The 72,089-nt window shown below is 40.0% G+C and overlaps 1 pseudogene; it reads right to left on the bottom strand.

Annotated features, from left to right (window-relative positions):
• Positions 1–27,473: 27,473 nt before the first annotated feature.
• On the bottom strand, positions 27,474–31,064 carry LOC107799023 (uncharacterized; annotated as a pseudogene).
• Positions 31,065–72,089: the final 41,025 nt, after the last annotated feature.

Genomic DNA, 72,089 nt, shown 5'->3' with positions numbered 1-72,089 from the left:
TGCAATGAAGTATGCAATGAAAACATACAAACTTTTTTGAAACTCCCAAATGAGTAAATGCATTTGGATCATACGTTACAATGTCAAATCTATTTATTAACCATTTTATCTTACATAAAATTGATTAAGCATTATCAATCAGAACAAAACTGTTGCGCTGACATAGCTTAAGACTGTCAAAATTACGTAAGCAAACTTAATTCCATCAACTTCTTGAAAGTGTTCGTTGTTGCTATATTTATTTATTGAGCTCTTTGCATTTCGTAAATCAAATCTATTCAGCTTTTTTTCTATAATCTTAACATAATTCATATTATGAGGGATAAAATGAAATTAAGAATTAAAAAAATTTAAAAGAGGAATTGGAATGGAAAGGAATCAATCAAACTTCTTCCTTAGTTTTATCGATGCAAAATGCAAAGAACTCCTACTAATCAGTTCCTTTTTTATTTCATCTATATGGCCACAAATGTATTTATTCAGTTTTATAATATAAATCCCGGTAAATTACAAACTTTTATAACACTCTATTATAGATTTTCTGAGTATAAATAAGTATGAGGTATAATATGTATCAATAATGTTAACAATCGAAAATTATTGTTCTCAATAAGCTGGGTTTGTAATTAGAAGCCATACTTACATTTCTTTACATTATATTATTACGATTACCTATTGTTTGAGCTGGGGGAATTTGGGCAAGTGGATTTTAAATTCACAAGTGGAATTACCAAAAAATATTTTGGATGAACAAGAATAGTTCTATCTTTTTGTTTTGGGTAACACTTCAAAAAGGATGTTTTGCTAATTAATTTATATTATAAAAAAGATGGTCACCAAGAATTTTTATTGGTATTAACAAAAGTATTATCTTGCAGGAAATATATATCAAGAAAAAATGTGTTGTAAGCAAATTATAGCGGTGCTGCAAATTTGCATATTTGTTTTAGTTTTATTTCTTGAGACATTGGTAAACTGTAGAACTGTTGAAGAAACAAAGCTCCTTTGCTATTTGCAATGCGTGGAAGACTATACAACTTATGGTTGGGACATATATATTTAAGGATCTTACTGTAGAACAGGTTCACGAAAAATGCAAAAGGGGTGAAAGCTATAGGCCATGTGAAATTGAGGGAGAAGTGATTGTAGTTCATTAAAATGTTATTTTCTTATATGATTCTTTTCACAAGAGATAGTGAAAAATAATACAAGATCTTTATAGAGTTATCTTCTTATATTCAAATTTTCAGTGGGTGTAGGAGATCATTGTCTCTGGATTGATCAATACTGACATTATCCAAAATTACAAAAAAGACCGTTACTCCAATCTCTCTTATTAGATTAATAACTTATGTATGTATTGTTTGTATCCAAACGTGTGTAATGTCTCTCGTTTAGAAGTATAGTGATGAAAATCTTAATATTATGAGGGACGAAATGGAATAAACAAAGTGAAGTAAAATAACAAGATGAATTAGAAGGAAAAAGTATAAGGATGAGAAAGAAATCCATCAAATATCTTCCTTATCTTTATCCTGCGGTCTTGAAATCACTTAGAAATTATATCAATCATCTGTTTCAGTACTCACCTTTACACTTGCCCTTATTCCTTTTCTTTTTGTTCAAAGGAAAATCTTGTGCGGGTTCTTTGGATTATTACTACAAAGATCAATGATCATTTATTAGCTAAACTTTAATTTATCAATGACTATAATTAGGTTAAGTCAAAGTAGCACAATATCTTTTTTTTAGTCTGTGCCAAAAAGAATGACTATTTTCCATATTTGGAAACAATTTACCTTTATCCAATGATTTATAGCCACACAAAATATATGTGCCTCATTTTACACCACAAGTTTAAAAGTCTTTTTTCTTTTCTTAAACTCCATGCTCAATCAAATGGGTTCACATAAATTGAAACGGAGGGATTAATTCACAGCATCATGTCATTTTATGTACTATTTCAGCATCAGTAAGTAAGAGCATCAATAAGGAAGGAGAAAGATTGGGCGAAATGGGTCTCCTATTTGGTCTATAATACAGGTATCAGAGTCAGATCAAAGCATGGGACCGCGACTTGGGGTGGTGACCTTGTCACGATCCAACCCACCCTCGGAACCGTGATGGCGCCTAATATTTTACTTGCTAGGCAAGCCAACTTTAGCTATATTTACTAACTAGTTTTAACAATTCAAATTAAATGATAACAATAACAACCGAATAGTCTGAAATAAGGTGATAAACTACTGAACGATGTAATCCAAATACAATCCTAGAAACTAGAGTCACGAATACATGAGTGTCTAGAGTACTACAGATAATAGTCTGAATAAACTCAACTGTCTGAATCAAAATAAACAACAAAGATGACATAGAAGGGGACTTCAGGGCTGCGGACGTCGTGCAGCTATACCTCAAGTCTCCACAGGTAGTTGGATCTAGGCAATCTCACTAAGCGTTGTTGGGACCAACTCATATCTGCACAAGAAGTGCAGAGTATAGTATGAGTACAACCGATCTCATGTACTCTGTAAGTGTCGAGCCTAACCTCGACGAAATAGTGACGAGGCTAATACGGGCCACTTACAATAATATGTACGTATGAAAGCAGGAAATGGAAGTAAAACAGTTAACTCATGAAAACGAACTCGAAATTCAACTACCAGAGAGCCCAGAATAACAAGTCTCATAGTCTCATATCACAATGCCAAGCAAATCCAACAATCACAAATAAGTACCACATAAACAAATCGTTGCGGTATGCAACCTGATCCTACCATATCATCATTTGTCAATATCATAATCTGTTCTTATCCTACCCTTTCAATTCATTACCGTTCAATTTCCGTTGCAGCGTGCTACCCGCTCCCTAAACAATTTCAATATAAATAATTCAACAACTAAATTTTACAAGAATTTCTACATCAAGAGGGTAAATGTACAAGGAAATAAAGAACCACATAATAATCAAAGAATCTCTAACAACTTGAAGTCTCAACTTTACTAATTTATCCGTATCTAACAACTAAACAACTCACGCAAATGAAACCACATTATAGAATGCAATAAATATTACAAAAATCATAGGACAAATAAAGCATAAGAAAAGTAATGTATGCAAGTAAAGAAAACAAGGGCAAGTAGCAAATAAGCATGGAGTCATGGGAGGGACGGACAAATTAAGACAATGAATAATTAAATGACAAATAATAATTATGGCATAGAAGTCAAATAAGTCATGCAATAATTAAGCCATGAAGCAAGATATATCATGAAGTAAACGAAAACATGGAAACAAATATCATGAAGGTGTATATACACTCGTCATCTCGCATATACGCCATTTTCTCACATAATCCATATAATACATAGTTCAAGAATTTCTAATTTTCTTAAGTCAAAGTTAGACCTAATACTTACCTCACTCTGTGAATCAAAGCAATCAACTAATCATGACCTTGCCTTTCAAACAAGCCTCCAAACCAACCAAATCTAACATATATAGTTCAAATAATTCAAAATAGGCTTTAGAAACTACCCATGAGTGAAAAAGATTCAATCATTAATGATTTTGGAAAAAGTTAACAAATGTCAACCCCGGACCCCTTAGTTAAAACCTGATATTTGGATCAAAATTCGATTACCCATTCAACCCCAAGCCCAGTTATGTGATTAGTTTCGAAATTTGGCCTCAATTTGAGGTTTAAATCTCATTTTCTAAAAATCTCTAATTTCTACCTAAATCACTCAATTCTACCATGAAAAGGCATAGATTAAAGGTTAAAATTAATGGGTATTTATGGAAATATAAGAAAATAAGTTAAATTCTACTAACATATGAAGTTGGGATGAAACCCTCTTCAAAATCGCCTTTAGGCCGAGCTCAAACTTGAAAATGGTGAAAAATGAGATGAATCCCGATTTTGGACTATTTTAAATCACTGGCATCAGGTTTTCTCCGCGTTCGCGAAGGACCTGACGCGATCGCGAAGCACAGCGGCCCGAATGGCCTTCGTTTTCACGAGATACACTTCGCATTCACCGTGGCCTCACCCACCTGGCTTCACTTTCTCTAGCCTAGGCTCGCGTTCGCGTAGAGTATCGAACATATCCCCTTCCAGACCCCATAATACTACGCATTCGTGAGTGGACGGTAGCGTTCGCGAAGGGTAATCCCCCCAATACTTTGCGTTCATGACTGTTTCCCCGTTCGCGAAGAACGATTTCCACCCCAGCCTAGATTCCCCTTGACGATCTCGTGAAGCACATTGCACCAGACATCAGCAACAGCCAAAACCAACAACTTTTAGAGTTCAAAATGGTCTGTAGCCTATCCGAAACTCACCCGAGCCCCTCGGGCTGCAAATCAAACATGCACATAAGTGTGATAACATCAAACGAACTTGCTCGCATGATCAAAATACCAGAGATCAAAAATGTATAAAATTTTCAAGAAACTCAAGAACTTCCAAATTCACAATAGAGCATCTGAATCCTATACTAAGTTCCAGAACCAAAATTTGAACTTAGTAGCAATAAAGTCAACACGGTCAAACCTAGAAATTCTTTAAAACTTCAAGTTACTAGTTTTCAACAAATCATTTCAAATCAAGTTATGGACTTCCGAATTCAATTCCGAGCACACGCCCAAGTCCAAAATTACGATCGGACCCACCGGGATCGTCAAAATACCGATGCGGGATCGTTTACATAAAATATTGTACGTAATCAACTCAAGTCATTTTTAAAGCTAAAAATCATATTTTCCTCAAATTTTCACATAAATTCTTTCCAAAAACAGACACAGACTATGCACGCAAATTGAGAAATACTAAATTGAACTAATCGAGGTCTCGGAACACGAAATAAGGGCTAGAACTCAAAACGACCTATCGGGTCATCACATTCTCCACCTATAAAAGAAATGTTCGTCCTCAAATGGACATATAAAAGTACATGGAATGGTGAAAAGGTGGGGGTATCTACTCCGCATATCGAATTCAGATTCCCACGTAGCTACCTCGATCGGTTGACCTCTCTATTGCAATCTAACGAAAGGATAACTCTTTGACCTCAACTTCCGGACCTATCGTTCTAGAATAGCCACCGACTCCTCCTCATAAGTCAAATCATTGAACAATTGGACTGAGCTGAAATCTAATACATGGGACGGAACATCGTGATACTTCTGGAGCATGAAAATATGGAACACCGAGTGAACTGCTGATAAGCTAGGTGGCAATGCAAGCTTGTAAGCCACCTCACCAACTCCCTCAAGGATATCAAAGAGCCCGATATACCTAGGGCTCAACTTGTCCTTCTACCCGAACCTCATCACACCCTTCATATAGTGAACCCCGGAGTAAAACCCTCTCTCCAACCATGAATACAACATTACAAACTCTTCGATCGGCATAATTCTTTTGCCTAGACTGTGCTGTACATAGCCGATTCTAAATCATCTTGACATTTTCCAAGGCATCCCGAAGCAAATTAGTACCCAATAACCGAGCCTCTCTCGGCTCAAACCAACCAACTAGAGAACAAAACTGCCTCTAATATTATTGTGGTATTCTTTTATTTGTGTAGTACAAACTGGAGAATCAAGCGAGTAGCTTTTCACATATATATTATCCCGCTACAGTTGTAGTAATATAAAGATATTAAATTTTTTTCATTATTTATAGTCTCAACATAACCAACCGCTTCCACGAATACTTTAGAAACTCAATAAGGATTTTTGAGACTTACTACAACACAATGCCTTTGTAACGACCCGACCAGTCGTTTTGCTTTCTAGAATTTTTTTTCCCTTAAATAAGACTCCTTGTATATGCTTTTACTATTTTATGACTTGCAGGGATGGTTGTTGGAAGGGTTCGAGTTGAAATCGGAATACTTAGTTCCTTAATATTGCTTAAAAAAGGTTAAGTTTGACTTGGATCAATATTTTTAGTAAACAACCTCGGAACTGGTAATTCACAGTTCCAATAGGTTTGTATGATAATTTTGGACTTGGGCGTATGTTCGGATTAGGTTTTGGATGACCCGGAAGCGTTTCGGCGCCTAAAGTTGAAAGTTAGCACATTGAAGGTTTTAAAGTTCTTTAAATTTGGTTTGAAGTAGGTTTTGGTGTTATCGAGGTCCGTTTGGGATTTTGAGCCTGGGAATACCTCGTATGGTGATTTAAGACTTGCACGTAAAATTTGGTGTCGTTCCGAATAGTTTAAGTATAGTTTGGCGCGTTCGGAGTGAGTTGGAAGAACTTGAAGTTCATAAGTTGATTTGATTTGATTTGATTTGGAGTGTAATCCGTAGTTTTGATGTTATTTCACGTGTTCTGAGGGTTCGAGTGAGTCCGTTTTGTAATTTTGAACTTGTTGGTATGTTTGGACGAGGCCTCGGGGGCCTTAGATGCCATTCGGGTGATGCGTAGAACTCGTTTGGACTTGGGAGAAAGGCTGAAGCAGCAGGGTTCTGGTACAATCGCACCTGCAAAAAATCTGCCCAAGTGCGAGCTCGCAGAAGTAGGCTAATTCCTGCAAAAGCGACCAGGCGTGGGCTAGCCAGTGATTGTAGAAGCGAAGTAGGAGCCGCACCTGCGAACGCGCATATGCGAAGGAATTGATCGCAAAAGCAGGGAAGGTCGTAGGTGCGACGCAGAAGCAGGCTCACAGAAGCGAGCCCTTGTCCGCAGAAGCGAAGGAGGCAGACCTGAGCTTGGTCCGCGCTGTTGAGTTTTTGTCCACATAAGTGGAGCCGCAGGTGCGGCAGTGGCAGCGCAGGTGCGAAAATCGCTGGGGGCAGTGAGATCATTTAAGACGGGACTTAGGCCATTTTGGTTCATTTATTTCACTTCTTGGGCAACATTTAGAGCTTCTTAGGGAGGGGTTTCCACCTAGATATTAAAGTTAAGTAATTCCTACCCAACGTAAGTTAAATACATAGATTATGGGTAAATTTTAACATGTAAAATAGTGGAAATTACGGGTTTAGTTGAAAAACCTAGGTTTTGATAAAAATGAGATTTAACCACTACAAATGATTATTCAATTGGGTAAAAATTATATATTTGAGTCCGTGAGGTATGGATAACAATTATCTTCGAAAATTTCCGGAATCCGGGCATGTGGGCCCGGGGGTAAATTTAAGGAATTTTCCAATTTGGGTTGGGTAATTACTCTAATAGCTAAATTATTAACTTTTGGGCGTATATTGATTATTTTGTATAACATGTGGCTAGCTTCGGATTGATCGACACCAAGTGGGGTTCTTAGAGTGAATTTGTGGCCTGAAAGTGAGCTTTGAGACGAGGTAAATCTCTTGCCTAACCTTGTAAGAGAGAATTTACCCCATAGGTAATTTAAATTGCTATTTGATTCAAATTGTGGGGGCTACATATACAAAAGGTGATGAGAGTCCGTGCGTAGCTACTAATTATGCTTAAGTCCGAGTAGTTTAGAACCTAAATTATGAAATACATGAAATGTTTGCACCCTACTTGTTAATTAAAGTGCCTAAATTATAATAGATCTTGGTAAAGGATTTGTAGAGACCAAATTTCACTTACTTGAGTTTTGGCGGGTTACTTGACCGTTAATAGAAATTATGCTTCTTTGTGTATTAGCCTTATAATAGCTCTTAAATCGGATGTTCATATTGTATCCTATCTTTTTGTGGAGCGGGATGAACGCCTCGGTAGTATAATAGATGCATCTATGGTTCATGTCGCTTGACCCTCGGTAGTGTACACATTATTCTGGATCAGGTCATATGACCTCGGCATAAATCGTGTGTGTTAATGCTTGAAGCCTGAACACACTTGATATCATTTTTCATGAATTGAGAGATTATAATTTATTTGGAATTTGTATGTTCTAATAGAAGACTCTTGGAATTTACTATTCGTTAAAGAATTATATAATCACTATGGTCATTGTGTTATTATTATTACTCACATACTCTATGTCTGTTTGGCATTTATGTATGTCATTGTTAGCACATAGTAAGTGTCGATGTCAGCCCCTCGTCACTACTTCTTCGAGGTTAGACTGGATACTTACTGGGTACATGTTGTTTATGTACTCACGCTACACTTCTACACTAATCGTGCAGGATCTGAGGCAGGTGCATCTGGCAGTCATACCGGCACGCACCCCTGATACCCCGAGGCCTAGTGGTGAGCTACTCTTCTGAGTTCATTCGACAGCACCCGGAGTCTTTTGTATTTATTTTCTGTCTACTCCATTTGAGACAGTAGTGTAGAGTTTTGTATATTTTACTAGCTGCTCAAACACTTGTGACACCAGGTCTTAGAACACCTACTAGTAGACTTTATGGTTTTGGAGTGTTTATTTCACTGCATTTGCTCACTCATTTGCTTTCGCTTTACTTTATTAAATTTTCTACCCTTTAATTTCTTAATAAATGAAATTTAACTATTTGAAAATTTATTAAAAGAACAATTACATAATTAGTTCACCGTTGGCTTGATTAACGGCTACGTTGGGCGCCATCACGGCCTATAGGAGAAATTGGGTCGTGACAACATGGTATCATAGCACTAGGTTCACGTAGGTATCACAAATTTTGAGCAGTCCTAATAGAGTCTTGCGGATCGGTGAGGAGACGTCCAAACTTATCTTCGAGAGGCTATAGGGTGTTAGGAAACTACTCTTTGTTCATCTCCTATCGTGCAGTTGATGTTGTGCTAAGTATCTTTCCCTTATTCTTTCACAGATGGTGAGAATGCGCACGGCAGACGTACCCGATCATGGAGGAGTTGCTCCCCATGTTGTTGGAGGCCGAGGCAGAGCCCGAGGGAGGGCTCCAGCTCGTGGTAGAGGACAAAGACGTCCCAGAGTTTCCCCAGTTGTGCCACCAGTGGATCCAGTAGAGGATCCTATTATTGAGGAGCAGGGCGAGGTGCCTGCAGCAAAGCCAGCCCAAGTGGATTTCATGTACACACCAAGATTCAGGAGGTCATGGACCGTATGTTACAGTTCATGGATTCTATTACTCAGGCTGGTTTACTTCCAGCAGACCCCGCCACATCTTAAGCTGGAGGGGGAGTACAGACCCCTACCGCTCAGGCTCTAGAGCATGCAGTTGCCGTATATTAGACCACGGGCGCACTACCCATGGGCGGAGCTCAGCCAGTTGCAGTAGCTATACTTAAGCCCAGACTAGTTGCGGCCGGTGAGCCGCAGAAGCTATTGGACAGATGGACTAGGCTACATCCTCCTGTCTTTGGAGGTGAGAGATATGAGGACCCCCATGACTTTATTGATCATTGTAGGGACAGACTGCACAACATGAGCATATTAGAGTCCCACGGGGTGGACTTTACCACTTTCCAGTTTGAGGGCAGGGCCCGTAGGTGGTGGCAGTCATATCTTCTCGGCAGACCAATAGGTTCTCCTCCCTTGACATAGGACCAGTTCACATGCATCTTTCTGGATATATATATTCCACAATCTCTGAGGAAAAAGTTGCGGTTTCAGTTCGAGCAGCTCTAGCAGGGTCAGATGTAGTGACCGACTATGAGGCGAGATTCTCTGAGTTATCTCGTCATGCACTTATGATACTTCACACCGATGTAGAGAGAGTGCGGAGGTTTGTTGCAGGTTTGCACTCTGGAATTCAGGCCATTATGGCCCCAGAGGTTAAGATGGGGACTTCGTATGAGCTAGTTTTAGAGATAGCTCAGAGGATCGAGGGTGTTCGTCAGCGGAGCCGAGAGCAGGTGATGAGGGATAAGCGATTTCGATATTCTAGAAGGTTCAGTGGTTCCCCAACTAAGGACAGAGATCAGTTTGTGAGGGGTCAGTCTAGCAGGCCCACATATCCAGCACCACTGCCTCCTTGGGGTGCTCCAGTGCGGCCTTATTTTGGTGCCATTCTAGAGAGTTCCTACCATCACCCAGCTATTCAGGGTTCCTCCAGTAGTCCTTCGGTCCATCAGGGTCAGACTTCAGGTCAGCAGTCCACCGTACCAAGGGGTTGTTTCAGGTGTGGGGATCTTGGTCATGTGAGGAGGTTCTACCCCAAGCTTCGAGGCAAGGCAGTGCTGTAGGGTCAGCAACCTATGATTACAGCACCAGCTGCCACACCAGCCGTCCGGCCACCCAGAGTCGGAGGGCAGGTAGGTAGGGGCTGTCCTAGAGGTGGAGGCCAGTCAGGTGGCTCTCCAGCCAGGTTCTATGCCTTTTCAGCCATACCAGATGCAGTAGCCTCAGATGCCGTGATCACATGTACTATTTCTATCTACAGTAGAGATGCTTTGGTAATGTTTGGTCTAGGGTCTACATATTTATATGTTTCATCTCTGTTTGCTCATTTCCTAGGTGTTCCTCGCGAGTCCTTGGGTACTCTCATTTATGTGTCCACTCTGGTGGGCGATTCTGTTGTTGTGGATCGGGTCTATCGGTCCTGTATCATGACTTTATGTGGTTATGAGACTACAGAGGATTTTCTGTTGTTTGATATGACCGACTTTGAGGTCATCCTGGGTATGGATTGGTTGTCTTCATATCACGCCATCCTTGATTGCCATGCCAAGACTGTTACCTTGGCGATGCCAAAGCTTCCTAGATTAGAGTTGAAGGGTTCGTTTGTCAGTATATCTAGTCGGGTTATATCTTTTTTGAAGGCTTGAAACATGGTCGAGAAAGGTTGTTTGGCTTATCTAGCTTATGTTCGGGAAACTACTGCAGAGACTCCAGCGATTGATTCAGTGCCCGTGGTCTGAGAGTTCTTCGATGTATTTATTTGTGATCTTCTAGGCATGCCGCCAGATCATGATATCGATTTCTATATTGATTTGGCTCCAGGTACCCAACCTATCTCTATTCCACCATACCGTATGGCTCTGAAAGAGTTAAAAGAGTTGAAAGAACAGCTTGAGGAGTTTCTAGCAAATCGTCAGACCGAGTGTGTTTCCTTGGGGTGCACTGTTGTTATTTCGTGAAGAAGAATGATGGGACTATGCGGATGTGCATTGATTACTGCCAGTTGAACAAAGTTACCATTAAGAACAAGTACCCGTTGCCGCGTATTGATGATTTGTTTGACCATTTGCAGGGTTCCAGTGTGTTCTCTAAGATAGACTTGAGATCAGGGTACTATCAGTTGAAGATTCATGATTCAGATGTTCCGAAGACGGCTTTCTAGACTAGATATGGCCACTATAAATTTGTAGTGATATTCTTCGGCTTGAATAATGCCCCGACAACATTTATAGATTTGATGAACTAGGTGTTCAAGCCGTATATTGACTCATTTTTCATTGTCTTCATTGATGACATTTTTATCTACTCGTGTAGCATGGAGGAGCATGAGCAGCATTTGAGAGTGGTGCTTCAGACCTTGCGGGAACATAAGTTATATGTTAAGTTATCCAAGTGTGAGTTCTGGCTAGATTCTGTGGCATTCTTGGGGCACGTTGTATCAAGCGAGGGTATTAAGGTAGATCCTAAGAAGATCGAGGCAGTTTAGAGTTGGCCCTGTCCTACTACTGTGACCCATATCAGGAGCTTCTTGGGGTTAGCAGGTTATTATCTTCGGTTTGTGGAGGGCTTCCCATCTATTACAGCACCTGTGACTAGATTGACCTAGAAGGGTGCTATGTTTCGATGGTCCGACGATTGCGAGGCGAGCTTTCAGAAGCTCAAGACCGCCTTGACTTCAACATCGGTGTTAGTGTTGCCTTCTAGTTCAGGGATGTATACTGTGTATTGCGATGCTTCACGTGTTGGCCTGGGTTATGTATTGATGCAAGAGGGGAGAGTTATTGCATATGCTTCATGCCAGCTGAAGCCCCACAAGAAGAATTACCCCGTATATGATTTGGAGTTGGCTGCGATAGTTCATGCTCTTAAGATCTGGAGGCATTATCTTTATGGGGTGTCCTGTGAGGTTTACACTGATCATCATAGCTTGCAGCATTTGTTCAAGCAGAGGGATCTCAATTTGAGGCAGCGCAGGTGGTTTGAGTTACTGAAAGATTATGATATTACCATCCTTTATCATCCGGGCAAGGCGAATGTAGTTGTTGATGCCTTGAGCAGAAAGGCGGAGAGTATGGGTAGTTTGGCATTCATTTCAGCAGAGGAAAGGCCATGAACTTTGGACATTCAGCCCTTGGCTAACAGACTTGTGAGGTTGGATATTTCAGAGCCCATCCGAGCTCTTACATGCGTCGTCACCCAGGCTTCACTATTCGAGCAGATCAAGGCTCGCCAATACGATGATCCGCACTTATTTGTTCTCAGAGAGACGGTACTACAAAGTGGTGCCAATGAGGTTATTATTGGTGAAGATGGTGTTCTGCGACTCTAGGGTCGTCTAAGTGTCCATAATGTCAATGGACTGAGGGAGAAGATTTTAGAGGAGGCACACAGTTCTCGATATTCTATTCATCCAGGTGCTACGAAGATGTATCGCGACCTAAGGCATCATTATTGGTGGCGGCGGATGAAGAAGGACATAGTCAAATATGTTGCGAGGTACCTAAATTGCCATCAGGTTAAGTATGAGCATCAGAGGCCAGGTGGCCTACTCCAGCATATGGTTATACCTGAGTGGAAATGGGAGCGCATCACTATGGACTTCGTAGTTGGGTTGCTGTGGACCTCGAGGAAGTTTGATGCAGTTTGGGTCATTGTTGACAGGTTGACTAAGTCAGCACACTTCATTCCGATCGTGACCACGTATTCTTCAGAGAGATTGGCCTAGATTTACATTTAGGAGATTGTTCGGTTGCATGGTGTGCCTATTTACATCATACATATAGAGGCCCTCAGTTTACTTTGCATTTCTGGAGGGCAGTACAGAGTGAGTTGGGGACCCGGTAGAGCTCAGCACAGCCTTTCATCCGTAGACCGATGGGCAATCGGAGCGGACGGTTCCGATCTTTGAGGATATGCTCAGAGCATGTGTGATTGTCTTCGGAGGGCAGTGGATCGATTCTTTCCTTGGGCCTAGCTTGCTTACAACAACAGTTATCAGTCCAGCATCGAGATGGCTCCATTTGAGGCTTTATATAGTCGGCGATGTCGTTCACCCATCGGATGGTTTGAGCCCGGCGAGGCTAAGTTATATGGTACTGATTTGGTGAAGGATGCCTTGGAAAAGGTAAAGTTGATTTAGGAGCGACTTCGCACAGCACAGTCCAGACAGAAGAGTTACGCGGATCGGAAGGCGCGTGATTTATCATTTATGGTAGGCGATAAAGTTCTCTTGAAAGTCTCGCCGATAAAAGGAATCATGATGTTTGGGAAGAAGGGCAAGTTGAGCCCAAGGTTTATAGGTCCATTTGAGGTGTTGAGACGAGTTGGGGAGGTTGCTTATGAGCTTGCTTTGCCTCCCACTTTATCGGAAGTTCATCCAGTCTTCCACGTGTTTATGCTCTATAAGTATCATGCCGACAGTTCGCATGTGTTAGACTACAACATGGTTCAGTTAGATGAGAGCCTGGGTTTTGAGGAGGAGCCAGTTGCCATTGTTGACAGGCAGGCTCGCTAATTGAGGTCCAAGAATATTTCTGCGGTAAAATTTCTGTGTAGGGGTCAACCAGTTGAGTAGGCAACTTGGGAGACCGAGGAGGACATGTAGAGCAGATATCCACACTTATTTGGCACTCCAGGTACGATTCTAGACCCGTTCGAGGACGAACATTTGTTTAAGAGGTGGAGAATGAAACGACACAGCCGGTCGTTTTGCTTTCTAGAACCTCATACCCTAAAATAAGACTCCCCGTATATGCTTTTACTATTTTATGACTTGCGGGGATGGTTAGTTTGGGTTGGAAGGGTTCGGATTGAAATCGGAACACTTAATCTTTAATATTAGCTTAAAAGGGTTAAGTTTGACTTGGGTAAATGTCACGACCCAAAAACCTAACCTGTCGTGATGGTGCCTATCGTGGAATTAGGCAAGCCGACTCATTCCAAAACAAACCGATATCTTTATTTCAAATATAATTTCAAGGCTATTTAGCATAAAACAAAAACATCATAAAGGAGTTCAAATAAAAACAAAAGTGCGAAAAAGAAAAGCCCGACATCGGGGTGTTACTAGTCATGAGCATCTACTACAATCTGTCTAACAATATCAAAACTAACTCAGTCTGGAAAATAGCTAAATTTAACTAAAGGAAGATAAGAGGGAGAAGAGCAAGGTTGTGATCGCCAGGCAGCTACCTTGCTATCCCCGGGGAATATCTGCAACCGGAATAGTCAACAGCCGTTACCGTGTCCAAATACGCCTAAATCTGCACACAAGGTGCACGGAGTAACGTGAGTAAGCCAACTCAGTAAGTAACAACAATAAATAAAGACTGAGCAGTAGTGACGAGCAATAAGCATATAAAGTTCATATCATGAAATCTCAGTAAAATACCACATGCTTTTAAAATCAGGGTTTGAATCAAAATATCTCGTTTAAACCCAGTTCCAATAAAATCATTTAAAGATATTTTTCAATAGTTTTCAAACAAGGCTCAATGCAAGGTGAGCAAAAATGATGAAATCATAAACAGTCCCTCGGGCAAAACATCACTCATATACAGCCCTTCGGGCAAACCTCACAGTCACTCATGCCTCTCGGGCATACCTTATAATCACTCATGCCACTCGAGCATACCTCACAATCATTCATGCCACTCGGGTATACCTCACAGTCACTCATGCCTCCCAGTCACTCAGCACTCGGCACTCGCACTCAGTAGGTACCTGCGCTCACTGGGGTGTGCACAGACTCCGGAGGGGCTCCTTCAGCCCAAGCGCTATATCAAGCCAAATCATGGCATAAATCACTCAGGCCCTCGGACTATATCAAACATGTTGTGGCGTGCAGCCCGATCCCATAAATATCCTCACAAATCAGGCCCTCGGCCTCACTCAGTCATAAATCTCTCAAGCCACTCGGGCATTTCAGTGAAAACAGGGTATTCAACCCAAAATAGCATTTCTATGCATCAAAACCGAGTAAAATAATTGAGTTAAGCAGTAAACCGGTATAACCATGACTGAGAATAGATTTTCAATCAAAAACAGTGAGAGAATAGTAAAAAAAAAAAAAGGCCCCTAAGGGTCCAAACAGCATTGGCACAAGGCCCAAACATGGCATTCAGCCCAATTTACAGACACTCTTTCTAAAACACATAAATATCATATAGTTTCAACAAAATATGCAACTTTACAGTTGCTACGGGACGGACCAAGTCACAATCCCCAACAGTGCACGCCCACACTCCTATCAGCTAGCATGTGCGTCACCTTAAAATAGTAGAATGATACGAAATTCGGAGTTTCATACCATCATGACTAGATTTACAATCGTTACTTACGTCAAACCGGTCAATCTACTCTGCGATGCTCTTGCCTCTCGACTCAGCCTCCAAATGCTCTGAATCTATTCACAATCAGTACAATACCATCAATATATGCTAATGGAACGAATTCCACAACAACAACTATCAAATTAGCCCAAAACCCAAAATTGGCTCAAACCCGGCCCCCGGGCCCATATCTCGAAATCTGACAAAATTTACAAAACTAGAAAGCCCATTCACTTACGAGTCCATACATATGAAATTTATCAAAATCCGCCATTATTTGGTCCCTCAAATCCTTAAATTAAACTCTCCAAAATCTTAAGCCCTAACCCCTCATTTTCGCTAATTACATGATTAAACTACGGGGAATCATCATAGAAAGGAGTATTAGAGCCCAAACAACTTACCTCACTGAAAGCCCTTGAATCACCCTTCAAAAATTGCTCCAAAAGCTCCAAAACTCTACTTGAAAATGGTGGAAATGAACCAAATTCGCAAAGTGTTCTATTTATGGTTTCTGCCCAGGCTTTTCGCACCTGTGGACCATTTCTCGCTTTTGCGCCACCGCACCTGCGGAAAAACCATCGCAGGTGCGGAACTCACTTAGGAGCCCAGGTTCCGCATCTGCGGCCCAAAATCTCGCGCCTGCAAAAGCGCACCTGCGCATTTCCTTTCGCTTCTGCGAAGCCTGCCCAGAGTCCTCCTCTCCGCATCTGCGGACTCCCCATGCACACCAGCGACCTCACACCAGCGACCTCGCACCTGCGACTCCCCCTTCCGTAGGTGCGAAAATATCAGTAGCAGCAGCTTCAGCTGCATTTTCTAACTTCGACAAATCCGTTAACCACCCGGAATCACCTCGAGGCCTTCGGGACCTCAACCAAAAATACCAACAAGTCATATATCAACATACAAACTAAGTCGAACCTTCCAATCACTCAAAACAACATCAAATCACCAAATTACTCTCGGATTCAAGCCTAAGAACTTCCAAACTTCCAAATTCGACAATCGATGCCGAAACCAACCAAAATATGTCCGAATGACCTCAAATTTTGCACACACGTCACAAATGACACTACGAACCTACTCCAACTTCCGAAATTCCATTACGACCCCAATATCAAATTTTTCACTGCCAACCAAAAATCGCCAAATTTCCAATTTCGCCAATTCAAGCCTAATTCTACCACGGACCTCCAAATTATATTCCAGACGCGCTCCTAAGTCCAAAATCACCTAAAAATCTAATAGAACCATCAGAATTCTAATCCGAAGTCAAATGCTAAAAAGTCAAACTTGGTCAATTCTCCCAATTTAAAGCTTCAACAATGAAATTCTTTTTTTCAATTCGATTCTGAAATACCTACAAACCAAAAACGACGATTCACACAAGTCAAAGTACATCATACAGAGCTACTCATGCCCTCAAATAACCGAGCGAAGTGCAAATGTTCAAAATGACTAGTGAATTCATATGCTAATCTGCCACTCTTACTTCGGTTAAATCATCTCCTTTAAGAAACTTCTCAACCTCTACTTCTCCTACTTGACTTGCTAGTACTTGAACCACCGCGAAACGCTTCCCGTCATGTCTTCCCTCATACTTTGCTGCCCAATTGCTGTATCAACTCAAAATGCATCTCTGTCATACCAGAACCAATAGAATGTTACCTACTCTAAGTCTCTTCGAAGAATATCTTTCTCGAGCCATCAACATCAAAATACCCATTCGCAACCACCATTACTACACAACCACTTACTCTTCTTGAGTCCAAACTCATTGACAGACATAAGAATTTAATTTGACCCAAAATTTAACAACGTGAAAGATCCTTCAAAATATTCACACTCGAGACCGTACGTCACATCAATACAAAAATCAAGCACCCAATGGCCTTCCTTTACATTTCAAGAAAACACTCCTCATCACATTCACATCGTCTTAACACCTCCTGCAATTACGTCATACTCACCACAAAACCATTCCACCGCTCATCGATCCACAAATTCCACTCGTAGGGACATTATCGGACATATGAGTCCAAATGTATAGGTTACAACTGAAGCTACCGAGCCTAAGCTGCGGTCTAACCATGGCCTCAAGTCCTCCAGATTGGCCCACCACCACAAACATCGAATACACATCTCAACCTTGTTCATAGAATCAGAAGCCGACGATACATAACTGATATCGAGCGCTCATGTGCGCATACGAATACGTGGAAGGAATTCAAGGAGTTATGTTCCAAGCTAAATCAATTTCGCATTATAGAATACAAGAAAGTAAAAATTTTCTAAGGGTTCTGCAGCCTCTTGAAGATAAGTACAGACGTATCTGTACCGATCCGCAAGACTCTACTAAACTTGCTCATGACTCGTGAGACCTATGTAACCTAGGGCTCTGATACCAATCTGTCGTGACCCAAAAACCTAACCTATCGTGATGGCACCTATCGTGGAACTAGGCAAGCCGACTCATTCCAAAACAACCCGATATCTTCATTTCAAAGATAATTTCAAGGCTATTTAGCATAAAAAGCCTTATTAAAGGAGTTCAAATCAAAACAAAAGTGCGAAAAAGAAAAGCCCGACATCGGGGCGTCACTAGTGATGAGCATCTACTACAATATGTCTAACAATATCAAGACTAACTCAGCCTGGAAAATAGCTAAATACAACTAAAGGAAGATAAAAGGGAGAAGAGCAGGGTTGCGATCGCCAGCAGCTACCTTGCTATCCCCGGGGAATATTTGCAACTGGAATAGTCAATAGTCGTTACCGTGTCCAAATACACCTGAATCTGCACACAAGGTGCACGGAGTAACATGAGTATGCCAACTCAGTAAGTGACAACAACAAATAAAGACTGAGCAGTAGTGACGAGCAATAAGTATATAAAGTTCATATCATGAAATCTCAGTAAAATACCACATGCTTTTAAAATCAGGGTTTGAATCAAAACATCTTGTTTAAACTCAGTTCAAGTAAAATCATTTAAAGATATTTTTTAACAGTTTTGAAACAAGTCTCAATGCAAGGTGATCAAAAATGATGAAATCATAAACAGCCCCTCGGGCAAAACATCACTCATATACAGCCCCTCGGGCAAAATATCACTCATATACAGCCCCTCGGGCAAACCTCACAGTCACTCATGCCTCTCGGGCAAACCTCACAGTCACTCATGCCTCTCGGGCATACCTCACAATCACTCATGCCACTCGGGCATACATCACAATCACTCATGCCACTCAGTCATACCTCACAATCACTCATGCCTCCCAATCACTCAGCACTCGGCACTCGTACTCAGTAGGTACCTATGCTCACTAGGGGTATGTACAGACTCCGAAAGGGCTCCTTCAGCCCAAGCGTTATATCAAGCCAAATCATGGCATAAATCACTCAGGCCCTCGGCCTATATCAAACATGCTGCGGCGTGCAGCCCGATCCCATAAATATCCTCACAAATCAGGCCCTCGGCCTCACTCAGTCATAAACCTCTCAAGTCACTCGGGTATTTAAGTGAAAACAGGGTATTCAACCCAAAACAACATTTATATGCATCAAAATCGAGTAATAAAAACTGAGTTATGCAATAAACCTGTATAACCATGACTGAGTATAGATTTTCAATCGAAAACAGTGAGAGAATAGTAATAAAAGGCCCCTAAGGGTCCAAACAGCATTGGCACAAGGCCCAAATATGACATTCAGCCCAATTTACAGAAACTCTTTCTAAAACACATAAGTATCATATAGTTTCAACAACATATGCAACTTTACAGTTGCTATGGGACGGACCAAGTCACAATCCCCAACAGTGCACGCCCACACGCCCGTCACCTAGTATGTGCGTCACCTCAAAATAGTAGAATGATATGAAATTCGGGGTTTCATACCCTCAGGACTAGATTTACAATCATTACTTAACTCAAACCGGTCAAATCTCTACTCTACGATGCTCTTGCCTCTCGACTTAGCCTCCAAATGCTCCGAATCTATTCAGAATCAGTACAATACCATCAATGTACGCTAATGGAACTAATTCCACAAGAACAACTATCAAATTAGCCCAAAACCCGAAATTGGCTCAAACCCGGCCCACGTCTCGAAATCCAACAAAATTTACAAAACTAGAAAGCCCATTCACTTACGATTCCATACATACAAAATTTATCAAAATCCGCTATCGTTTGGTCCCTCAAATTCTTAAATTAAACTCTCCAAAATCATAAGCCCTAACCCCTCATTTTCGCTAATTACATGATTAAACAATGAGGAATCATCATAAATAGGAGTATTAGAGCCCAAACAACTTACCTCACTGAAAGCCCTTGAATCACCCTATAAAAATTGCTCCAAAAGTTCCAAAAACTGACTTGCAAATGGTAGAAATGAACCAAATTCGCGAATTGTTCTATTTATGGTTTCTGCCCAGGCTTTTCGCACATGCGGACCATTTCTCGCTTCAGTAGCAGCAGCTTCAGCTGCATTTTCTAACTTCGACAAATCCGTTAACCACCCGGAATCACCCCGAGGCCCTCGTGACCTCAACCAAAAATACCAACAAGTCATATATCAACATACAAACCTAGTTAAACCTTCGAATCACTCAAAATAATATCAAATCACCAAATTACCCTCGGATTCAAGCCTAAGAATTTCTAAACTTTCAAATTCGACAACCGATGCCGAAACCAACCAAACCACGTCTGAATGACCTCAAATTTTGTACACACGTCAAAAATGATACTATGAACCTACTCCAACTTCCGGAATTCCATTCTGACCCCGATATCAAATTTTTCACTGCCGACCGAAAATTGCCAAATTTTTAATTTCGCCAATTCAAGCCTAATTCTACCCCGGATCTCCAAATTACATTCCGGACGCACTCCTAAGTACAAAATCACCTAACAAAGCTAATGGAACCATCATAATTCCAATCCGAGGTCAAATGCTAAAAAGTCAAACTTGGTCAACTCTCACAATTTAAAGCTTCAACAATGAAATTCTTTCTTCCAATTCGATTTCGAAATACCTGCAAACCAAAAATGACGATTTACACAAGTCAAAGTATATCATATGGAGCTACTCATGCCCTCAAACAACCGAACAAAGTGCAAATGTTCAAAACGATTGGTCGGGTCGTTACAGTAAACATTTTTAGTAAACTACTTCGGAACTAGGATTTGACGGTCCCAATAGGTTCGTATGATGATTTTGGACTTGGGCGTGTGTTTGGATCGGGTTTTGGAAGATCCAGGAGCGTTTCGGCACCTAAAGTTGAAAGTTGGTGCATTGAAGGTTTTAAAGTTCTTTAAATTTGGTTTGAAGTAGGTTTTGGTATTATCGAGATCCATTTGGGATTCCAAGCATTAGAATAGCTCTGTATAGTGATTTAGTACTTGCATGCAAAATTTGGTATCATTCTGAGTAGTTTAAGTATGGTTCGGCGCGTTCGGAGTGAGTTGGAAGAACTTGAAGTTCACAAGTTGGTTTGATTTGATTTTAAGTGTAATCCTTAGTTTTGATGTTATTTCATGTGTTTCGAGGGTTTGAGCGAGTCCATTTTGTGATTTCGAACTTGTTGGTATGTTTGGATGAGGCCTCGGGGGCCTCGGATTCCATTCGACCGATGCGCGAAACTTGTTTAGACTTGGGAGAAAGGCTGAAGCAGCAGGGTTCTGGTGCAATCGCCCCTGCGAAGAACCTGCTGTAGGTGCGAGCTCGCAAAAGTGAGATAATTCCCGTAGAAGAAGCCAGGCGTGGGATGGCCAGTGATCGCAGAAGCGAAGCAGGAGCCGCACCTGCGCAGAAGCGGGGAAGGTCGCAGGTGCGACGCGGATACCGCAGAAGCGGGCTCGCAGAAGCTAGCCCTTGTCCGCAGAAGCGAAGGAGGAGGACCTGGGCTTGGTCTTAGTTGAAAAACCTAGGTTTTGATAAAAATGAGATTTAACCACGAAAAATAATTATGGAATTGGATGAAAATTATATATTTGAGTTCATAAAAATTATGGGTTACAATTATCTTCGAAACTTTTTGCAATCCGGGCACGTGTGCCGGGGGTAAATTTTAGGAATCTCCCAATTTGGGTTGGGTAATTACTCTAATAGCTAAATTATTAACTTTAAGGCGTATATTGATTATTTTATATAATATTTAGATAGCTTCGGATTGTTCGGCACCAAGTTGGGTCCTTAGAATAAGTTTGTGACCAGAAAGTGAGCTTTGAGACGAGGTAAGTCTCTTGCCTAACCTTGTAAGAGGGAACTTACCCCATAGGTGATTTAAATTGCTATTTGATTCTAATTGTGGGGGCTACATACACACGAGGTGATGAGAGTCTGTGCGTAGCTATTAATTATACTTAAGTCCGGGTAGTTTAGGACCCAAATCATGAAATACTTGAAATGTTTGCACCCTACTTGTTAATTAAAGTTCCTAAATTATAATGGATCTTGGTAAAGGATTTGTAGAGACCGAATTTCACCTACTTGAGTTTTGGCGGGTTACTTGACCGTTAATAGAAATTGTGCTTCTTTGTGTATTAGCCTTATAATAGCTCTCAAATCGGATGTTCATAATGTATCCTTTCTTCTTGTGGAGCGGGCCAAACGCCTCAGCAGTATAATAGATGCATCTATGGTTCGTGTCTCTTGACCCTCGGCAGTGTACAAATTATTTTGGATCGGGTCGTATGACCTCGACATAAATCGTATGTGTTAATGCTTGAAGCCTGAATACACTTGATACTATTTTTCATGAATTGAGAGATTATAATTTATTTAGTTGTTCGAAATTTATTTTGAATTGTTATGTGCTAATAGAAGACTCTTGAAATTTACGATTAGTCAAAGAATTATCTGATCACTATGGTCATTGTGTTAATATTATTACTCGCATACTCTATGTCTATTTAGCATTTATGTATTTCATTGTTAGCCCATAATAAGTATCGATGTCGACCCCTCGTCACTATTTCTTCGAGGTTAGACTGGATATTTACTGGGTACATGTTGTTTGTGTACTCATGCTACACTTCTACACTAATCGTGCAGAGGCAAGTGCATCTGGAAGTCATACCGGTGCGCACCCCCAATACCCCGAGGCCTATTGGTGAGCTGCTTTTCTGAGTCCGTTCGGCAGCACCTAGAGTCTCTCTTTTGCATTTATTTTCTGTCTACTCCATTTCAGACAGTAGTGTAGAGTTTTGTATATTCTACTAACTGCTCAAACACTTGTGACACCAGGTCGTGGAATACCTACTAGTAGACTTAATGATTTTGGAGTGTTTATTTCACTGCATTTGATCACTCATTAGCTTTCGTTTTACTTTATTAAATTTTCTACCCCTTAATTTCTTAATAAATGAAATTTAACTACTTGAAAATTTATTAAAAAGAAAAATTACATGATTAGTTCACTGTTGGCTTACCTAGCGACGACGTTGGACGCTATCACGACCTATAGTAAAAATTAGGTCGTGACAACCTTATTGATAAGCAATTTTATTCCTCCAAAATTATAATAATTGGCTCGTCCAAAGCTCTCAAGTAATTTTGTATTACCACATATTTATCAACATCCATATGGTGAATATCTCTTCTCAAAGAGAAAGTTAGACCAGTATAGTCATTGTCAAAATTATATTCAAGATCTGTTTCTTGCATTACTGTTGTTCTTTAATAATCACATTGCCAAAATATTTTGGCGTATAATAGGTACGTGACCAATAATCATTCATGCCATAATAATGACATTATTTTCTTATTTCCTCTCAAACCTCCTTCTAGAGGTGAGTGTGGTATATTCACTACCATTAGCACATTTTGTTCTTCCAAGAATGAATATGTATTCATAAATCACATGTTGTCACATTCACATCATGAATGCACGATAATCATCTATATGTGCTTTACAAAATTTTATGTCAAATCGATGACAAACATTACTTTCACAGAGCGAAGGATTATTTTGAGAATCATGATTGCTCTCATCACCACAATGATGACGATTATAATTTCGTCTATTGCCACATCCACATCCATTGATACCTTTATGGTAATAATTTTATCTTCTTTCATACTTATCACATACTGCTATCATATTCTCTTAAGGAAACGAAAATAAAGCAAATTCAATGGGACAGGTTTCCACTTCTTGTGCTCACAATCATACATGAATTTGATCCTGGCAAGACATAGAAATTTTTCCACTCTGGGTGGTTATAGTTTCTTACAAACTCCATTAGAATTATAATCAAAATTTATTATCGTTGCTTGTATTTAAAATCAAATTATAGAATGTCAAAAATTTAAAAGAGAAAAAATATTTACCTTAAATCTAGAAGTTATTCCTGAGGGAAGCTCATGGAACAATTGACAATCATTATGCTCAATATTATGTATAAGTTGAGCACCATGCACGTATCCCAAAGCCTCTACTCAATTGATTGGAGTCCCGTGCTGATAACGTGTTATAAAATAATAAAAGAAAAAGAGTATTGCAGAGAAAAGTAGAGAGAGAATTCTTATTGATTTGAGTCATTTACAATGGAATAAAACTCCTCTATTTATAGGAAAAAAATAATTAGCCACAAAGTAACAATCCCTAAAATCTTTCTAAAATATGAACATTCACCTTACATGGAATTTTATTTATAAATTATTAGTATAATAAACAAGTAAATGTGAAAGAATGAAGCATTTCGTGTAACGTTAAATAAAAGAAACGACTGCTTTTGTAGTTTCCAATAAACTCTCCCCCCTAATGGCTAATTTTTTAATTTCATTTGATTTAATTCGAATAATGCGCACTTTAAGTCCTAACAACTAGATTCTCAAAGGAGACAAATGTCATTTTTTCAAACAGTTGGAGAAGACGTACAATTCTTATCAAAGTATTCAACAAGTCAATTCCCCTTTATTCCTGAATGAAATCACATTTTCTCATTTTCCATTAGAGAGCAAACAGAAGGAGAGAGAGAAAAACAAATGGGGGCAGTGACGACGGCATTGATAGCAATAGCAGGTGTGATATTGGGCTGGATTACCATTGAAATGGCTTGCAAACCTTGTCTTGAAAAGGGCCGGGATGCCATTGATCGGAACCTGGATCCGGATTACGACCCGGATGATCAAGACAACATACGTGCCCCGCTGAATCCTGACCCGAACCCGTCTGAGGATTCTGATTCTACTGCTGTCCCTGTGGTCAAAACTGTCTGATCTTATCCTCGCTCTCCTTTTTGGTACTTGCTGAGTTACCCGAATACGAAATTTTACTATATTTTCTTCTTTTTTTTTTAAATTAAAATTATGCTGTTTGGTTTGAATGGAATATGGGTAATAGAGTGTAAGAGAAAAGATTGGTTCTTTTGGGTTTCTAATAGTTTTCTGCTTGTGTAATTGCGAGATGACACTTGAACGGATTATTGTGAAATGTGGCTATGTTGTAATAGATATCAAATTGCTAATCTAGTTGATTAGTTATGTTTGCTATAGGTATTTAGTTATATCAGTCAATTAATTGCGCTCAATCACAAACTAGTTTGGCAGTGCTGGCTACATTTATCCTCTTTCGTTCATTGTGTTATATTTAGGCTTTTGCATTTCAATATTAAATTTAAGGAATTCTCTAATACTAGATAGTCTCTAGGCATTTGCTGATGAGAGAATTTTGAGCTAAATACTGAATACATTAAGAGAAGTTTCATTTTGTTGGTTATAAATTTGGAGGGAAATTGTAATATCTCCATTCAAATGCTTCAGCTCTTTTTTGTTTTCTTCTCTTTCGATTGTGTTACTCATTCCCCTTCTTGCCCCAGCTTAGAAGCAGGTATCTTGTTAATGTAGGCATGAGCATTTCACACTGAAAATATTGAAAAATGTGACCCAAATCTGTCGTGTAACTGAACAATGTGAAAACAAATAATTTGTGTCCTCAACTGCTGTTTCATCACATGAAACTGCTACTGCATATTTGCCATCCTATCCTCTGTAAGATGTTCCGAGTCAGTACTGCTTTTCTTAAAACTAGCCAGCTGAAGGTTCTTTGATTGTGTTCTTGCCCTTTTACTGATACCCTTGAATATGATGAACTCTCACTCTTTAACAGTTTAACATGTGAGAGGTCCATGGCAAGTAGAGGCGAATCCAGAACTTAATTTTATAGGTTCAACCTTTAAGATTTTAGTATTGAATCCATCGTATTTTTGAAGTTGTGGGTTCGTATATGCTATTTATTGCAATTTTTTGGTGAATTTTTACATATAGTGTTTACTGATGTATTCTTTACCTTTTTATTCTTCTACTACTTCCTCTTACATTTGATTTAACCTTTCTAATGCACTTGAAAATTTATTCTTCTCCTTTTTGGGATGTGTTTTGGAGTTTAGTTATTATCGATGCTTCTCCTATCAAATTGTTATGCTAGTAAGAATGACCAAGAGCACATATTTGGTGATTTTGATGATAAGTCCATGAATTTCGAAAGAACAGACTCTTTGAGTTAACAGTTGATTTCTGAAGTGTAGTTGTATAACAGTTCTTTTGTTTTCACAAAAGGAGCAAGAAGAATGGAAAAAGGAATTAGAGCTCTTTTATTTTTGTATCTTTGTTCTCTTTCTCTTTTGATGGGAAAGCTAAAGATTTTAGTTATAAAATAACACTAATGTTGTGGTGATGATATACAGAAAGATGTTATATAAAGTACTGACAAACTACCAGCTAGAGTCTAACTTCTGTACATAGAGTACTAATCAAATCAGTGTATCTTTTCTGCTTAATATACATATTCCAATTTACACCACTATGCTAACAGAAAGATGATAACACAGATATTACTTTACTCTCGAATCATCTTTGGTCCTCGAGTCAAGGGAAACAACCTCTATACATTCACTTTAGGGGTAAGGTCTGCCTACTCACTGCCCTCCTCATCCCCCACTTGTTGGATTATACTGGATTTGTTACTGTTGTTGTTGTCTTCTCGAAGCATCTCTGGTACACTTGCAGGTGCAAAGTTCCAAATTCTTTTGATTGAGTTACTTATTCCCCTTCTTGCCCAGCATAGAACCAGGTCTCTTGTTGATGTAGGCATGACCATTTCATACTGAAAATACTGAAAAATGTGACCCAAATCTATGGTGTAACTGAACAATGTAAAAGCGAATAATCTGGGTCTTCAACTGCTCTTTCACCCATGAACTGCTACTGCATATTTGCCATTCTGTCCTCGTCACAATGCTCTCTGAGTCAGTACTGCTTGTCTTTAAACTAGCCAGCTGAAGCATGCTACTTTATATGAAGCACGTGTTTTCTTTAAACTAGCCAACTGAAGGTTTTCCAATTTTTTTGCTGACACAAGTGAATTGTAGGCTGAACTGACTGAAAGTTCCTGGCAATTTTCTCCCGTGACCAAAACCATTTTTTCTACACAGAAACTTAACAAACAGTAATATGTAGCTTGCCGTCTTCATTTTGTTTCGAAAGGTTCTCTGATTGTGTTCCTTCTCTTTTACTGATAACCTTGAATCTGGAGAACTCTCACCCTTTCATTGTTTAACATATGAGAGGACAACTACATGTGGCACTATACTATGAAATACAAATATTCAAGAAAAAAATTGAGATCTCACTTCTGATTCTCAAATGTTTCTGCTCACAAGATACGAACTTTAAGTTGTTTGCACTTGTAGCAGTAACCTTTCCTGCATAATGGTTGGTCAATGCTTTCTAAGTATGTATCGGTATAGTACAGCAATGCCCTGCCATTATTTATTCTGAAAGTTAACCAGTCAAGATAACACATTGTAAGGGAAAAGGGTCAAGGTGACAATACCTCAAGATTAAAAATGTTGTTTCGCTTGGGCAATTATTCCAGCAGGCCAAGTGAATCATATGGGAAACATGATTACAGCACTCCCGAGGATGATAGTTTATGTTAATATTCAAAGGGTCTTTGCTCCTGGCATACCCGTTAAAATCTAGTATACTAGTGTTTTTGGTGATATAATATCTTGGCGTTAAATGCCGCTTCTTAACATGGAACCAGTTATGCTGGTTAGAGCATTTTTAAACTCTACTTCTCTACATTTACATGTAACTGGAGTTGGAACGAGAAGACTTTTGTCAATGGAGCTCTCACTAACATAGATGCAAATTGCAGTTTCAAACATTTAGCCTTGTTCCTTAACTAGAAGATCCATCCAAGCAATCCCTAATTGTTCAATATTAAAAGCTTTTGCAATTGGTAACAGACTGGCGCCTATCTCTGCTCAGCACCCAGAAAAGGCCCCCAAAATCTGTAAAAGCTACAGAACTGATAATAAACCTAAGGACCCATTTCAGCCTTCAACTTAATCTCTTCAGTGGATCAGCTGCCTTGCCAGATCTTGCATCAGTCCAAGCTTTTGCAATCGTCCGTTTCATCTCTTCATCACCGTCCTCATACATGTTCTGCAAATGAAACAGTAGTCATCACATAGTAATTCGGAAAAAAAAAAAAAGTGAGTAGACACAGAATCAGATGTTGCGAGTAAGCTAGTTACCTTCATCAAATCCATAATTCCTGCCATGGGGTCTTTTTCTTTGTCCAAATTTGGCTTGAACTGCAGAGTAACAAGCACGACATGGGTTATAATACAAGCACCATAATCAAAAAGTAAATTATGAATCCATGGAACTGTATTCACCTTATCCTCTTTGTAATGCAAATCCAACCAGTTCCCTTTGGAGGCCTTGGTCAAGGTGATAACAACCCTAGTGGGTTTCACAAGCACCTTACATTTCTCAGGTACAATCTCTTTGTTCAATTTTGGTAAAGAGAAGCGGTAGTTCTTCCCATGTACATCGTGGAACTTAGCATCAAATGACATTTGCTTGAACACAGTTTCCATTTTCTCCTGATCAACTCCTTCCAAAGAGAGATAAATCTGGATAGGAGCACAGTGAGCCATGAGAAAGAGAGAAACAACAATGAAGGCATTCCAAGTGTTCAAAATTGCAGAACTGGTTGAGAACTGATAGGAATTTTGTAGTTATAGTAACAACTCTTTACCATATTTCTGTTCTATGGTTCAGTAAAGGTATATCAGAATTAGATGGATGAGTTCCGTTACAACTGTTGAAAGGCCAAAAATCCACCTATCTCATCTCTGTTTTGGAAACCATAACTTGAATACAAGAACTCTTACACATTTAAATATACATTGAGGGGCTCAACCTTAACTTCTCTAGTGAACAGATAGTACCTTCACTTTGTCATTGTCCTGATCCCAACTGAACGATGCAACAGAGACATAGTTCAGTAATTAGCTAGGGGTCACCTTTGCGGCAGTTGAAACTGGAGCTGGCATTTGCGAAGATGGCACTGAAGCACCGTCTTTTGACAGCTGCAGAACAGCAAAAAGACATTAAGGAGCTGGAATATCTTTTCACAATTTTCAAACTTTGCCACATATAACCTTATAAGGAGAAAAATCACATAGAGCACCAAATTCATACGTATAAACCTCTCATAACAGCAACCAAACAAGTACAGATGAATCTCTTCTGTATACATTGGATTCAAGAAGAATGACTATGTCAACAAAAAAAGCTCAGCTCTCACTATCTTTATGTCCAACTGATAAGCAACATCTAAAGCTTGGCTACTACAGAGCAAGGCTATATTTCCACAAAGTTCTAATCCCATTCATTGTATTCCTCAAGCCATTTGTGGAAGGGATAACCTTTGAACAGATTAAATAAATGAAAATGATCATCATCACAATTCTCCGGAGTGGCTAGGGATTAGTGTGTAGTGTTTACTTCGTTTATCTGCAACATTTTACTTCAACCAATATTATCATGTATGGCATGCATTTTCCAGCGACTAGACTAGAACCATTAACTCTAGAATAGCCAACTGATGTATAACGATTGGTTATAGAATCCTCATTCTATAATCACTAAATATCTCCAAGGAACTAAAATCTAAGCTACTCAGACTCGGTGTAGGTATTCATGATCTAAATTTTAAGATTCAAGGGTACAGAGTACAAATACAGGTGTGAGGATTCAACTAAAAATAATTCAAATATCTGAAAATAGAGTTACCAAATATATATTTAAGTTATGAGACATTATGTTGACAACTCACAATGTATTCCGAGAAGGAGAAAATATTGATAAAGAGGAGATCCGAGAAGGAGATAGAAGGAAAAGGACTTACACAAAAATTTCTATATACAAGGTGCTCCATTTTCTTCAATTTCACCCTAACTTCAGTTTTGATATCAAAAATCATTGTATCAGCCTCGAATTTCTCCAAAGTACCCAAAAATAGTTAACCAAATCCAATAATCATCGCGAACGCGAGGGGAAGGTCGTGAACGCGAAGAAAAAACCCCTAGGTAGCAGAAAAAAGTAAAAAAATGAGACTTTGTCTCATTCTTCCATTTTTGGACGAAGAAAGCTCGGGTGAGGCGATTATTTGAGAGTTTTTCAAGGAAAACATTGGGGTAAGCATTTCTAACTCGATTTTGGTTAAAATACATGAATCTAATGTTATTATTATTATGAAATTAGTGAATTGGGTTGAAAATAGTAGAAATTTTCTATACCTTAAATTGAGGATTTGGAGGTCGATTTGTTATCGGAATTTGATAAAAATTGGTATGGTTGAGCTCGTATCAGAATGGGTGTTCGGATTTCGTAAAAATTTTGTCAGGTTTCGAGAGGTGGGCCCTGCATTGACTTTCGGGTTGACTTTTTAATGTGAATTTTTAAGTCGACGTTATATTATCCGAAATTATTTTCGATGAATTTTAATACAGTTATGCAATTAATTTGACTAGATTTGAGCCGTCCGGAGGTCATTTCACGCAATAAGACTAACATTAGTTTGGAATTACCAAACAGCAAAAAGAAACATATATAGATCCTCAATACAACTATAACAATCAGCTCTAAAAACACTTCAACAGCACCCTCAACATACCTTCCAAGCCCCATCCTACAAACTCCAAGGATTTTAATGGATTTTTATCTGGTAACCCTTGATGGAGCGGTGAAATGACAAACACAAACCTTCTTTTCACTATTTTATGGCCGAAAAATCTGAGCCAACCCTTAGACCAACTACAACCTTCAAAACTCGGGATATCAATCCTTCTCCACTTAAATACTAGGCTTAACTCTTTTCGGTACATAGTAAATCATTCTAAAATGATATGAACTATAGGAACTTTGGACAACTTCCACCCTAATTTTTCTATGATTAAACCAGCTAAATCAAACTCTAAACAAGACACTCCATTAATTATGTAAACATTAGAAGAGCTAGAAATAACTGCAACCACACATGAAAAATCCTAGCATAGTTTAGTAATTATCATATTAAATAGTCGATTAAGAGAAGACACATATTCATTAATAAAAATCTATTAATCTAAACAATAGTAAACATGGAAATAACAAAAGAGAAACTAATAAAAGAGAAAAAGTTACAGTTCAAAAAACCTTCTCCAAATTACGAATCTCAGAGGAAATGAGAGAAACAATACGAGGGCGTTTCGCTATGCTCTGAAGATGCTTAAGTTCCTCCAAATCCAACGCTAAATCGTTTGCTGCCATTTTCTGCTTTCTTCTTTCAAAAAAAGAAAATTGAATCTTGGGTTTTAGAAGATTTCTGAGGTTATATAGTACGATAGAAAATGCTAGAAACTGGTGAGTTTTTTTTTTTCTTAAAAAGGAAAAAAAATGGTTAATAGTATTTTGTTATCTGAAAGTTCTAGAAGGAAGTTTCCAGACCTAGTGGCGCGTGAGATGTGTGTTAATGGGCTGGATAATCCAAGTTAGCCGGCCTGGCTCATAGGAAAGACTGATGATGTAATCGTATTTAAATGTGATTGGGCGAATAATATACTTACCACAAAAATAAAATTATTTATCCTTATCTATCTATTTATTTTTTTATCTATAAAATTAATTATATTTCCTACTCATAGTAATTTTTGTGGGGAATTTTCTCTTTTTTCTCCAATTTTTTTTTATTTCTATGCTTCTTTTCTTTTTTCCTTTTTTTCACCTATTGTTTTTTCTCGTTTTCTTCTTATTTTTTTTCTTTTTTCTCTTTTTCTATTCATTCATTTTTGCCCAAATTGTATTATTGTTATTTTTACCATAACTTATTTCACACTCAATTTTGACTCCTTTATTTTTTTCTTTATTTCTTGTTCCTTTTCTAATTCCATTTAACTCTTTTTTTCTTTTACTTTCTTCATTTCTTGTTCCTTTTCTAATTTCATTTAACTTCTTTTTTTTTTTATATATATTTCTCTTCATAATCTAATTTTATTTACTGTTTTTACTATTTTTTATTATTCTTGTTTTTATACAATAAGAAAAAATAACTGATATAGTAAATATTTGTTCAGCTTTTTTAATATAACTAGTATAATATACCTTTTGTCTTTTTTCTCATTTTTTGATTCAATTATTAAACTGAAATAATATCAGTTGTCACTTGATCTAATTCAATTAATCAGATTCTAATAATCAACATGTGATTCTCATGCAAACCTTGATCTCCTTCCCTACAAATATGAGTACACACTCTACCATTAGCAGTAACACAACCAGTTATAGAGCAAGAAAATATAATCTACAACCACCAAATCTCCATATATACTAGTTAGAATAGAAATGATAATAAAATATTAAAAAATGCTGTAACGACCCGACTTGTCATCTTAAGAATCTATGCCCCATTCAGCTACTTAAGGTCCCGAGCAACTTCGTAATACGTATTATGACTTGCGTGTGCGGTCGTTTGATTTTTGGAAGATTCATAATTTAAATTGAAAGAACAATTCTCATTTTTGAAGCTTAAATGAAAAGAGATGACCGGAGTTTGACTTTTGAGGAAACGACTCCGGAATAGAATTTTGATAATTCCAATAGGTCCGTATGATGATTTAGGACTTGAGCGTATGTTCGGGTCGAGTATCAAGTGGCCCGAGAGTATTTCGGCGCCTATTACTAAAGGTTGGCATTTTAAAGTTTAAGAATTTTCTAAGTTTGGGTTGAAGTGGATTTTGATGTTATCGATGTCCGTTTGGGATTTCGAGCCTAGGAATAGCTCCGCATGGTAATTCTGGTCTTAGGGGAGCGTCCGGATGTGGATTTGGAAGTGTGTAGGTCATTTCGGGGTCATTTGGCGAAAGTTGAAAATTTGAAGGTTTTGGAAAAGTTTGACCGGGAGTGGACTTTTTGATATCGGGGTCGGATTTCAATTCCGAAAGTGGGAGTAGGTCTGTAATGTCAATTTTGACCTGTATGCAAAATTCGAGGTCAATCGGATTTGATTTGATAGGTTTCGGCATCGAATGTATAAGTTTAAAGTTTTAAAGTTCATAGAGCTTGAATTGGAGTGTGATTCGTGGTTTTGATGTTGTTTGATATGATTTGAGACCTCGAGCAGGTTCGTGTTATGTATTGGAACTGGTTGGTACGATTGGACGGGGTCACGGGGGCCTCAGGTTTGATTTGGGGTGATTTCGGACCATGTTTGGGTGTTTTGATATTGTTGGTTACTGGTTCTGGTGTTGTTCTTCGCGTTCGCGAGAAAGGATTTTGCTACTGGGACTTTTTTCTTCACGTTCGCGAAGAGGTTCTCGCGTTCGCGAAGAAGGAAATTTTGTTGTCAGTCGTCTCACTTTAGAGGCTCATATCTCGCAATCTATAAGGAATTTGGAGATGATCCAAAAATGAAAGGTGTAGCCCTTTGTGTCTAGTTTATCGAAAGGTAAATCATTTTTTATTTGGAGTTTTGTAAAAAGAGGTTATGGTGGATACACTATAGGCTATCTGGGAAGAGTTTGGAAATCTCTGTTGTACAGGGCTGACTTTGGAAGCTTATATCTCCTAATCTATAAGGAATTAGGAGATGAGCAACAAATGAAAGTTATAGCTATTGGAGTCTAGTTTTCAAAAAGTCAAACCATTCATCATTTGGAGTTTTGTATAAAATATGATGACCATTATTCTATTACAGTATGAGAAGAGTTTGAAAATGGCTGTTGAAGAATTTGTTCATCGCGAACACAAGGGGAGTATCGCGAACGCGAAGAACAAACCCCTTGGCAGCAGAATAAAGTCCAAATTTGTCTCATTCTTCCATTTTTGGACCAAGGAAGCTCGAGTGAGGCGATGTTTCGAGAGTTTTTCAAGGAAAATATTGGAATAAGAATTCGTAACTTGATTTTGGTTAAATTACATGAATCTATTATTATTTTTATCACTAAATTAGTGAATTGGATTGAAAATGGTAGAAATCCTGTAGACTTTAATTTAAGATTTGAAGGGTGATCCGTTATCAGAATTTGATAATTTTGGTATGGTTGAACTCGTATCGGAATGGGTGTTCGGATTTCGTAAAACTTCTGTCGGGTTCCGAGGGGCGGGTCCCGAATTGACTTTTTAGAATAAAATTTTAAGTTGGTATTTTATTATCTGAACTTATTTTCGATGAAATTTAATGAAGTTATCCAATTACTTTGGATAGATTTGAGCTGTCCGGAGGTCAATTCAAGCAAGAAGGCTATTTTGGAATCGACCTAATTTAAAAAAGGTAAGTATCTTGCCTAACCTTGAGTGGAGAGTATCTTGCCTAACCTTGAGTGGGGGAATTACCCCTTAGGCATCGAGTTTTATGTGTCATTTGTGAAATATGAAAAGTATTGTACGTGAGGTGACGAGTACGTACTCAGGCTTACATGTGCAAAATTTATTGGGTTAAAGTCTTAGGCATATTGTGCAGTAAATTGGATAATTGTTGGCATTTATTAAATCATGTATTTGCCATGCCTCAATACGCTTTTGTTAAATTTATTTTTATATGACAATTTGATGTGATTATTACTTATATATTTATGTGAATTCCGTGAGTTTGGTGATTTGATATTTTCTGGAAATAATTACATTATAGATTTTACATCTGCAAATAATTAATGAAATAAATTTAAACTGAGGCATTAATATAATCATCAAGAATTTGGATTAATGAAGGCGTTGCCCTATACTGAATATTTTCCATCTCTGTTGTTGTTTTGAGATTTTATACACATTGTATGGAGCCTTGGGCTATTTGTTGTGAAATTAATTAATTTTGTTATACCTTTGGAATTGGTTGTGGCCATTGGGCAAATTGTAATATGAATTGATTTTGTTATGTTGCCGTGATAATATTCTGTGTAAATTTTTGTGTTATTTGAGTTATTATTTTGAGGATATAAAGGTGGCATTCCATTGTTGATATTATGTGGGTATAAGGGTGGCATTTCATTATTGTTATGTGTGTTGGGATATTGTCTGGGCAGAGTGATAAGGGTGGCTATAGGAGATATAAGGGTGTATATATGAGCGATAAGGGTGACTATTGATATTGTTAGGGCGGAGGGATAAGGGAGGCTATTATAGGAGTGATAATGGTGGCTATAGGAGAGATAAATGTGGCTATTGTCAGGGATGATATGTGATGATGTGGAGTTATTGCGTTGGTAATTTTTATGTGATGTTGTTATTTTTTTTTTGTTTGTCTTTATATTTTGTGCAATTTGTCTTGATGTTTCGATAAACTTGATAATAGTCTGATCTATGTTGAAATTGAAAGCCTGTGGCTATTGCTAGGCGGATTATGAAATAAAATGTGGGCACGAGGTGCCGTGAGTAAATAATGATGATATTGGCACGTGAATTGTCCATGCAGTTGTGATATGAAATGTGGGCACGAGGTGCAGTGATTAAATGATGATGATTTTGACACGTGAGTTGTCCATGCGGTTGTGATAGAGAAAATTGGCACGAGGTACCGTGAAAATATGAATGTGGGCTGAGACCCGGATTTTTTAATTTTAAAATGAGGTGTCACAAGGTGACTTTTATTCGAAAGATATTTATTTGAGGAATTATATTTGAAAGAGATTTATTTGAAAGAATTATATTTGAAAGATATTTATTTGAAGGGAGTATATCCGAAATATATTTATTGAAAAGTATTATATCTTGAAGATTATTATTTGAGAAGTATATAGGCGAAAGATTTATATTTTAAGGACTTGATTAATCGGGTGTAATTGTATTTATTATTTGTTGAGCAATATTAATGGTTTTCTTGTTGCCCTGCTGTGTATATCACTGGTTGATTAGTGTTGCCATTATTGTTATTTATTTTCCTATTATTTTTGTATACTATATTGCACAGGTTATTAGACTATTGAGTGTCTTGACTGTACCTCGTCACTACTCCACTGAAGTTAGTCTTGATACTTACTGGGTACAGACTGTGGTGTACTCATACTACACTTCTGCATATTTTTGTGCAGATCCAGGTGTTGGAGATATCGGACTAAGACATAGTTAAAGTGTGATCGCAAGGATTCAAGGTAGAGCTGCTTGGTCGTCGCAGTCCCTTGGAGTCTTTCCATTTTATGGTACTGTTAATTATTATTCGAACAGTATTGAGTATTCGATCTTTGAGATCATTCCATGTATTTAGTTAGAGTTTTGACTCAGTATTACCAGTCTTAGGAGGTTTATATATTTGTTTATGTTTTTGGTTTCGATTATCTATTTTAAAAAAAATTGGCTTGAATTGTAGTTATAATCGGCTTACTTAGTCTTAGAGACTAAGTGCCATCACGACGCATGTGGTGGATTTTGGGCCGTGATAAGTTGATATCAGAGCTCTAAGTTCATAAGTTCTACGAGTCACGAACGAGTTTATTAGAGTCTTGCGGATCGGTACAGAGACGTCTGTACTTATCTTCGAGAGGCTACAGAACTGTTAGGAAATTTTCACTTCTTTCATTCCTGTCATGCGGAATTTGTTGAATTTGGAATTTGAGTCTTTGTATCTCTATTCTCTCACAGATGGTGAGGACACATGCTACTGGGTCAGCTGAGCAGGCACCCGCACATACTGCTAGGGCTGCAAGAGGCCGGGGCCGGGGCCGAGATAGAGGCCGAGAAAGGGCACGTGACGCGACTAGAGCACCTGTCAGAGTAGCAGTTGAGGAGCCGCTAGTAGCTCCAGTGGGGAAGAGGTACCAGAAACACCTGTTGTTACCCCCGAACTTCAGGAGACTTTAGCACAGTTCTTGAATATGTTTGGTACATTAACTCAGGCAGGATTGTTCTCTGTTGCACCAAATATTGCACAGATTGGGGGAGTAACTTAGAATCCTACCGTCCGTGCTTCAGAACAGCAGGTTCATATTGGTCAGGTTCCGGGTATAGTACCGGTACATCATGTTATTCGGGTTCAGCTTGAGGTCAGGCCAGAGGCATCAGAAGAAGAACAAAAGAGACTTGAGAGATTTAAGAGGTATAGTCCACCTACCTTCAGTGGCATAGCTACTGAGGATGCCCAGGGATTTCTAGAAAAAATATCACTGTATTCTCCGCACCATGGGTATTGTGGAGGTAAGTGGATTTGCCTTTACTATATTTCAATTGTCAGGAGCAATGTATCGATGGTGGCAAGTTTATGAAGAGGGCAGACCGGCCGATGCAACACCACCAACTTGAGCATGATTTTCGGAAATGTTTTTGAAAGAGTTTGTTCCCCAGACTCTATGGAATGCATGGCGTACAAAATTTGAACGGTTGCATCAGGGCACTATGACGGTGTCGGAATATGCTATCAGGTTCAGTGAGTTAGCCCGACACGCACCTATCTTGGTACATACAGTCAGAGAGTGGGTCCACAGATTCATTGAGGGGCTCGATTATGATCTTAAAATAAGCATGGCTCGAGAATTGCAGATTGACATTCCATTTCAGCAAGTAGTAAAGATTGCCAGGATGTTAGAACGTGTTCGAAGTGAGAAAAATAAGTCTAAAGAGACCAAAAGGTCTCGAAATTTTGGAGGATTCAGAGGATTCTACTCTGTAGCTATGGCTCATCATGGTGGAGGCTCGGGTAGTCGGTCAGCCCAGTCAGCAATTCAGAGTATTCGTAGTACTTCAGATAATACTTTTAGTGCACCACCAGCACGAGGTTCTTATAGTAGTTATTCCAATTATCGCACAGACTCAGTACGAGCATCCGCGACCTCAGATGGGTTGTTATGAGTGTGGTGATACTATGCATATCATGAGAGATTATCCCAGACTTGGGAGGGGTGGATTCTATCAGAACACTCAGGCTATGGGCCCCAATGTAGTTACTAACCCATGTGCACAACCAGTTAGGGGTGGAGGACATGCGGGTAGAGGGCGCCTTAGAGAGGGAGGCCTAGCTCGTTGATATATTTGCTATGGTCTGGCTGAGGCCACTACACCAGATGGTGTCGTTACAGATATGATTATGATTTGTTATAAAAGGATATTTTTCCTTAATTTGATTCGGTTTTGAATATTAAGGTGAGTCCTCCTATTATGCTCCACTTATAGGTGAGCTTCGTAATTTTGTGACCTACTTATATGTTTATCCTTGTTGGGAGATTCAATGATGTTGGCCCGTGTCTATCATTTTTTATTTTATACACTATTGAGGACTATAAGTCCAAAAGTGACTTTCTATTACTCTATACAGTGGGTTTCGATGTGATTTAGAAAGAATTGAATTCAATTTTATGAGTTATATGCCCTACCGGTATGAAGGTTCATTATGTGTTGTAAAAAAAAATGTTTACGAAATTTATTTAAAAGAAGAAAGAAGGGAAATTAAAATTTTCATTTGGCACAATGTGCAAAAAACTTGTGATTCGGAGTTGAGGATGAGATCCTCGCATTTTTATATGATGTGAAATATTTAAACTGGGCTACAAGTCGCAGTGGAAGTTATATAAGGACGAGGTCCTTGTGGTAAAATATTTATGAGTTTAAATTCTCCCTTTGTGAAATTTAATTTGTACTATAGTACTAATAGGAAGTCATGCCTGATAGGCTTATGTGATAATTCTTTTATGTGTTTATGTGCCATAATTGTGCTGTAATTATTAAGGTTTAGCCTACGAGGCAAGTGCCCAGGTGGCGCTAAATGTGTCTCGTTAACCCGAGTAAATAATTACGAGGTCTTCATGCCTCATGTGTTGCCGTCAGTGTTATGAAAATTAGATATGAGTTTTGGTTAAGATGAGATTGATTGAGGATGCTGAAGTTAATTATAAACAGTTATTATGACCAGAGATGCGTTTATCGACATACGTATGATGTGTGCATAGGAATGAGTTGCTACAGCTGGTTGAGACTAATACCGTGCGTTGATGTAAGGAATTTGAAATAGATTAGAGTGTAAGGAACTGGCTTTAAAGCTTATAAGTGTGAATAAAAGAAATAATTTCCATTGAGATGATGTTGTCGGACCCCTGTTAAATTTACGGTGACGTAGAATCACCTGTGAGTATGTGTGAAATAATGCACCCAGTAATTTAATGTCATCAGAATAATTCTTGGCACGTTCGAGGACGAACATATGTTTAAGAGGGGGAGAATGTAACGACCCGACTTGTCATTTTAAGAATATATGCCACATTGAGCTACTTAAGGTCCCGACCAACTTCGTAATACGTATTATGACTTGCGTGTGTGGTCGTTTGTTTTTCGAAAGATTCATAATTTAAATTGAAAGAATGATTCTCATTTTTGAAGCTTAAATGAAAAGAGTTGACCGGAGTTTGACTTTTGAGAAAATGACTCCGGAATGGAATTTTGATAATTTAATAGGGCTGTATGATGATTTCGGACTTGGGCTTATGTTCGGGTCGAGTATCAGGTGGCCCTGGAGTATTTCGGCGCCTATTACTGAAGGTTGGCATTTTTAAAGTTTAGGAATTTCCTAAGTTTGGGTTGAAGTGGATTTTGATGTTATCGATGTTCGTTTGGGATTTCGAGCTTGGGAATAGCTCTGCATGGTGATTCTGGTCTTAGGGGAGCGCCCGAATGTGGATTCAGAAGTCTGTTGGTCATTTCGGGGTCATTTGGCGAAAGTTGGAAATTTGAAGGTTTTTGGGAAGTTTGACCGGGAGTGGACTTTTTGATATCGGGGTCAAATTCCGGTTCTAGAAGTGGGAGTAGGTCCGTAATATCAATTATGACTTGTGTGTAAAATTCGAGGTCAATCAAATTTGATTTGATAGGTTTCGGCGTCGAATGTAGAAGTTTGAAGTTCTAAAGTTCATAAAGCTTGGTGTGATTCGTGGTTTTGATATTGTTTGATGTGATTTGGGACTGGTGGTACGATTGGATTGGTCCCTGGGGCCTCGGGTTTGATTTGGGGTGGTTCCATACCAAGTTTGAGTGTTTTGATGCTGCTGGTTGCTGGTTTTGGTGTTGTTTTTTGCGTTCGCGAGGAAGGATTTTGTTGTTGGGACTATGTTCTTCGCCTTCGCGAAGAAGGAAATTTTGATGTCCGTCGTCTGAGTTTGGAGGCTCATATCTCGCAATATATAAGGAATTTGGAGATTATCCAAAAATTAAAGTTGTAGCCCTTTGTGTCTAATTTTCCGAAAGGTATGTAAAAAGGTTATGGTGGCTACACTATAGGCAGTCTGGGAAGAGTTTGAAAATCTCTGTTACACATGGCTGACTTTAGAAGCTTATATCTCGCAATCTATAAGATTAGGAGATGAGCAACAAATGAAAGTTATAGCCCTTGGAGTCTAGTTTTCATAAAGTCAAACCTTTCATCATGTGGAGTTTCGTACAAAATGTTACGACCATTATACTAGAGGTTGTCTGAGAAGAGTTTGAAAATGGCTGTTGAAGAATTTGTTCATCGCGAACACGAAAAACAAACCCCTGGGCAGCAGAATAAAGTCCAAATTCGTCTCATTCTTCCATGTTTGGACCAAGGAAGCTCGAGTGAGGCGATGTTTCGAGAGTGTTTCAAGGAAAACATTGGAGTAAGAATTCCTAACTTGATTTTGGTTAAATTACATGAATCTATTGTTGTTTTTATCACTAAATTAGTGAATAGGTTTGAAAATAGTAGAAATCCTCTAGACTTTAATTTAAGATTTGAAGTGCGATCCGTTATCAGAATTTGATAATTTTGGTATGGTTGAACTCGTATCGGAATGGGTGTTCGAATTTCGTAAAATTTCTGTCGGGTTCCGAGGGGCGGGCCCTACGTTGACTTTTTAGAATAAAATTTTAAGTTAGTATTTTATTATCCGGAATTATTTTCGATGAATTTTAATGAAGTTATACAATTAATTTGGATAGATTTGAGCTGTCTGAAGGTCAATTCAAGCAAGAAGGCTATTTTGGAATATCGGCCTAATTTCAAAAAGGTAAATATCTTGCCTAACATTGAGTGGGGGAATTACCCCTTAGGCATCGAGTCTTATGTGCCATTTATGAAATGTGAAAAGTCGTGTACGCGAGGTGACGAGTATGTACTTAGGCTTATATGTGCAAAATATATTGGGTTAAAGTCTTAAGCATGTTGTCTAGTAAATTGGATAATTATTGGCATTTATTAAATCATGTATTTGCCATGCCTCAATTCGTTTTTGTTGAATTTGTTTTTATATGATAATTTTATGTGATTATTACTTGTATATTTACGTGAATTTCACGAGTTTGATGATTTGATATTTTCTGGAAATAATTACATTATGGATTTTACATATGCAAATAATTAATGAAATAAGTTTAAACTGAGGCGTTAATATAATCATCAAGAATTTGGATTAATGAAGGCGTTGACCTATACTGAGTATTTTCCATCTCTGTTGTTGTTTTGAGGTTTTATACACATTGTGTGGAGCCTTGGGCTATTTATTGTGAAATTAATTAATTTTGTTATACCTTTGGAATTGGTTGTGGACATTGGGCAAATTGTGATATGAATTGATTTTATTATGTTGCCGTGATAATATTCCATGTAAATTGTTACGTTATTTGAGTTATTATTTTGAGGATATAAGGGTGACATTCTACTGTTGATATTATGTGGGTATAAGGGTGCCATTTTAGTGTTGTTTTGTGTGTTGGGATATTGTCTGGGAGGAGTGATAAGGGTGGATATAAGAGAGATAAGGGTAGCTATATGAGAGATAAGGGTGGCTATTGATATTGTCAGGGCGGAAGGATAAGGGAGGCTATTATAGGAGTGATAAGGATGCCTATAGGAGAGATAAATGTGGCTTTTGTCACGGATGATATGTGCTGATATGGAGTTATTGCGTTGGTAATTTTTATGTGATATTGTGATTTTTCTTGTGTTTGTCTTTATATTTCTGTGCAATTTGTCTTGATGTTTTGGTAAACCTGATAATAGTCTGATCTATGTTAAAATTGGAAGCATTTGGCTATTGTCAGGAAAATTATGAAATGAAATATGGGCACGAGGTGCCGTGAGTAAATAATAATGATATTGGCACATGAATTGTCCGTGCAGTTGTGATATGAAATATGGACACGAGGTGTCGTGATTAAATTATGATGATATTGACACGTGAGTTGTCCGTGCGGTTGTGATAGAGAAATTGGCACGAGGTGCTGTGAAAATATGAATGTGGGCTGAGACCCGTATTTTTTTAATTTTGAAATGAGGTATCACAGGGTGACTTTTATTCGAAAGATATTTATTTGAAGGAATTATATTTGAAAGAAATTTATTTGAAAGAATTATATTTGAAAGAAATTTATTTGAAGGAATTATTTTTGAAAGAGATTTATTTGAAAGAATTATATTTGAAAGATATTTATTTGAAGGAAGTATATCTGCAATATATTTATTGTAAAGTATTATATCCTGAAGATTATTGTTTGAGAAGCATATAGGCGAAATATTTATATTTGAAGGACTTGATTAATTGGGTGTATTTGTATTTATTATTTGTTGAGCATTATTAATGGTGTTCTTGTTGCCATGTTCTGTATATCACTGGTTGATTAGTGTTGCCATTATTGCTATTTGTTTTCCTATTATTTTTGTATACTACATTGCACAGGTTATTAGACTAGTGAGTGTCTTGACTGTACCTCGTCACTACTCCACCGAGGTTAGTCTTGTGTCACGACCCAAAATCTGTCTAGTCGTGATGACACCTAACCCAACCCGCTAGGTAAGCCAATTAACCACTAACCAATTCCAATAACAATTAATAAAGCAATTTAAGTAAGAAATATCTTAATCTTACATATTTCCCAAGGACTGGTAGTATAAATCATGTGCTTCTAAGAATGGAGTATACAAAGCTGGTATGAAGTAAATACATCATCTGTTCGAAAAGTACATAAACAGAGCTTTATGAATCTAAGGCTGCCATGAACAATAGGCAGCAACAACCGGAACACAGGTACATCTTCAGATCCAGCTTCCAACGAACACATCAACATCAGCAGCCAACATCTGCACACAAGGTGCAGAAGTGTAGTATGAGTATAACCTATCCCATGTACTCAATATGTAACAAACCTAACCTTAGGTTGAAAGTAATAACGAGCTTGTACCAAGGTCAGAGTCCAACTTCCATAACCAACAATAGTTCATAACAATATAAAACAAGTAATACCAGAAGTAACTCAAAAATAAAATTCTCAACAAAATCATGATTTCTAAAAAATAGTTCTAACTTTCAAGTATATCAGTGAAAAACTCAAATCGTTTACAGTTGTTGCCTAAAATATGGGTAAGTTTGAAAACCATAAATTTTCCCAAAATTCCTTTCCACAATAAATAAGATGTTTCATTTTCTTTCCAGATATCCAGTGAAAAATGCATCATTATGCCCATATGCCAATATGTGTGAGAAGTCATGAATGACGTGATACCGTACAACATGAGGAAAATACATCTCTATGCATGTATGTCATGTGTACATGTCAATGCAATGTATCTTAGAGATGAACTCATGTACTCACACTCTCAGAGTACTCAATCTCACTTTCTCACACATTCCACTCATCATGCTCAATCACTCGGTACTGTATATGGCCAATCCAGCCTAGGGAAGATCCATCCCGGAATATACACATCAACTGATCATCAGTCACTCAGTACCAAGTAGGGCCAATCCAGCCCATGGAGAAGATCCATCTCCTGGTATATATAATACTTCAGACAAGATTCATGTCCAGGGAAGATCCATCCCTCAATAATATCAATCGCACTCACTGGGTGTGTGTGCAGACTCCGGAGGGGCTCCTTCAGCCCAAGCGCTATAAATCGTACGGATAACTCACGTGTTGCACGGATAACTCACGTTCTATATAAAGCCTATAAGGCCTACTGCAGGCGGGCAGCCCCGATCTACATAATAATAATAATATATAGAGCCAACATGTCCTGCTGCGGCATGCAACCCTATCCCAAACATATCCTCATAGTTAGGTCATCGGCCTCCCTCAGTCATTAATCTCTCCAGTTTCTCTATCATAGGCTCACAATGTCATGAAAATAGCCCGAAAATGATGATATGATGTATCAATAAATAACAACAGAGACTGAGATATGATATGCAATGAAATGAATATGACTGAATATAAATTTTCAATTTAAAACAAATAATTCACAACAATATGACCTCTGTGGGTCCCAATAATACTGGCACATAGCCTCAACATGATTTTTAATATGATTCTCAACTCAATTTCTTCAACATATAAAGATGCATAGAAAATGCCAAGATTATTTGACTATAAAATTCCACGAAAATAATTACGTCATAATTTCTATGGTGCACGCCCATACACCCGTCACCTAGCATGTGCGTCACATTCAAACAATTCACATAATACGTATATTCAGGGTTCATACCCTCAGCTCCAAGATTAGAAGAGTTACTTACCTCGAACAAGCCGAATCCAATGTCGAGCAAGCTAAACAATGCTCCAAAAATTCCATTATGCGCGTATCAACTTCCGAACGGCTCGAATCTAGTCACAATTAATTCTATTCTATCAATTCAAATTATAGGAATTAATTCCATATGAAAAATACTAATTTTCCAACCAAATCCGAAAATTGCACTCAAACATCGCCCATGGGGCCCACGTCTCGGAACCCGATAAAAGTTATAAAATATGAACGTCCATCCAACCACAAGTCCAACCATACAAATTTTACCAAATTCTGACATCAACCCGACCCTCAAATCTTTAATTAAAATTTATGAAGATTTCTACCATTTTCAACCCAATCTTTACCCACTTGAACTCAACAATCTTTTCACAACCTTATTGGTATGTGTATGTATACATGATACTCTTACACCTAAGAATCATACTCTTAATCTCCCATCTTTTACCCCAAAAATCGTAATTAAAGAATTGGGGGAAGAAATTCTTACCTCTTTGAAGCCCTAGCAAGACCCTTGTAAAATCTTCAAATCTTGAACAAGAATTGATGAAAAATTGACTAAGTCTTCACTTTCTCTCTCTAAGATGCTCTCACCACTCTCTAAAATATCATATTTTTGCTTCAAAAGAGTCCCCTTGCCTCAACATATCGAAATAGGGTCGGGTAAAAAATTAGAAAAATTGAAGCCCCGACGCAGATCTGCGATCGCATAACACGTATGCGGTCCGCAAACTGACCGCAAAATTGAAGCTCCAAAACGAGGGTCTCCTGGATAGGTCTGCGGTGATTATGCGGCCCGCATACCTATTCTGCGGTCGCATAATGCACCGCTGAACAGGTCTGCGGTCGAATAATGTACCGCAGATTTCCTTAAATCCTGCCTCACATCTGCTTCACTCTACGGCCATTATGCGGTCCGTAGAGTGATTCTGCGGTCGCATAATGGACCGCAGAAATGTATTTCTCTGCCACAAATTTTGTTTTTACTCCACAGTGCATTGTTCAACCCAAAACGTCTGAGGTCATTACTAATTGATCTACCTCGGCACCACAAAACCTTAATTTCCTTAGCAAAAATTCTCCGGGGTCGTTATATATAAATCCACATCCGGTCAACCTTTTTAACTTAAGTTCTAAACCTTGGAACTAAATGTTCCAATTCATTTCAAAACCTCACCGGACCCAAACCAATTACCCCGACAAGTCATATAAAAATTATAAAGCACAAATTAAGCAGTAAATGGGGAAACGAGGTTGTAATACTCAAAACGACCTGTCGGGTAATTACATCTTGATACTTACTAGGTACCGACTGTGGTGTACTCATACTACACTTCTGCACATTTTTGTGCAGAGCCAGGTGTCGGAGATATCGAACTCGAACAGAGTTAAAGTGTGATCGCAATGATTCAAGGTAGAGCTGCTTGGTCGTCGCAGTCCCTTGGAGTCTTTCTATTTTATTGTACTGTTAATTATTATTCAAACAGTATTGAGTATTCGACCCTTGAGATCATTCCATGTATTTAATTAGAGTTCGTGACTCAGTATTACCAGTCTTGGGAGGTTCTTATATTTGTTTCTGCTTTTGATTTTGATTATCTATTTTAAAAAAAAATTGGCTTGAATTGTAATTATAATCGGCTTACTTAGTCTTAGAGACTAAGTGCCATCACGATACCTGTTGTGGGAATTTGGGTCGTGACAAATGCAATAAAAGTATAAGTAGCAAAAAAGACTCCTAGTACCATATGATACCAATATGGTATATATGTATACCAATAGAGTATATGATTTCTCTAGAATATTGCTACAACTATCTGCGATTATACTACTATACCAAAATATTAAAGGATGCAATAAAAGTATGAGAAAATTACATGCTCGCATTGCAAGCTAAATATTTGCAAAGCAAACTTGCTCTATACTAATAGGGTATATAGTTGTATGGGGCCGTTCCAACAATTACCTATAACTATAAAAACTATTACATAATACACATAATCTATGTCCATCGGCACAAAAAAATCCCAGAACTGCAAATCATGTTCATATAAATAATTTCAGAATAGAATTCACTTAAAAATGCAGCTAAAATAACAAAAACAATATTCAAACTACCATATGATACCAATATAGCATACAACTATACCAACATGGTATACAATTTTACTGGTTAATTTCCGACAACTATATGACTATTCTATTATTACATAACACACATGCATAAAGAGAAAAATAAAAAAATAGTGTACCATATATTAATATAATAAAGTATTTCAAGATATTGTACTATATTACTATTATTAAAAGAAAATCAAATAGTGTACCAATTAAATGCAGCTAATACAACCAAAAAAGGATTCAACTAACATATGATACCAATATAGTATTTAGCTATACTAATATGGTATATAGTTGTACGAGGTCACTCCAACAACAACATATAACTATAAAAATAATTATATAATACACAAAATCTATGTCCATAGGTACAAGAAAATCCAACACAGCAAAATATGATCATATAAATCATTTCAGAATAGAATTCACTTAAAATGTACCTAAAACAAGCAAACAATATTCCAACTCCATATGATACCAATATGACATATAATTATACCAATAGGGTATACAGTTCTACTAATTAATTCCAGACAACTATATATGACTATACTACTATTACATAATACACATGCATAAAGAGAAAAATCAAAAAATAGTGTGCCACATATTTGTCACGACCCAATTCTCCCTCCGTAAGACGTCATGACACCTAGTCTCTACGACTAGGTAAGCCTAACAACTTGCGGAAATAACAAAAATGGAAGTAAAACTTAACAACTAACTGCAACAGATAACAAAATAACTGGTAACAATGCCGCCCGACATGTACAATAACTAACACTCTAGTAATACACAATATTCCCAAAACCCATAACATCGTAAGTCATAAGCTACAGAAGGAAACTAGTATCTCTATACACCAGAGTCTAATAAAAGAAGTACGGAAGGTAAATGACATAGGAGAGAATAGAGGGGGACTCTGAGGTCTGCGGACGCGGCAGATGTACCTTGAAGTCTCCGTACAACAGCAAGCACTCTCAGCTAGTAGCGGGGCTGATAAGAAGTACCTGGATCTGCACACAAAACATGTGCAGAAGAGTAGTATGAGTACACCACAATGGTACCCAGTAAGTGCCAAGCCTAACCTCGGTCGAGTAGTGACGAGGTCAGGTCAGGCCTACTAGTAAATAATAAATAAGGCAGGAGAATATACAATATAATAAGAGAATAGAATTTAACAAAAGGAAACACAGCAAGGCAACAGTACAACACACAGGGGTAAACAACAGAGGATTTCCCGAGATACCGTCTCGTAGTCCCAAAATAAATATACAGGGAGAACTCCCGAGGTACCGCCTCGTAGTCTCAAAAGTAAATATACAGGGAGAACTCCCGAGGTACCGCCTCGTAGTCTCAAAAGTAAATATGCAGGGAGAACTCCCGAGGTACCGCCTCGTAGTCTCAAAAGTAAATATGCAGGGAGAACTCCCGAGGAACCGCCTCGTAGTCTCAAAAGTAAATGTGCAGGAAGAACTTCCGAGGAACCGCCTCGTAGTCTCAAAAGTAAATGTGTAGGGAGAACTCCTGAGGAACCGCCTCGTAGTCTCAAAAGTAAATGTACAGGGAGAACTCCCAAGGAACCCCCTCTTAGTCTCAAAAGTAAACACACAGCTCAACCGATAAATACAACAGTTAACAACAAGATTTCTACAGTTATATTGATAGAGAACAAGGAAAAGCAGGAAACCAACTAGGCATGCTTCACAGAGTTCAAATGAGCAGTTAAAGCATGTAGACATGCGATATTAGATTAAACAAGATAACTACACATATTGGAATAGCAAAATTAAGAATGAAAATAGACTAATACTCATTTAAACGGTATAACTCAAATTTAAGGAAAAACAGGTCGCTACTCAGTAAAATAAATCCGGTTTTATAACAAATAGCCCGTGTATGTACTCGTCACCTCACATATTCGATGCTCACATATCACAACAGTACCAAATCCTAAGGGGATTTCCCTCACACAAGGTTAGGCAAGCCACTTACCACGAACCAAACTCAATTAATCAGTAACAATGCCTTTCAACGAATATCCGACTCCGAATGGCCAAAATCTGGCCAAAAATAATTACATATCATAAATACAACTATAATAGACTAATCTAATTAATAAAATCAAGACTTTAACAAAAAATTCGAAATTCATCCTAAAAAGTCGACCCGGGCCCACGTCTTAGAATCGAGTAAAAGTCACAAAATACGAACACACTCGACCACGAGTTCACCCATACCAAAATTACCAATATTTGATACCAATTAGCCACTCAATTCCTCAAATCAACTCACCAAATCCCTAACCTCCAACTCCCAATTTCCACCTTAAATACACACTAACTAGGTGGAAAAATAAATGGGGAAGCAAGATTATTAATAAAAAATAAGCAGAAGGGACTTACCTCAAGAAATCCCTTGAAACTACTCTCAAACATCGCCCTAAACCGAGTTTGCAAAGTACAAAATGACAAAAATAACAAAGCGCTTCGGTTTTAAACATTGCACATGCCTCTCGCTTCTGCGGTCACATTAGCCGCTTCTGTGGCACCGCTTTCGCAGTACGGCCCTCGCATCTGCGGAGGCCACTAAGCCGCCCAACCGCTTCTGCGGTCATAACCCCGCTTTTGCGGACCAGCCTCAAACTCCCACGTTCGTTTTTGCAACCCTCCAAGCACAGGTGCGAGTTCACACCTGTGAAACACGCTCCGCATCTGCGCTCCACAGCCCCTAGTCCAAACCTTCGCATCTGCGCAACCTGGCCCGCACCTGCGAGCTCGCACATGTTATCAAAGCTCTGCAGGTGCGGTTACACCAGCAGAGTTCCGCTTCAGCCATGCACCAAGTCCCTTTTTCGATCCGTTAGCAATCCGGAATCCACTTGAGGCCCCCGGAACCTCAACCAAACATACCAATAAGTCCTAAGACATCATACAAACTTAGCGATCCCTCAAATCATATCAAACAATGCTAAAAACACGAATCACCCTCCAATTCAAACTTAATGAACTTTGAAACTTCAAACTTCTACAACCGATGTCGAAACCTACCAAATCATATCCGATTGACCGCAAATTTTGCACACAAGTCATATTCGACATTACAGACCTACTCCAACTTTCGGAATCGGAATCCAACCCCGATATCAAAAAGTCCACTGCTAGTCAAAATTTCCAAAAAAAATTGACTTTTGCCAATTCAAGCCTAATTTAGCTACAGACCTCCAATTCACATTCCAGACACGCTCCTAAGTCCAAAATCACCTAACGGAGCTAACAGAACCGACGAAACTCTATTCCGGAGTCGTCTTCACACAATTCAAACTACGGTCAAAATCCTAAGACTTAAGCTTCCGTTTTAGAGACTAAGTATCCCAGTTCACTCTGCAACCACTACAACAATCTCCCGATAAGTCACATAAGCAGAAAAGGTATGGGGAAAGCAGTAAACAGGGGATCGGGGTTAATACACTCAAAATGACCGGCCGGGTCGTTACATCCTTCCCTTCTTAAAACAATCGTTCGTCCTCAAACGAACATAGAGACATACCTAAAGTGGTAAAAATATGAGGATAGCGGCTGTGCATATCATGCTCGGTCTCCCAAGTCGCCTCCTTGATCGGCTGGCCGTTCCACTGAACCTTCACGGAAGCAATGTTCTTTGACCTCAGCTTTCGAACCTGCCTGTCTAAAATAGCCACCAACATAAGATAAATCCCTATCCAATTGGACTGAGCTGAAATCTAATACATGAGACGGATCACTGTGATACTTCTGGAGTATAGAAATATGGAATGCCGGATGAACTCCTGCTAGACTGGGAGGCAAGGCAAGCTCATAAGCAACCTCCCAACATGCCGCAACACCTTGAATGGGCCGATAAACCTCGGGCTCAGCTTGCCCATCTTTTCGAACGTCATAACACCCTTCATGGGTGACACCCGGAGCAGGACCCGCTCTCCCACCATGAACGCAACATCGCGAACCTTCCGATATGCATAACTCTTCTGTCTGGACTGGGCTGTACGGAGTTGATCCTGAATCAATTTAACTTTCTCCAAGGCATCCTGAACTAAGTCTATACCCAATAGACTAGCCTCACCCGGCTCAAAACAACCTACTAGAGACCGATTACCATATAGAGCCTCATACGGTGCCATCTGGATGCTCGACTGATAGCTGTTGTTGTAGGCAAACTCTGCAAGTGGCAAGAACTGATCCTAAGAACTTCCAAAATCTATCACACATGCATGGAGCATATCCTCTAGTATCTGAATAGTGCGCTCGGATTATCCTTCCATCTGATGGTGAAATATTGTGCTCAACTCAACCCGGGTACCCAACTCCTATTGTACAGCCCTCCAAAACCTTGATGTAAATTGCGTACCCTGGTCAGAGATGATAGATACTGGTACGCCATGATGCCTGACAATCTCGAGGATATAAATTCGAGCCAACTGCTCGGAAGAATAGATAGTCATCACAAGAATGAAATGAGCTGGCTTGGTAAGCCTATCCACAATCACCCAAACTAAATCAAACCTCTACTGAGTCCGTGGGAGTCCAACAATGAAATCCATAGTGAACCGCTCCTATTTCCACTCCGGAATCTCTAACTTCTGAAGCAACCCACCTGGCCGCTGATGCTCATACTTCACCTCCTAGCAATTTAGATACCGAGCTACATACTCCACTATGTCCTTCTTCATTCTCCTCCACGAGTAATGCTGTCTCAAGTCTTGATACATCTTCGTGGCACCTGGATGAATGAAGTACCGTGAACTGTGAGCCTCCTGGAGAATCAACTCACGCAACCCATCTACATTGGGCACACATAGCCTGCCCTGCATCCTCAATGCACTATTATCCCCAATAGTGACCTCCTTAGCATCACCGTATTGAACCGTTGTCCTTAAGGACAAACAGATGGGGGTCATCATACTGACGCTCCCTGATACGACCATAAAGGGAAGACCGAGAGACCACACAATCCAATACTCGACTTGGCTCAAAAATATCCAATCTAACAAGCTGGCTGTCTAAGACCTGAACATCCAACACCCGTGGTCTCTTTGCTGCTGGTAGATATGCTAAACTCCCCAAACTCTCTACCTAGCAACTCAAAGCATCGGCCACCACATTGGCCTTCCCCGGATGGTACAAAATGGTGATATTATAATCCTTAAGCAACTCCAACCACCTCCACTGACGCAAGTTAAGATAATTATGTTTAAACAGATGCTGCAAACTCCAGTGATCGGTGTAGATCTCACAAGGGACACCGTACAAATAGTGCCGCCAAATCTTCAAGGCATTAACAATAGCTGTTAACTCAAGGTCGTGGACATGATAGTTCTTTTCATGCACCTTTAGTTGTCTGGACGTGTAGGCAATCACCCTACTGTCCTGCATCAACACCGCACCGAGACCAATCCGCAAAGCATCACAATATACAGTATAAGACCCCGAACCTGTAGGCATTACCAATACTGGGGCTGTAGTCAAAGCTGTCTTGAGCTTCTGAAAGCTCTCCTCACACTCCTTTGTCCATATGAACGGAGCACCCTTCTGGGTCAGGCTGGTCATAGGCGCTGGAATAGATGAGAAACCCTCTACAAATCGACGGTAATACCCCGCCAAACCAAGAAAACTCTGAATCTCCGTAGCTGAGAACGGTCTGGGCCAACTCTACACTACTTCATTCTTCTTTAGATCCACCTGGAGCCCATCACTCGATACTACATGACCCAAGAATGCCACTGAGTCTAGCCAAAACTTACACTTTGAGAATTTTGCATATAACCTCTTTTCTCTCAGGGTCTGAAGCACATTCATCAGGTGCTGCTAATGATCCTCCCGAGTCCGGGAGTACACCAGAATGTCGTCAATAAACACAACGATGAAGGAGTCAAGATAGGGTCGGAACACACTGTGTATAAAGTGCATAAATGCTGTTGGGGCATTGGTCATCCCAAATGACGTCACAAGAAGCTCGTAGTGACCGAAACCGAGTCCTGAAAGTAGTTTTCGGTATATCTGGCTCCCGAATCTTCAACTGATAATAGCCTGAACGTAAATCAATTTTGGAAAACACCCTGGCACCCTGTAGCTGATCAAATAAATCATCAATACGAGGCAATGGATACCTGTTCTTTACTATAACTTTGTTCAGCTAGTGATAATCAATGCACACACGCATAGAACTGTCCTTCTTCTTCACAAAAAAGACCGGAGCACCCCAAGGTGACACACTAGGCCGAATGAAGCCCTTATCAAGCAAATCTTGTAACTGCTCCTTCAACTCTTTCAACTCAAGAGAAGCCATACGTTATAGAGGAATAGAGATGGGCTGAGTGCCAGGCAACAAATCAATGCCAAAACCAATATCTCTGTCGGGCGGCATGCCCGAAAGATTAGCTGGAAACACATCTGGAAAATTCCTCACTACTGGGACTGACTCAACTGTAGGGTTATCAATACTGACATCTCTCACATAAGTTAGATACGTGTCACACCCCTTCTCAATAATTCGTTGAGCTTTAAGAAATGAAATAACTCTGCTGGGAGTATACTCTAAGGTACCTCTCCACTCTAATCACGGTAATCCTGGCATAGCCAGTGTCATAGTCTTAGCGTGACAATCAAGAATAGCATAATGGGGAGACAACCAGTCCATGCCCAAGACAACATCAAAGTCTACCATACTGAGTAATAATAAATCGGCTCTGGTCTCAAAACCACTAAGAGGAATCAAATACGACCGGTACACACGGTCCACAACAAGAGAATCTCCCACAGGAGTAGACACAAATATAGAGGAACTCAAAGAATCCCGAGATACGAGCAAATACGGGGCAAAATAAGAGGACAAATAGGAATAAGTAGAGCCTGGATCAAATAAGACCGATGCATCTTTACGACAGACCGGAACAATACCTGTAATGACAGAGTCAGAAGCAACTACCTCTATACGAGCCGGAAGAGCATAATATCTGGTATGGACTCCCCCTCTAGGGCGACCTCGACCTCCATCTCGAGCTGGCTAAGCAGGTAGGGTGGTCACTGGTGCTGGAATCATAGCCTGAGGACCCGGTGGAGCACGCTGTGCCTGAGAAGTCTATGGAGGTGCACCCCTCCTAAATATAGAGCAATCCCTCACTAGATGGCGAGTGTCGCCACACTCAAAACAAGCTCTCGAAGGGCGTGGCTGATGTAACTGGCTCAGGCCAAGTCTACTGGATTGACCGCTAAAAGCACCCCGTGCTGGAGGCACACTAGATACTGGTGGTGCATAATAAGGCTCTTGGGGCCTAGAATGGACCGGAATACCACTGGCGGCTGGAAGAGCTAAATGAATGGGGTGACTCCCATAATCCCTACCATGGCGAACTGCAGTTGGGGAACGAGTACCATTATAAGTGCTAGACTCTCGAGACCTCTTGGCCTCCCTCTCCTCTCTCTCCCGAGCAAGCATACCCTACAATCTCCTAGCAATACTCACAACCTGCTGGTAATAAATATCCATCTCCAACTCCCAGGCCATGCTAAGCCTGATACTGGGGTGGAGTCCCTTGATAAACCGACGAACCCTCTATCGAACTATGGCAACCAAGGCTGGTGCATGTCAGGCCAAATCACCGAAGCGGACTGCATACTTTGATACAATCATAGCACCCTGGCACAACTACTCAAACTCCACGTGCCATACTTCCTTGAGGCTCTAAGGGACATACTCTTTCAAAAATATGTCCGAGAACTGAGTCCATGTAAGTGAAGCTGCCTCAGTCAGACTACCCAACTCATAAGCACACCACCACTGATAGGGTGCTCCTCTAAGTTGGAATGTAGTAAAAGAAACCCCACTCGACTCCGTTACACCCATAGTACGAAGAATGCGGTGACAATCCTCCAGAAAACCTTGGGCATCCTCTGACGCCAATCTACTGAAAGTAGGAGGGTGGTACTTCTTGTACCTCTCAAGTCTGAGCTGCTCCGCCTCAGAAACTGTTGCCCTAACCTCGGGCTGAGCTGGAGCCACCGGCTGCATCAGTATAATATCTGGAACCTGGTCGACCTGAACCCGCTACTCTGGAGTACCAGTGACGGGAGTCTGTGCTCCTCCCCTGGCCTGAGATGTGGCAGGATAAAGTGGAATCAATCCAGCCTGAGCTAAGGTGCTGTACATGCTCAAAAACTTGGCTAGAGTCTCCTGGAGTGTTGGTGCAACAACATGTATCTCAGGTGTCTACCCTCCAGCTGGAGCTACTAGGGGCTCCTCTATAGCACCTCGTACGGGTGCTCTGGCTGCACCGCGTAGACGTCCTCGACCTCTACCCCGGCCTCGGCCCCGGCCTCTCGCGGCTCTAGCAGGGGGCACAGGTGCCTGGTCATTAGATCCGCTTGTACATGTCCTCACCATTTGAGAGAGAATATAATACAGAAGTTCAGAACTTTTGAACTCAACAATTTTCGCACGATAAGGAATCGAAGTAGTGGAATTATTTACTAACAATTCCATAGCCTCCCGAAGATAAGTACAAACGTCTCCATACCGATCCGCAAGACTCTAATAAACCGGCTTGTGACACAGGACACCTATGAACCTAGAGCTATGATACCAACTTATCACGACCCAATTCTCCCTCTATAAGACGCCGTGATGACACCTAGTCTCTACGACTAGGTAAGCCTAAGAACTTACGGAAATAACAAAAATAGAAGTAAAACTTAACAACTAACTGCAATAGATAACAAATTAACTGGTAACAATGCCGCCTGGCATGTACAATAACCAACACTCTAGTAATACACAATATTCCCAAAACCCGGAACATCCTAAGTCACAAGCTATAGAAGGAAACTAGTATCTCTATACACCAGAGTCTAATAAAAGAAGTACGGAAGGTAAATAACATAGGAGAGAATAGAGGGGGACTCCGAGGTCTACGAACGTGACAGATGTACCTTGAAGTATCCGTACAATAACAAGCACCCTCAGCTAGTAGCGGGGCTGATAAGAAGCACCTCGATCTGCACACAAAACATATGCATAAGAGTAGCATGAGTACACCACAAAGGTACCCAGTAAGTGCCAAGCCTAACCTCGGTCGAGTAGTGATGAGGTCAGGTCAGGCCCACTGGTAAATAATAAATAAGGAAGAAGAATATACAATCTAGTAAGAGAATTGAATTTAACAAAAGGAAACGTAGCAAGGCAACAGTACAATACATAGGGGTAAACAACAGGGGTTCTCCCGAGATACCGTCTCGTAGTCCCAAAATAAATATATAGGGAGAACTCCCGAGGTACAGCCTCGTAATCTCAAAAGTAAATATACATGGAGAATTCCTGAGGTACTGCCTCGTAGTCTCAAAAGTAAATATGCAGGGAGAACTCCGGAGGTACCGCCTCGTAGTCTTAAAAGTAAATATGCAGGGAGAACTCCGGAGGAACCGCCTCGTAGTTTCAAAAGTAAATGTGCAGGGAGAACTCCTGAGGAACCGCCTCGTAGTCTCAAAAGTAAATGTGCAGGTAGAACTCCTGAGGAACCGCCTCGTAGTCTAAAAACTAAACACACAGCTCAACCGATAAATACAATAGTTAACAACAAGATTTCTACAGATATACTGATAAAGAACAAGGAAATGTATGAAACCAACTAGGCATGCTTCACAGAGTTCAAATGAGCAGTTAAAGCACGTAGACATGCGATATTAGATTAAACAAGATAACTACACATATTGGAATAGCTCAATTAAGAATGAAAATAGACTAATACTCATTTAAACGGTATAACTCAAATTTAAGGAAAAGCAGGTTGCTACTCAGTAAAATAAATCCGGTTTTACAACAAATAGCCTGTGTACGTACTCGTCACCTTACGTATACGGCGCTCACATATCACAACAGTACCAAATCCTAAGGGGATTTCTCCCACACAAGGTTAGGCAAGCCACTTACCTCAAACCAAGCTCAATCAATCGGTAACAATGCCTTTCCACGAATATCCAACTCCGAATAGCCCAAATCTACCCAAAAATAATTACATATCATAAATACAACTATAATAGACTAATCTAATTAATGAAATCAAGACTTTAACAAAAATTCCGAAATCCGTCCTAAAAAGTCAACCCAGGCCCACGTCTCGGAATCAGTTAAAAGTCACAAAATACGAACACCCACTCGACCACGAGTTCACCATACCAAAATTACCAAAATTCGATGCCAATTCGCCACTCAATTCCTCAAATCAACTCACCAAATCCCTAACCTCCAACTCTCAATTTCCACCTTAAATATACACTAACTAGGTGGGAAAATAAATGGGAAAGCAAGATTATTGATAAAAAATAAGCACAAGGGACTTACCTTAAGAAATCCCTCAAAAATGCTCTCAAAAAGCTCCCTAAACCGAGTTTGCAAAGTCCAAAATGACAAAAACCACGAAGCCTTTCGGTTTTAAACACTGCCCACGCCTTTCACTTCTGCGGTCGCATTAGCCGCTTCTGCGGCACCGCTTTTGCGGTCCTGACCTTGCATCTACGGAGGCCACTAAGCCGCCCAACCGCTTCTGCGGTCATAACCCCGCTTTTGCGCAATGAAACCCGCTTCTACGGACCAGCCTCAAACTCCTGCGTCCGCTTCTGCGACCCTCCAAGCGCAGGTGCGAGTTCGCACCTGCAGAACACCATCCGCATCTGCGCTCCACAGCCCCAGCCCAAACCCTCACATCTGCGTAACCTGGCCCGCACCTGCGATCAAAGCTTCGCAGGTGCGGTTACACCAGCACAGTCCTGCTTCAGCCATGAACCAAGTCCCTTTTCAATCCGTTAGCCATCCGGAATCCACCCGAGGCCCCCGGGACCTCAATCAAATATACCAACAAGTCCTAAAACATCATACGAACTTAGTTGAGCCCTCAAATAACATCAAACAATGCTAAAAACATGAATAACCCTCCAATTCAAACTTAATGAACTTCGAAACTTCAAACTTCTACAATCGATGTCGAAACCTACTAAATCACGTCCGATTGACTTCAAATTTTGCGCACAAGTCATATTCGACATTACGGACGTACTCCAACTTCCGGAATCGGAATCCGACCCCGATATCAAAAAGTCCACTACCGCTCAAAATCTCCAAAAAATTCGACTTTCGCCAATTCAAGCCTAATTTAGCTACAGACTTCCAATTCACATTCCGGACACGCTCCTAAGTCCAAAATCATCCAACAGAGCTAATGGAATCGATGAAACTCCATTCCGGAGTCGTCTACACATAATTCCATCTATGGTCAAAATCCTAAGACTCAAGCTTCCGGTTTAGGGACTAAGTGTCCCAATTCACTCCGAAACCACAACAACAACCTCCCGGAAAGTCACATAAGCAAAAAAGGTATGGGGAAAGCAGTAAACAGGGGATCGGGGCTAATACACTCAAAATGACCATCCGGGTCGTTACAATATTAATATAATAATATATTTTAAGATATTGTACTATAATACTGTTATATAAAAGAAGCGCATAAAGAAAAAATCAAAATGATTACACAATACATGTGCATAAAGAAAAATTAAAAAATGCAAGATATTGTACTATTCTAGTATTACTAAAGAAAAATCAAACAATGTACCAATTAAATGTAGCTAATACAACCAAAAAAGTTTACAACTAACATATGATACCAGTATAGTATATAGATATACCAACATGGTATATAGTTGTACGCAAAGAGTTTAAAAAAAAAATTAATTCAATTATTAAACTGAAATAATATTAGTTGTCACATAATCTAATTAACTCAATTTTGTGCATCATCAATTATACTAAAATTTAGATATGTTATAATAATATACTATATACCATTTTGAAATGGAGAATAAAATAATAAAAAATATTCAATGGACACGTCCATCATATTATGAAATGAGAAAGATGGAAGAAAAATATTTATTTATATTTGAGAAGATAATAAAAGAGAAAATAGGTTGGGGCAATTAATGGTGTTTCACGTGATCTGGGATTAGAAAGGAAAGGATTTTAAAAATAGGTAGTTGGGTAAATACTTTAAGATTGCATAGGTACACATTGTAAGACAAATTAGAATGGGCAGTAACGGGTAATTAAAATTGCCTGAATAGGCATTTAGAGTAGATTTTCCTTTTTTGTTCCTATACAATATTTGAAACTTATTTACCAAAATTGTTCTAATTTTGTATATTATCCATCCTAAACAAGGATTACTTACAAATTATATACATTTCTCCTTAAAAGGCTCCCAATCCATTATTAGTGCTTTCAATCAATGGATTTAGTTACACCATTTTTCTTTTTTCTCTCCTCTCTCCCCTCTTCTCTACAAAATATTCATTGGCTAACGCATGTTGGTCTTTTTGTCTCCTCAACCACCATTACCAATACCAATACAAATACTCCATGGTTATCATCTTCCGTTTCGGTGCCGTCGCCGCCACGTAGCTTCATCTTTTAGAATTTTAATAAGCGTAGGATTGATGTTCTCTTTCCCTTTTATAGACTTCGATAATGTCGATGAATCGGCAACCACAAGAGGATCCCAAAACTCGACAACAAGATATGCAACCAACTAAAATGGATGATAGTCCAATACTCATGGTTTTGTTTGCGTCGATATGAGTGACATGTTGGATTACTTTAAGCTTGGTATTTTACAGAATACTTACACTACTAAATCACAACAATTATGTTTCCCAAGGAATCAACAATTATTCATCAGCACAATCTAAAAGAGAACTTCTACTGAATCTAAACTTCATTGCATATTTATATTCAAACTAAACACATAAAATCTCTATCTCTAAGAACAATATATGGTACGTCAACATATAAATTAAAAACAAATTTTGTACAATTTAATGCAAATTTGAATATCTACAACAAAATACATAGGCAAACCAAATTTCATACAACTAATTATATATTATACAACTTATTTATAACTTATCTACAACTTTCATACATTATTTCTACCCAGTTAAATACAACTACAATATCACACAACTTAAATACAATTTTTATACAATATGTCTTTTGTATATTTTGTATCTGATTTATACATTGTAAAAAATAAATTTTATACAACTAATTATATATTATACAGCTTATCTATAACTTTCGTACATTATTTCTACAAATTTAAATACAACTACAATATCATACAACTTAAATATAATTTTTATACCAATTTTATACAATATGTCTTTTGTATATATTTTGTATCTGATTTGTATATATTTTGTCTGTGGTGTGTGCTTCTTCCTCTCTAAAATTCCAATCAAAACTTACTCTCTTAATAGAATTTTGATACATATCAACAACTTTATGTAAAAATATAGTATTGATAACTTAAATATAAATTTTATACAACGATCATACATTATACAACTATTTTTTAACTTTCATACAACATTCAAATAAAAAAAATATATAGCTAAAACAGAATACAATTTACATACAATTGTACTACAACTTTACTACAATTTCGTAAGTATATTATATGTCATGTGTTCTTCTTCTTCTTCTTCCTGTTACGATCCGGAATTTCCCACCGACGGGACCGTGATGGTGCCTAACATTTCACTTGTTAGGCAAGCTAACGTTAGAGAATTATTAACCAATTCCTTATTTCCTTTCAGTAATTAAGCATAATTAACTAAGATGAAATATAATAAGTGCGGAATGTCATAAAACTGTATTAATTACTACCATCCGGATCTGGAGTCACAATTCACGAGCATTCTAGAATTTACTACAAGTAATAATCTGAAAGAAATACAACTGTCTGAATGAAAGAAACAGTAGAACAGAAAAGATAGGCGGGGACTTCAAGGTCTGTGAATGCCGACAGATCTACCTTGAGTCTCCGGACAGCGGACAAATAGCAAAATCTCGATCAACCCGAACCGGTATCAAAATCTGCATAGAAAGTGCAAAGTGCAGTATCAGTACAACCGACCCCATGTACTGGTAAGTGTCGAGTCTAACCTCGACGAAGTAGTGACGAGGCTAAGGCAAGGCACCTACAAATCAACTTGTACAATTTAACACTGTATATACAAATAACAGAAATGAAGAACTAAACAGGAAATGTCGGGAGGGGAACATACTGAGGGGAATACAAGATAAAGAACTACAACAGAATGATCACCGGAGCAGTCAATATACCATGAATCAACAGGAATAGTGAATACAGTAAGAAAAAAATGCACGGCATCACCCTTCATGCTTTTACTCACAATCTCACCATAAAATTAATAGAAACGGCACGACATCACCCTTCGTGCAAACTCTCATATCATGGAACGACATCACCCTTCGTGCTTTTACACTCACAATATGGCATGGCATCACCCTTCGTACTTTTACACTTACAATATGGCACGACATCACCCTTCGTGCATTAACACTCACAATATGGAACGACATCACCCTTCATGCATTAACTCTCATATCATGGCACGACATCACCCTTCGTGCATTAACACTCTCCCTTACCATAATGCAATGCATAAATAACAACAGGGAGATAGAATAACAAGTACAAACCTCACTTCAACATTTGGTTCCACAATATAAATCTCAAATTTTAAATAAATACTCGATTACCAACAGAAAATCCGTAAACATGATAATGACGATCAATTTAACAACACTAGTATAAACATGTAGCAATTAGGCATAGGGAGAGACAATATAAGAAAACGGAAGAAACATGAAAAAATAAGTAAATTGGCGGCGCATAAGTACTCGTCACCTCACATATATGCCGCTCACATGAATTTCACTTAGCAAATAATCTAAGGTTCCTAATTCCCTCAAGTTAGGGTTAGACACAACACTTACCTCGCTCCGAAGGCTACTTAATTCTCAATCACAGCTTTTCCTTTGGAATTTACCTCCAAACCACTCGTATCTATTCAAAAATGACTCAATAACATCAAATATTTCTAAAGGAATCAATTATATTTCATAAATTAAATTTCCCATATTTTCCTCCAAAAGGTTAAAAAATCGACCCCAGGCCCGCTTGGTCAAAACCCGAGGTTCAGACCAAAATCCTTTCACCCATTCACCCCCGAGCCCGAATGTGATATTAGTTTTGGAATCCGACCGCAAATTGAGGTCTAAATCCTCAAATTTCGAAATTCCTAAGTTCTACCCAAATATCCTAATTTCACCATAAAAATTCTAGATTCTAGGTTGAAATCTTGTTATAAGATGTAAAGATTGAAAGAAAAGAGTTAGGAATCACTTACCTATGATTTGGGGAAGATTTGGTCTTTGGAAAATCGCCTCTTAAGGTTTAGGGTTTTGAAAATATGAAAAATGGATGAAAATTCCCGTCTAAGTCCCTTTTACTCAGCTGCAGGTGTCGCAATTGCAACCTGAGGTTCGCAAATGCGAAGCTCGCAAATGTGAAGGAACACTCGCAATTGCGATGCCCTTCACAGTCCCGCTGCCTTCGCAAATGCGAGGAAAGTGTCGCATTTGTGACCACTGAATCTTCGCAAATGCGACTAAATGATCGCATTTGTGATCACTGCCCCTCCTTGACTCCCTTCGCAAATGTGAACGAAAACTCGCAAATGCGAAAACTATTGGCCCAGCTTCTCTTCACATTTGCGATGAGAAGCTCGCAAATGCGAACCTTTCAGAGGTCGCAATTGCAATGCCTGATCTTGCAAATGCGAGATCTGAGGCCTGCAATAATATCAGATGCCCAGCAGTGTTTTCCAAGCTAAACCTCACTCCGTAACCTATCCGAAACTCACCCGAGCCCTCGGGGCTTCAAATCAAACATGCACACAAGTCTAAAAACATCATACGAACTTGCTCACGCGATCAAATCGCCAAAATAAAACCTAGAACTATGAATTTAGTACCAAATCAAATGAAATTCTCAAGAACACTTTAAAATTCATATCTTCTCAACTGGACGTCCGAATCACGTCAAATCAACTCCGTTTCTCACCAAATTTCACAGACAAGTCTTAACTATCATAATGAACCTGTACCGGGCTCCGAAAATAGAATACGGACCCGGCACTAACAATGTCAAACACCAATCAATTCTTAAAAATAATTAATTTTCAGACTTTTAATTTTTATCAAAAATTCATAACTTGAGCTAGGGACCTCCGAATGCGATTCCGGGCATACGCCAAGGTCCCATAATTCGATACGGACCTACTGGGACAGGAAAAGCACGGATCCGGGCCCGTTTACCAAAAATGTTGACCGAAGTCAATTAAAATTAACTTTTAAAGCAAAAATTCTTATTTTCATTAGTTTTCAACACAAAAGCTTTCCGGAAACCTGCCCGAACTGCGCACGCAAATCGAGGAGGGTAAAAAAAATGAGATTTGTAAGGCTTAAGAGCTCATATTCGAGTTCTAAAACATAAGATGACCTTTTGGGTCATCACATTCTCCACCTCTAAAACGAACGTTCATCCTCGAACGGACATAGAAAATACCTGGGCTGGTGAAAAGGTGGAGATATCTACTCCGCATATCGGACTCAGACTCCCAAGTAGTTGCCTCAATAGGCTAACCTCTCCACTGCACTCGAACTGAAGGGTAACTCTTTGATCTTTACTGGCGAACTTGCCGGGCTAGAATTGTCACCGGCTCCTCCTCGTAAGTAAAATCCTTGTCCAAATGGACAGAGCTGAAATCTAACACATGATACGATTGCCGTGATACTTTCGAAGCATGGACACATGGAATACGGGATGAACAATTGCTAAACTAGGTGGCAACGCAAGCCTGTAAGCCACCTCTCCCACTCTCTCCAGAATCTCAAAAGGTCCGATATACCTAGGGTTCAACTGGCCCTTCTTTCCGAACCTCATCACACCCTTCATGGGTGATACCCAAAGTAATACTCTCTCTCCAACCATGAATGTAACATCGCGAACTCTACGGTCGGCATAACTCTTTTGCCTGGACTTAGCTGTGCGAAGTCGATCCTGTATAATCTTGACCTTGTCCAAGGCCTCCTGAACTAAATCTGTACCCAATAATAGAGCCTCCCTCGGCTCAAACCACCCAACTGGCGACCTACACCGTCTACCATATAATGCCTCATAGGGAGCCATCTGAATGCTCGACTGGTAGCTGTTATTGTAGGCAAACTCCGCTAACGGCAAAAGTTGATCCCAAGAACCTCCAAAGTTAATAACACAGGCGTGGAGCATATCCTCCAAGATTTGAATAGTACGCTCGGACTGTCCGTCCGTCTGAGGATGGAATGCTATGCTCAACTCAACCTGCATACCTAACTCACGCTGTACTGCCCTCCAAAAGTGCGAGGTAAACTGTGTACCTCAATCAGAAATGATAGACACGGGCACACCGTGAAGACGGACGATCTCACGAATGTAAATCTCTGCCAACCGCTCCGAGGAATAGGTAACTGCCACAGGAATGAAATGCGCTGACTTAGTCAGCCTGTCCACAATAACCCAAACTGCATCGAACTTCCTCTGAGTCCGTGGGAGTCCAACAACAAAATCCATAGTGATACGCTCCCACTTCCACTCAGGAATATCTAACCTCTGAAGTAAACCACCAGGTCTCTGATGCTCACACTTTACCTGCTGGCAATTTAGGCACCGAGCTACATAGGCAACTATATCCTTTTTCATTCTCCTCCACTAATAATGTTTCGCAAATCTTGATACATTTTGGCGGTACCTGGATGAATAGAATACCTGGAATTGTGTGCTTCTTCAAGAACTAATTCACGAAGTCTATCCATATTAGGCACACAAATACGACCTCACATCCTCAAAACTCTGTCACCTCCGACAGTAACCTTCTTGGCACCACCGTGCCACACTGTGTCTCTAAGGATAAGTAAATAAGGATATTCATCCTGCCGATCTCTGATGCGCTCAAACAAAGAAGACCGAGCAATTGTACAAGCTAGAACACGGTTGGGCTCAGAAACATCCAACCTCACGAACTGGTTGGCTAAGGCCTGAATATCCAATGCAAGCAGTCTCTCACCAACTGGAATATTTGCAAGGCTACCCATACTGACTGACTTTCTACTCAAAGCATTGGCCACCACATTGGCCTTCTCGGGATGATACAATATGGTGATATGATAATCTTTCAATAGCTCTAGCCACCTCCTCTGCCTCAAATTAAGTTCCTTCTGCTTGAACAAATACTGCAAGCTCCGATGATCAGTGAATACCTGACATGGCACACCGTAAAGATAGTGCCTCCAAATCTTCAGCGCGTGAACAATGGCTGCTAGCTCTAGATCATGAACAGGGTAATTCTTCTTGTGAACCTTCAGTTTCCACGAAGCATATGCAATAACCTTGCCACCCTGCATCAACACCGCACCCAGACCAATACGAGATGTGTCATAATATACTGTATAAGATCATGAACCTGTGGGTAACACCAATACCGGTGCCGTAGTCAAAGCTGTCTTGAGCTTCTGAAAGCTTGCTTCACACTCGTCTGACCACCTGAACGGGGCACCCTTCTGAGTAAATCTGGTCAACGGGGCTGCTATAGATGAAAACCCATCCACAAATCGTCGGTAATAGCCCGCCAAACCCAGGAAACTACGAATCTCTGTAGCTGATGTGGGTCTAGGCCAGTTCTGAATTGCCTTAATCTTTTTTGGATCCACCTGAATACCCTCTGCTGATACAACGTGACCCAAGAAAGCAACTGAATTCAACCAAAACTCGCATTTTGAGAACTTAGCATATAACTGGCTGTCTTTCAGAGTCTGAAGAATGATCCGAAGGTGCTGCTCATGCTCCTCTCGACTGTGGGATTAGATCAAGATATCATCAATAAACACAACCACAAAGGAATCCAAGTAGGGTTTAAACACCCGGTTCATCAAATCCATGAATGTTGTTGGGGCATTTGTCAGCCCAAATGACATCACTAGAAACTCATAATGCCCATACCGAGTCCGAAAAGCTATCTTAGAAACATCGGATGCCCTAATCCTCAACTGATGGTAGCCAAATCTCAAATCAATCTTTGAAAATACCTTCGCACCCTGAAGCTGATCAAATAAATCATCAATCCTCGGCAATGGATACTTGTTATTGATGGTGAATTTGTTCAACTGCCGATAATCTATACACATCCTCATCGATCCATCTTTCTTCTTCACAAACAACACGGGTGCACCCCAGGGTGAGACACTAGGTCTAATGAAGCCCTTATCAAGCAAATCTTGCAACTGCTCCTTCAATTCTTTCAACTATGGCGGGGCCATGCGATATGGCGGAATGGAAATAGGTTGAGTGTCCGGAGCCAAATCAATGTAGAAATCAATATCCCTGTCGGGTGGCATCCCCGCCAGGTCTGCAGGAAACACCTCTGGAAATCCACGAACAACCGGCACCGAATCTATGGAAGGAACCTCCACACTAGAATCACGGACGTAAGCCAAATAAGCTAGGCACTCCTTCTCGACCATATGCCAAGCCTTCACATAAGAGATAACCCTGCTGGCAGAATGGCCAAGATTCCCTCTCCACTCTAATCGAGGCAACCCCTGCAAGGCTAAGGTCACTGTCTTAGCGTGACAATCTAATATAGCATGATAAGGTGACAACCAATCCATACTCAGTATGACATCAAAATCAACCATGTAAAGAAGTAGAAGATCTACACGAGTCTCAAGACTCCTAATGGTGACCACACATGAACGATAAACACGATCTACAACAATAGCATCTCCCACTGGTGTGGACACAAACACAGGAGCACTCAAAGAATCACGGGGCACAACCAAATAAGAGTAAGTAGATCCCGAATGAAATAGAACTGAAGCATCTCTACTGCAAACTGAAACAGTACCTGTGATAACAGCGTCAGATGACTCATCCTCAGGCCTGGCTGGGAAAGCATAACACCGGGGCTGGGCCCCACCACCCTGAACTACATCCCTGGGACGACCTCTAACTGGTTGGTCTCCACCTCTAACGGCCTGACCTCTACCTCTAATAGTCTGGCCTCTACCTCTGGCTGCCTGACCCCTGCCTCTGGCTGACTGAGCAGGTGGTGTAGCAACTATTGTCGGAACCATAGCACGAGAACTCTGATGCTGTGAGCTGCCCGTTGCTCGAGGGCAAAATCTAGCAATGTGCCTCAGATCACCACAAGTTAACATAACCTTGGCTGCTGTGACTGCTGACCATGAAACTGACCCTGTCGACCCAAATAACCACACTGATAACTCTTGAGTGGAGGTGCACTAATAGGAGCTGGTGGTGCACTATAGGCTAGTTGGTCGGAATAATGCATCTAAGGGCCACGACTACCTGAGGAACCGTGGGATGCCTGAAGCGCTGAATGAAACGGCTTGGGAGGATGGCCTCTACCAAAAGTACTCCTGCCTCTAGACGAGGCACTGCTGAACTCACCGGAATGACGATGTCTCTTGTCAGACCCCTGGCCTCCCTGAGTAAGAACCATTTCGACTCGTCTGGCGACATTAGCAGCCGCCTGAAAAGAAATCTCACTCCCAGTCTCCTTAGCCATCTTCAATCTGATAGGCTGAGCAAGTCCATCAATAAACCTCCTCACCCTCTCTCTCTCGGTGGGAAGCAGAAGAATGCCATGACAGGCCAAATCCACAAAACGGGTCTCATACTGAGTAACAGTCATACTGCCCTGCTGGAGACGCTCAAACTGACGGCGACGCTCCTCTCTCAATGTGATATGCAGAAACTTCTTTATGAAGATCTAAGAGAACTGGTCCTAAGTAAGAGCAGGCGACCCAGCTGGTCTGGACAACAAGTAATCTCTCCACCATTTCTTGGCAGAACCAGTCATCTGAAATGCAGCAAAATCGACCCCATTGGTCTCCACTATACCCATGTTTTGTAGAACCTCGTGGCAGCTATCAAGATACTCCTAGGGATCCTCTGAAGGAGCACTACTGAAGTGAACAAGAAGGAGCTTGGTAAACCTGTCCAATCTCCATAAAGCCTCAAAAGACATAGCTGGCCCATCTCCGACCTGTGCCGCAATAACCAGCTAAACTAATCCGACTGGCTGAGCTGCTGGAGCCTGATATTGGGGAGCTATCTGCTCCGGAGCGGGAGTGGTGGGAGTTTGGGCTCCTCCTCCAGCCTGAGAGACTGCTGGTGCCATGGGAAATGCACCAGTCTGGGTCACACTCTCCATAAGGCCCACCAAACGGACCAAAGCGTCCTGAAGTACTTGGGTGGCAATGAACCCCTCTGGAACCTGAGCTGGTCCGGTAGGAACAGTCTCGGCTGGAACCTCCTCGTCAAGCTCTATCTGAGGCTCCACTACTGGGGCTGCTGCTAGGCCCCTAGGCTGAGCCCTACCCCTGCCTCGGCCTCAACCTCTGCCCTGCATAGGAGCTGCCACTGGAGGCTCTGGCTGCTGCTCAGCTGAGGAAGCGGTATGTGTTCTCGCCATCTACGAGAGAATAAGAGTAGAAGAGTTCAATAAATATTGAGAAAGCAAAATCGCGCGACAGAGAAGAATAAAAGTGAATCTTATTCCTAAACTTCATAGCCTCTGGAAGATAAGCATAGATGTCTCCGTACCGATCCTCCAAACTCTACTAAGCTTGCTCGTGAATCGTGAGACCTAGGCAACCTAGTGCTCTGATACCAACTGTCACGACCCGGAATTTCCCACCGATGGGACCGTGATGGCGCCTAACATTTCACTTGCTAGGCAAGCCAACGTTAGAGAATTACTAACCAATTCCTTATTTCCTTTAAGTAATTAACCATAATTAACTAAGATGAAATATAATAAGTGCGGAATGTCATAAAACTGTATTAATTACTACCACCCGGATCTAGAGTCACAATTCACGAGCATTCTAGAATTTACTACAAGTAATAATCTGAAAGAAATACAACTGTCTGAATGAAAGAAACAGTAGAACAGAAAAGATAGGCGGGGACTTCAAGGTCTGTGAACGCCGACAGATCTACCTTGAGTCTCCGGACAGTGGACAAATAGCAAAATCTTGATCAACCTGAACCGGTATTAAAATCTGCATAGAAATTGTAGAGTGCAGCATCAGTATAACCGACCCCATGTACTGGTAAGTGTCGAGCCTAACCTCGACGAAGTAGTGACAAGGCTAAGGCAAGGCACCTACAAATTAACCTGTACAATTTAACAGTTTATATACAAATAACAGAAATGAAGAACTAAACAGGAAATGTCGGGAGGGGAACATACTGAGGGGAATACAAGATAAAGAACTACAACAGAATGATCACCGAAGCAGTTCAATATACCATGAATCAACAGGAATAGTGAATACAGTAAGAAAAAATGCATGGCATCACCCTTTGTGCTTTTACTCTCAATCTCACCATAAAATCAATAAAAACGACACGACATCACCCTTCGTGCATTAACTCTCATATCATGGTACGACATCACCCTTCGTGCTTTTACACTCACAATATGGTACGGCATCACCCTTCGTGCTTTTACACTCACAATATGGCACGACATCACCCTTCGTGCATTAACTCTCATATCATGGCACGACATCACTCTTCATGCATTAACACTCTCCCTTACCATAATGCAATGCATAAATAATAACAGGGAGATAGAATAACAAGTACAAACCTCACTTCAACATTTGGTTCCACAATATAAATCTCAACTTTTAAATAAATACTCGATTACCAACAGAAAATCCGTAAACATGATAATGACGATCAATTTAACAACACTAGTATAAACATGTAGCAATTAGGCATAGGGAGAGACAATATAAGAAAATGGAAGAAACATGAAAAAATAGGTAAATTGGCGGCGCATAAGTACTCGTCACCTCACATATACGCCGCTCACATGAATTTGACTTAGCAAATAATCTAAGGTTCCTAATTCCCTCAAGTCAGGGTTAGACACAACACTTACCTCGCTCCGAAGGCCACTTAATTCTCAATCACAGCTTTTCCTTTGGAATTTACCTCCAAACTACTCGTATCTTTTCAAAAATGACTCAATAGCATCAAATATTTCTAAAGGAATCAATTATATTTCATAAATTAAATTTCCCATATCTTCCTCCAAAAGGTTAAAAAATCGACCTCATACCCGCTTGGTCAAAACCCGAGGTTCAGACCAAAATTCTTTCACCCATTCACCCCCGAGCCCGAATGTGTAATTAGATTTGGAATCCGACCTCAAATTGAGGTCTAAATCCTCAAATTTCGAAATTCCTAAGTTCTACCCAGATATTCTAATTTCACCATAAATATTCTAGATTCTAGGTTGAAATCTTGTTATAAGATGTAAAGATTGAAAGAAAAGAGTTAGGAATCACTTACCTATGATTTGGGAAAGATTTGGTCTTTGAAAAATCGCCTCTTAAGGTTTAGGGTTTTGAAAATATGAAAAATCCCGTGTTACCTTGAAGTCCTCGGACAGCGGAACAACAACAACAACTCAGTAAAATCCCACTAATGGGGTCTGGGGAGGGTAGTGTGTACGCAGACCTTACCCCTACCTCAAAGGAGTAGAGAGGCTGTTTTCGAAAGACCCTCGGCTAAAAAAAAAAGACAAAAGAGCAAAAAGGGAGACAATATTAGTATCACAACAACAATCATAGGATAAATAGGAACACCATGAAATCCAGAAGAAAGATGCAAAGAAAGGGAGACAATATTAGTAAATATTAGTATCACCACAACAGTCATAAGAAAAATAGGAACACCATGAAATCTAGAAGAAAGATGTAAAGCAAAAGCGATAGCTAGTAAATAGGACCTGCACTAAAAAGCGAACTAGTAAGCCACAACATTCCCACTAGTTATCTTAGACAAAAACCCTACATGGCTAGTCCTACCATGTTACGAAGTAAGGCACAACTCAACTACCTCCTAACCTACAACCCTAATACTCGACCTCCGCATCTTCCTATCAAGTGTCATGTCCTCGAAAATATGGAGCCTCGCCATATCCTGCCTGATCACCTCTCCCCAATACTTCTTAGGCCGCCCTCCACCTCTTCTCGTGCCCTCCGTAACCAGCTGCTCACACCTCCGTACCAGAGCATCTGGGCTTCTCCTCTGAACATGTCCGAACCATCTAAGCCTCGCTTCCCGCATCTTGTCATCGATGGGAGCCACATGCACCTTCTCCCGAATATCATCATTCCTAATCTTATCTATCCTAGTGTGCCCGCACATCCACCGCAACATCCTCATTTCTGCTACTTTTATCTTCTGGATATGTGAGTTCTTAACGGGCCAACACTCAGCCCCATACATCATGGCCGGTCTAACCACCGCTTTATAAAACTTACCTTTGAGTATCAGTGGCACTCTCTTGTCATACAGGACTCTAGATGCTAACCTCCACTTCATCCATCCTACCCCAATACGGTGTGTGACATCCTCGTCGATCTCCCCTCCCCCCTGGATAACCGAACCAAGGTACTTGAAGCTGCCTCTACTCGGGATGACCTGCGAATCAAGTCTCACATCCACGCCCACTTCCCCTGGCTCAACGCTGAACTTACACTCCAGGTATTCTATCTTCGTCCTGCTCAGCTTGAAACCCTTAGACTCAAGAGCCTGTCTCCAAACCTCCAGCCTCTCGTTAACACCGGCTCGCGACTCATCAATCAGAATTATGTCATCGGTGAATAGCATGCACCATGGCACATCCCCTTGAATATGGTGTGTTAATGCGTCCATCACCAGGGAGAATAAGAACGGACTGAGCGCAGAACCTTGGTGTAACCCCATTACAACCGGAAAATGCTCAGAGTCTCCTCCTACTGTCCTAACCCGAGTTTTAGCCCCATCATACATGTCCTTAATTGCCATAATGTAGGGAACCGACATACCTTTTGCCTCCAGGCATCTCTAGAGAATTTCTCTAGGAACTTTTTCATACGTTTTCTCTAGGTCAATAAACACCATGTGCATATCCTTCTTCCTCTCTCTGTATAGTTCCACCAACCTTCTAACAAGGTGTATAGCTTCTGTAGTCGAACGACCCGGCATGAACCCGAACTGGTTGTCGGATACAAACACTGCCATCCTCACCCTCGCTTCAACCACCCTCTCCCACACTTTCATGGTATGACTCAGTAATTTGATACCCCTATAATTATTACAACTCTGGATATCACCTTTGTTCTTATACAATGGAACTACCGTACTCCACCTCCACTCATCCGACATCTTTTTCGCCTTAAAAATAATATTAAGCAACCTAGTCAACCACTCCAAACCTGCTCTCCCCACACACTTCCAAAATTCCACCGGAATCTCATCTGGCCCGGTCGCTCTGCCCCTACTCATCTTACGCATAGCTCCCACGACCTCCTCAACCTTGATACGCCTGCAATACCCAAAGTCACGGTGACTCTCGGAATGCTCCAATTCGCCTAGTACAATATCCCGATCCCCTTCTTCATTCAGAAGTTTATGAAAGTAAGTCTGCCATCTCCTCTTAATCTGGGCATCTTCCATAAATACTCTACCATCTTCGTCCTTGATGCATCTCACTTGGTCCAAATCCCGAGCCTTCCTCTCTCTCAACTTGGCTAGCCGAAATAGCTTCTTCTCCCCACTTTTTTCCCCCAATTCCTCGTACATACGACCATAAGCCGCAGTCTTAGCCTCTGTGACCGCCAGCTTAGCCTCCTTCCTAGCTGCCTTATACCTATCCATACACACTCGCCTCTCCTCCTCACCTATGCTCCCCACTAACTTCAGGTACGCCGCCTTCTTTGCTTCCACTTTACCTTGGACCACTT

The sequence above is a fragment of the Nicotiana tabacum genome, chromosome 15 (genome assembly GCF_000715075.1).
Source record: "Nicotiana tabacum cultivar K326 chromosome 15, ASM71507v2, whole genome shotgun sequence".
Lineage (NCBI taxonomy): Eukaryota > Viridiplantae > Streptophyta > Magnoliopsida > Solanales > Solanaceae > Nicotiana > Nicotiana tabacum.
The sequence above is the reverse complement of the archived record's forward strand: the minus strand, read 5'-3'. Positions and strand labels throughout refer to the sequence as shown.